The sequence below is a fragment of the Manis pentadactyla genome, chromosome 13 (assembly GCF_030020395.1).
Source record: "Manis pentadactyla isolate mManPen7 chromosome 13, mManPen7.hap1, whole genome shotgun sequence".
Taxonomy (NCBI): domain Eukaryota; kingdom Metazoa; phylum Chordata; class Mammalia; order Pholidota; family Manidae; genus Manis; species Manis pentadactyla.
The window spans coordinates 9,903,460-9,975,548 of NC_080031.1; the positions used below are offsets into that span (position 1 = coordinate 9,903,460).

Here is a 72,089-nt window from a genome sequence, read left to right on the forward strand (position 1 = left end):
TTTTTCACTTGGACATTTCTGTTTTCTAAGAGGTCACTTCCGAGGGCAATCTGCTCCATGGAACATACAAACGTATATATGACTACTCTGTATGTGTTCAAAGGTTGTAGAATTTTATTGTTGCCAGATTTTTTTTGTGTAAATCATCCAGTGGAGAAATTGCTAATTGCATGGACCACACAAAGTATAGCGAGGTCATATAAGTCTTCCTGTACTATCCAAAAAGATGCAGTGTCTCCAAGAGAGCCTGGAAAATCCAACTCTTACTGAAGGTCTTACAAAACTTGGTTTCCTCCACTTTTACTATTCCTACTTTTTAAAATAAAGTTTTGTAAAGCCACAGGTGGGGATGGGCAAGGCCTTATTTCTGCAAGTCATAGGAAATTTTATCAAATTCCTATGAAGTCTTCCCTGGAGTTTGCATTTCATTACTTTGGTAGAAATACAATTGTCCTACCATACATCCAGAGTGAGCCTTTTGGAGCCTGAGCTCCACAAATTCATCCACAGCTTGAGATTGTGTGTTCACTACAAAATCAGAAAGGCTATTTCTGTAGTTCATAGTATGTTCTTCTTTGGATTTTGTCTCTTCACATTTTTAGGAATTATCTTCCTATACACACCCTTTCTAGTCTTTTCAGTACCAAAGTTCTATTTGATTTTTTTTTGTATCTTTTTCCTTTAAGTATAATTAGCCCTTAAACCTGAAATGTATCTCCTATCTGTATCCATCCTTTAATTTTTACAATCTTTCTCCTTATTTTCTAATTTCATCATACCTGGATGATTGAAAAATAGTTTCTTACAAGGTTTTCTCAATTCTCACCTCTCTACTTTAATGAAATACTCTATCCTTCATATCACTTGTCAGATCTCAAGAGATTTTGTCTCACTGGTCCCTCTTAGAAATGCTCATCACCCAACCTCACATACTTATTTACTATGCAACATAAAATGTTCTCTTTATAATTCAAGACTATTTAAAATCTGATTGATGTTATCCATATAGTCTCCTTTCTTACAACCTTCTTATATTCAATTACATTTCTCTATTCAGATAGATGCTCTCACTGTCTCCTAACCTGACTATAGTTTTCTCCTTTCCCCTCTGCTCTACTCCACCTTGAAGAAATCAACCTTCATTTTTATCTGATAACATACCCAAAGCTTCTCAGACTTTAATGTGTATATGAATCACCTGAGAATCTTAAGATACTACATCATCAGGCCTAAAGAAGGACCTGAGAGTCTGCCTTGCTAATAGCTCTCCTGTAGATGCTCAGGCTGCTATTTCATGGATTTGCACTTTGAGAAGCAAGAATCTAAGCCACTATTTCAGATTAAGGTCAGGTTTATCTCCTCTGTGAGGTCTTTCTCCCCTAAGCATGCTCTAGCTCCTCTCTGACTCCAGTGGCATTTTTATGTATTCTGATAGATATCTTATTCAGAAACTGGCTTAGAATGCTACTTACCCTTCTTCATGTATCAATCGTCATAGTCCCCTATGAAGGAAGACTATGCTATGTCATTTTTAGTGTTTTCCATAAGCATCTTTGAAAAAGCACCACAAAAAGGGTGTGAACTTTGTAGTTAGATGGACTTGGGTTTGTGTCTTATCACAATCACCTGTTGGTTGAAGGATATTTGGATATTTAGCAAATAGCTGAGTTCCTCATCTCATGCTCAGTATGCCAATTCCACATCTTTAAAATGGGAATAATAATACATGACGAGTGTTCTATTAATAGTAACCTTACCCCTGGGACAACATTTGACACTGCACAGCATTCTAACTTTTCTAAACCATAATATAAATTTGTCATGGGGATGAAAGTACAGTGTAAAGAAAATAGTGGTTCGGTAACATCTTTTATGTTGACAGAGAGTAAGTATACTAGTTGGGGTGAGGGTTTATTAATGTACCTAGCTGTTGAATCACTATGTTGTATACTTGAAACCAATAGAGTATTGTATATGAACTATACTTCAATAAAAACAATATAAAAAATATAAGCCAAAGATTAGAAAGAAGTCAAAGCATACTAAATATTCAAACTCTAAACAGTAGTGTGTTCTTTGTTACTATTTTCAACACTGGAGAAATACTCAGACTAACTACTTCTTCTCTTCTGCTCTTATCTCCTTTTCATTTTCAAGGCGAGGTAACCTCAAAAAGCACGTGAAAACAAACACTTTCTGAAGATAAGAAGAGAGTTGCAAAAAAAATCACTTCTGCATTTCTTCTTGGAGGGGGTCAAATTCTGGACTTAGATTTAAGTTCACATATGAGCTTTGCAACTGTTGTAACTGTGGATAGAGGATAAAGTAAAGTTGGTTGCTTGTTTTTAATGGTGTAGATGTCTTAATTTTAAATGATATTCTTTAATTGATTTATTTAACTATGTTTCTCTATTGAAAGTTAAACAACACATCATGCTTTTATGTGTGAAAATGAATTAAGGGAAACCTCACTGACATGTCACAAGGAGGCCTGCAGAAGAAACTCTCAGGTGCATCATGCCTTGTAAATAGCAGATCCCACTGCAAGAGTCGGGCACCATGCCTTTGCTACTTGCCCACCCAGGAGGAAGACCAAGGTTTCCACCTTCTTGCTGCCTGCTACAGCCCAGCCAATGACACTCTCAAAACTCAGCCACTAGGAAGCTACAGTGTGTGGGACAGCCACTCTACCTGACACCTTCAGTTTACTCCAATGGACTCTTTTTCTTAGAAACAGAGCTCCCAACTTGGCCATTCTCCTCTATAAAATAATGTTTCTCTCCTTTGCTCTCCATACATGCCTATAGTTCTGCTGTAGATTGCATGTCCCAGATTGCCATTCTCTGTAATTCCTAAATAAACTCTTTGTTTGTTGGTAAAATAACTGGCTGTCTTATTTTTAAGGTTAACATATGTGACCCTCACGTTTGTGCATGATGTGTCATTGGCCCTGATGGGAAGAGAGGTCCTCCTGTTTGCTTTAATCTGACTTCTAGGTAGTCTCTGTTCCAGCTCAGGAGGCTATTAATTGAGCTCTGCTTCCTTTTTTTTTTTTTTTGCCTCAGAACCTGTAAGGTGCTGAGGGCACTGTGGTTTTGTATATTTGCCAAATAGAGTTTTTAACTGCCCTTTCCTAGCCCCAGGGCCGCTCATCCTAAAATACTAAATTAGACTTCTCTAGAGCATTCTCCTAGGATTATCCTCAGGGTTTTTGTTGTTCCTATCACTTGAAAAATTCTACCTACTACTTTACTCTGACTGACTAGATTTTATAAGACCTTCAAACCATAAATCACCCTATACTTCCCAGGATGCCAGCTTTAAAAATTGTAGATCTAATTATCTTTATCAGTCTCTGTTGCTTGAACCACAATACTTAATACCCACTGAATTATACCAATGGTTTCTTACTCATTTTCTAGTCATACATTCCACCTTTATACTCATATAAAATGCATTTTCTTCTAATAAGATTATAAACTTATTTAGAATAGATAGCAATGTCATAGTTTTACAGTTATATTGAATGCATTTTTGTTGAATTGAATTGGATTGCCTATTCATGCATATTTTGATGTTTAACCTTGCATATCTGCTATTACAGCAGAAAGCAAGAAAAGCCATTGGCCACACACATTTCATCTCAGAAAGTTTCTGGTCTTTAGAAAAAAGTTTGCCTTTATTATTCCAGTTTTTCTTTAACAACAAGAATTGATTTGGAGAATATAGTGATCCTTCTTAGGCTGTACTCAGCCATGTACATTAGAAACATCAAGTGTATCTAGCATCCTGTATCCAAAAACTTAGAAGAGCTCCCATTTAGATACTGGCTACATTCTCACAAGAAAGATCGACAGAACAGGCTTCAGGTCATCTTCTTGCAACCAGGTACCTGCCCCATCCCATCCTACTCCACATTCATACTCAACACTTCTGGAGAAAAATGTCGTAGCACATACATTCTTCTACCTTCTCATGTGAACTGTCTCATGAATATTCATGGGATCATTAAGGAGATCTAGTCTATGTTTGTGGAGCAAAGAAGCTTATTCTTGACATATCTATCTCAGTTTTACTAAACTGGAGTCTTAGGCAAACTCAGGCAGCTAGAGCCACTCATATGTGCAGTGCATATGTAGCAGCTCCCTCACATTATGGTGGAAGTTCAAGCTCATCTACTATTTTTGTCAAAGTAAAAGGTGAGATTAGAGAGTATATGCAAAAGCCGCTTACTTCCTTAAACTTTAGTTTCCCCACAGTTACATAGGAAAAATAACATCTACCTCACGTAATTGTTGTCCCGGTCAAATCACATGGTTTGCATGAAGGCTATTTGTGACCTATAAAAAGTTGCATGGGCATTGACTCAGGAATTAGAAGCAATAATACTCATGTAGATTAATGCCACAGAGAAACAGAGTGTTCGTATGGATATTTTACTTATTTTGGATATTTTCTGCAAGAATGCCATTCTTGCTGAGTTGCATTGATTGATTTCTATTGAAATTGAAAGAAGAAATATGGAAAATCATGTTGGAAAGCCAGCAATATGGTGTTCTTCAGGGTTTCCACCTCTGTACCTAGGAGTCTTCTGTGCTCTGCATAAATCCTACTATCTCTTTCTGTCTTAAATCTCCCTAATTATCTGGTGTCTCATATGATGCCCCGTATTTTAATGTCTACTGCATGCCTGCAATGCATGGAGTCAGTGAAGCCGAACATCCTTGCGCCCTCCCAGCCTCCATAGCGCTGCCTTCATCTCCTTGTTGCGGAGTGTGTAGATGACGGGATTGAGCAAGGGAGTGATGACAGTATAGAAGACAGCTACCAATCCATCCAGGGGTTCCTGTGAGCCAGGACGAAGGTAAATGAAGGTGCAGGGCACGTAGTAAACCATGACAACAGTGAGGTGGGCGGCACAGGTCGAGGAGGCATTGCGGCGCCCATCGGCAGACTGGATTCGCAGGATGGCAGCCACTATGTAACCATAAGAAGTGAGGATAAGCACAAAACAGGTGAGGGCCAGGAATCCAATGTCCACAAAGGTGACCAGCTCATTGATGGTGGTGTCAGCACAGGCTAGACGTAGCATGGCAGGAATGTCACAGAAGAAGTAGTCTACCCGGTTGGGACCACAAAAGGGCAGACGAAACATGAAGCTTGTTTGGAAAAGTGAATGGAGGGTGCCTCCCAGCCAGGTGCCAACAGCCAGGTAGTTACACATGCTATGGGTCATGATGGTGGCATAATGCAAGGGCTTACAAATGGCCAGGAAACGATCATAAGCCATGAGCGTGTAGAGGAAGCATTCAGTGCAGCCAAGAAAATGGAAAGAAAAAAGTTGGATTACACAGCCACCAAAGGAGATAACCCTACTATCCAAGAGAAAGCCAGACAGCATCTTGGGGACAATGGCAGAGGAAATGGTCATGTCCAAGAAGGAGAGGTGACATAGGAACCAGTACATGGGGCGGTGGAGCCGGCTGTCCACCAGCACCGTGAGGATGATGAGCCCATTGCCGGAGACAGTGAGGGCATAGATGACGAGAAAGGCTAGGAAGAGCGGCACGCCCAGCTGCGGTGGGTGGTGCAGGCCCACCAAAACGAAGTGAGACACTGAAGTCTGATTTCCACTTTGCATTTCCTGGCTGTTCACGTCTTTCAAAAGAAGCAGCAGAAGGGAAAGCTCAATGCTCGTTCCGTTCTCTAGGCATGGGACATGTATTCTGGGTCATTCCCAAACATGGAAAGAAAAGGATCTCAGAAAGATAGGTGTGCTCTTGGTCTGGCTCCTGTTCTTAATCATGCTTTCTCCCCGCACTCCCCACAACTCCTGGTTCTGAGATCCTGCTTAGTTTCAGGGGCCATTGTTCTCTCCACGGTTAAAACCCGTGCAACGGATTATGTGTGTATAAATGAGCCTAAAACCTAAAGCAATCTGAAAAAAATGGCTGTTCTGTTGTTTTCTTCACTTGAGCTCTCATCTATGTAACAGAGTTAGGTGACAGCTTATTTGTTAAGAACATGAGAGTTGGATCTGTATTTCCTAATGTAAGTGTGTCCAATAACAATCTGTGTAGATTAAAAAAAAATTCACTGTCCAGACTGCACACCAAACATGAAATATTCAGAATCTTTGAAGTTGTAGCTAGAAATATCTATTTTCATAAATTCTATTTCAATAATACAGATGCCACTTTAAACCTTTCAGGATAGCAAAGTGATATAAAAATCTCAGCCTCAGGGCACCTGTTGTCATCTCTTCTCTCTGCTTCTGGTTAAGGACAGTCCATTTGTCCATCCATCCATCAGCCTGTCCATTTGTCCATTCAGTAAGGTAGCATTTTTGTATCTTAAGAACATGGTCTTTGAAGTCAGACTGGATTTAAAAATCCTAGCTCTTCCACTTCCACTCATTGGTATTTTGGAAAAACCATTTCACCTTTCTTTGCTTCCTTCTGTAAGTCGAGACCATCATACTGCCTCCTTCATGGGATTGTTGCAAGGATTAAACAATTTGCAAACTCACAGTAGCACTCAATAAATATTAGCTATTATTTTCTGTCAACTATGTGTGGTGGTCCTGTGTTATTAGGCAAATTCAGTCATTGTGTTTATGCTTCAGGTCTGAAGTGAACCTGTCACTTCCAGTGAGCTGGCTAATTGCAGATTTGAGCCCTTCAAATTTGAAGCAGCATCACAAAGAGCCTCTTCTCCCAGAACCATCGGTGACTGTCATTAGCTGCAGTGAAAGAAAGAAACCAGGGAAGCGGCTAGCGGGTACCAGAGCTCTTCCAGACTCTGAGGGGGCAGGTGAGGTGCATCCTTCCTTCCACCAATCTTTGCTCTGTTAGTCTGTTTACCAACTGAAGGCAAACATCCATAGTAGTGTAGCCCTTTCCTGAGGGCTCAGGGGCCACCTAGGATCATTCGGAAGGTTTCAGAGGGTGTGGATTGAAATTTGGTTTCCAGCTGGACTGCCAGTGGGCAAAAGAACCAAGGTTGCAGCTATGACTGCCTTCTGGCTCCTTCCTGTCTTCCTTCTACACCACCAATCACATATAGCTAGAATCTTACTCCTTTCCATCTTCTTCAGTGCCACAGAGACCACTTTCATCAGTGAAAACAGCTTTTTTGGGGGACTGAGCAATTTCCAGGGTTATGTGACTTTCTTTGTTAAACCTAGGAGACTTCAGGGCAAACTGACAGGTGGTCACCCAATGTAAAGGTCTATACCACATAGAAGGTAAATAATCTCTCAACAGGCAGTACAGAATCTATTCTGAAACAATTCCAGAGGAAATTCTTAGAGATTTCCTACACACTTCCTTGATTACCAACTGTTTTGGTACTAAAGGGCTCAAGGGGAAAGTTCAGACTTACTGGCATGACTTATAGGAACAGAGAGCCTCACTACCTGGTGTCTGCCTAAGGCTCTAGCCTCCTCTGTCTGAGCTCCATCCCACAAATTCATGCTGTAACCGAACATTCTTTCTTGCCTCCTTATATTAGACCCTTAATGTAGAATAGCTTTATTCTGATGCCTGAACATTTTCTTCTAATCTTTCGAGATCCCATTCACATGTGATCTACTGAATAAAGCCTTTCTTCTCTTTCTCCCCAATGGTCATTCATTCCTGGTAGCCTCCAAAGGACCTCGTTCATATTTCCATGACAGGCTTACTAAGATGTTGCAGTTCACCCCTCTATGTGCCTGATTTCTCCCATTAGACTGTGAACTCCTACAGGGACTTTGTCTCATTTTTCTTCTCATCCCAAGTTTGCAGCACACATTTCGCAGAAAGATGCTTAACTCTTACTGAATAAACACAGTCTCTTCTCTCTGGATGTCCCTAATATATAGTCACTGAATTCAGAAAAATACGAGTTAGGTCTTATAATCTAGATCCCCAAATTGTAAGAATTCCAACACTGAGGCTGTCACTATTTACTAGTTATAGTATTTTGAACAAATCTGTTAATATTGCTAGTCTCAGGTCTCAACTGTAAAAAAAAAACAACAAGAGAGAGAAAGAGAGGAGACTTGGTATAGATTCCCACTGAAAAAGAAATAGCAATCTCTTTTGCATCTGTAGCAGCTCACATTTTAAATTTTATTTTTACACACAGAAAATTAGTTTTCCTCCTGGGCCCAGTCCATTTCTGTATTATATATATTTTTGTCTTGTCTTCCGGCTGCCTTGAAATCTGTCCTCATTTATTTTTATAATTTATTGTTCTCTCTGCATAGAAATAGTCATTTTTCCCCCTGGGAAGACAGAAAAATACCCCTAGTTTACCCTTTAAGAACTAAATCTATGTCAGTGATGTGGCATATATAATGTAGTAGGGCCACATTGTATAATCAACATATGGCATATTCATCTGTGTAATAGTAAAGGAAGCAGTTTCCACAAGCAATTTGGGGGAATGGACATTAGTACCCATATATAAGCTTTATCTGCCTGATGCAAACCCTGTAGGAACTGAACCAGGCTTAAGATTAGACCTGAAACTCACCTGGGTCAAAAAACTAAGAGGTCAATTGGCCTTTGGTGAGCAGAGTATAAAGGTCCTCCCTCCTCACCTTTTATCTGTAAAGCATAACGCTATCAGGAGATCTGGGCTGCGTTCTCTGTCCCCAGTGGCCCTAACATACTTTTAATGAATATATATCTCAAAAGAATTTGCATTACTACACCTCTGCCTTCCTTATGGAGTCTTCTCTGCTGATGGCCACTACCTGGATGGGAATCTGCCGTGAGGCCATGGTCTGCCGCGTGCCTCAGATTCCTCTTGCTCTTTGCTGTTTCTGGCGGAGGCCCCCTTTTGAGCTGGACAGGTTCCCTGGTCCCCTCCTCTGACAAGCCCCTTCTTGATTTTGTATCTATTCTCTTTCTGTACACTTCTTTGGGCTCCCTCTTCTTAACCTTTTTGAGTGTTGGCAGTGATGTCCCTGGACTTTGACATCCAGGGTCCCCATTTCTGGCAAGCAGTTTCTTTGTTCCTATGGTCCCAGTGGGGTGGGGGTGGAGGATTGACATCACTTCTGCTTTGTCCTTTAGGGGCAATTAACTTGATTGAAAGTGAGTAGCAGTGGGCTTCGTTAACAGCAAAACATAAACCTTGTCTATTTTAGGAAGTTCCCTTAGTTCCTAGTAGTGTTCCTGTAGCATAAGATCCTGCTTAGAGTGTACAGATCAGGAGTTAGGAAGGGTTAGATCCTCCATTTCTCTGGGTTTCCATTTCCTCACCTATAAATTGGATGTAACACCAGCCTTACCTACTTACCCCACAAAAGCATGGGGATGGAATTGGAAAGAAATTTAAAGCCAAAAATGCCACATGAGTGCCTTTGTTAATTACTTAAAAATTGCCATTTGACTTTAACTTGGATTTAAAGAGTAAATTACTAGGACATGGCACCAGAATAGGCAAAACTATTTGAGGCAGAATTGTCTAGATAATCCAGTATGTAAGTAGGAGAGTAAGCTAGACGGAGTGCAACACATTTGACCATCCCTTCAAAGTCAAGCACACTTAGACCAGATCTTGGAGGCTCTTTGAAGAAATCATATAAAACATATCCCACTTCACACTTTTAAAAAATTGAGTTCTAAAGAGAATAGGGACTTTTCCAAATGTGAAAACTGCCTAGTTAGTGGATGTAACTCTTGGGGGAAAATACATTTCCAGCCAGAGGCAAATTACCTTTGAAGCCAAAATCAGTCAAAGGGAGAAATAAAGTGGGAGAAACCCATTTACAAGCAGTCGTCCACTTCTGCTTGCCTGGGTCTCTCACAACCCAGCTGCAAAAAAGGACCCCACCCAAACTCTCTGGTCCAGATATGCCCTGGCCCCCCCTTGTAACTACCTGTTGATATGGAGATGGACCACTTCTCTCCAGCCCTTGGAAACACCTGTTGATATGGAGCTACACTAAGGCCAGGTGAGAGATTTTGGAAATACTGCAATTTTACCAACAGCCCATGCCTCCAGGAATCTTGCCTCACAATCTACTTGCTCCCCATATTCTGCAATGGCCCCCGTGAGAGAAAACTGGAGCATTGTAACCATACTAACAGCACAATAACAACAGCAATAAAATCATGATAATCCTCAAGCCAGAAGTTCAAAGTCCTGTTCAGATTAAGTCCATAGCTCACCCATTCCGCAGGCCGTCAGTAGCTTATCAGGTAGGAAGTTCAAAGCAATCATCATGCTGCAGCTGCAGCCAGGGGGCAGGTCCAGGCCACAGGAACTGTAGAAGAAAATGCCCTTAAGGGTGATAAGGTATGTTTTAATGACACCAGCATAGGCAAATCTTGTTCAACAGGTAGGATGCATCACGAGGGTGGTCCTGCGATAGGACAGTGACAGGAAGGGGATCTCGTCCAGGTCTAGTACACCAGACCTTCACCCACGTCCCTGTGGGACTTACAGAGGGGTCAACATATAGGGCTATGGGAGCTACATGCACTGGCCATAAAAATAAAACAAAACTTCCCCGTAAGATGCTCTTACCTCCCAGACACAACTGTGTTTTGGATATGCTACTGTGATCTTTGGGGGCCACTCTACTGTTACTCCAGGAACACACAGGAGGCCAACTTCTAGGCCTTTTCCCTAAGGTGGCAGAAAGGCCAGCCTTCATGGGCCCATGAGTCAAAACTTCCAGAGCCACGTCCACTCAACAGTCTCCAGAGTTCAACGCAGTCGGGGCTGGCAGCAGGGTGTTGCTCTGCTGGCCCTATCCTGGCTTCAGTAACTCCTCTTCAGTCCGCACCTATAGCTGTGCAGGAGAGGCAGCAAGGTGTGTTAGCCTATCCACAGGGCTCAAGGCGTCTTTTTGAGGCTTCTCATTCAAAAGCCATAGCACTGTCCATAAGCTAACTGATCAGCCCCATAGAATACTGGTGTCTGACTTCAGGCCAGATTTCAACAAACCCTTGTACCTCTCTATCATGCCTGCCCCAGTAGGGGTCTATGGTACATGAAATTTCCACATTATTCCTAATTGATACACCCATTCTTGTAACACATATCCAGTAAAGTGGGTGCCTTGATCACTCTCAGTCACCTGCGGCTGGCCATGGGCTGCAAAGAGATGCTCTAGGCCCCTTTTGGTGGTTTGCTGATCTGCACAACGTGCAGGAAAAGCAACCAATAGTCCAGTAGCCATGTCCACACAAGTCATGGCATACTGATATCCTTCTGATATGGGCAGAGGCCCAATGCAGTCTATCTGCCATCTGACAAGGGTTATCCATTTCTTTACTATTGTCCTCTTCCCCTCTCTGTGCTCCATCTGTATTGTCTCAGTCTTAGGATGGAAAGCCACAGCCCTCAACTTCAGGGTCGGCCTACAGCTGGACCCATCTGTTTACCAAGCATCTTCAGATATAGGGGCTTTTCCCTCCTGATAAGGACTCTTGGCTACCAATGGCTCAAAAGCAAGTTCTTCCTGCTTTCCACTGGTGTATGTCACTGGCCCCAAGAAGCTTTGGAGATCTCCACTTAAGGGGCTAGTAGACAGGGCAGTACTCTGTTGTAAGTATGTGCCCTGTTTGGCCAGTGTAGGGGTCTGCCCATGCCACTCTGTGGCCTTTGAGTCCAGTCTTTCACCCACCCTATGATAAGATAGGTAGTTTTATTACCTTGGTCAGAGCTGTTTTGGTTATGGGCTGTGTAGCCAGCAAGGCATGGTACACAGCAGCCAGTTCCTTCTCTGTCAAGGTGTACCAGACCTCTGCTCCTTTCCATCGTTGTGACCAGAATCCAATAGGCTGGCATGTCTGTTCAAGCCGTTGCCAAAGATCCCGTCCATAACCATCTTCGGTCACATGAACACCTAGCTCACAGGGCCTTGATGGGCCCATTACACTCAGGGCCTGAACAGCCTTGGCTGCCTGCTTAGCAGCAGTAAGAGCAGCGGCACATGTTTCATCTCAGTCCCACCTGGTGCCCTTTCATACCAACTGGCATAAGGGCTTCAGAATTTGTGCCAAGTGTGGCATAAAATCTCTCTAGTAGCCCAACAGATCCCAAAACTCTTGTAAGATTGCCACAGTGGTAGGGGTGGGGAAAGCCTGGACCTTGTCTGACTGCTTCAGGAACAACTTTAGTTTTACCCGACCAGACAACCCCCAAGAATTTTATAGACAAACCAGGTCCCTGAACTTTGGTGCAGTTCACAGCCCATCCCCTCTCCTGTAGATGTTCCAGCAGTTTAGGAACTGCCCCTTCTAAACCTGCGCAAGAATCAGATGTGAGCATATCATCAATGTAGTGATATAGCCACACCATTGGTGGTTTCTTCCATGTGGCCAAGTCCTGGGCTACAAGTCCATGACAAATGGTGGGACTGTGGAGGTGTCCCTGTGGAAGGACAGTGAGTGTTTGCTGCTGGTCTTCCCACGTGAAGGCAAACTGTTCTTGACTTTCTTGTGCTATGTCCATAGAGAAGAAAGCATTAGCAAGGTCCACAATATAATGATAACGTTTCCAGCTCATGGCTGAGGGTGTCCAGAATGGCTGCTACAGAGGGAACAGCCGCGTGCAAAGGGGGCTGTGACTTTGTTCAAGGTGGGATAGAATCATCTCTCCGTGAAGAACTAGGTCTGCTTCAGCACTGAGGAGAACTCAACTGTATCTCTGGAGTTTGAATTTCAGGACTGAGTGAGTATATTTGCTTTAAAACAGACAGAAATGTTCTTCTAAAATTAAAGAAAACTATGTGGTCTAAAATCATTTTTATTGTTTGTAGGATTTTTATTATAATTTATTTTTTTGTGTGTGTGCCTCTTCATCTACTTCACCTATTTCATCCACCCAAGCCAGGATTTCTATTTTTCCAGGGCTCAGACTGTAAGTTTCTTTCTTTCTCTGTGTCTTCCTTATCTCCTCCCTTCCCTTCCTTTCTTCCCTCCTTTTTTCCTTCCTTCCTTTCTCTTTGATTCCTTCTTTCTTTCTATCTGAATATTCTCCAGATTTTAAATTCAACAAGAAATACAAGGTATGAAAAAAAGAAGAGAAACCTGGACATCTGGTCCTCTCTGATAGAAAAGGAGCATTTTTTTCACTAATTTATGAGATACTTTTGTCATATAGAGTCATATCAGGAATATGCTTCCATTTTGGGGTATCTGATAAATACAGGCTTTTCTGTTGTTTCAGCTCAGAGTCGTAATGCTCAGGTTTATAGAGGAAGCACTTTATTGACTGTGGTTTTATAGAATTTTGACTGTTTTGTGTTATAAAATGATGCAAATCGTATGTTGTCATGTAGGCGTGACTAAGGCACTGTAAACTGAAGCTGAAGAAGAAAAACAAAACTATGACCATAACTACATTGTAATCATCTCAAAATTCAGAACTATGAAAAATGCTAAGGTTTTGTCAATGTTTGCTATTTACCAATTTTACAACTAAGCTTTGGATCATAGACAAAATACAAGATTTAAAGAAACTCTCAGTCTTTGATGTGTAGGATGCTTGTTTTTCTTGCAGAGGCAATACAACAAGAACAAACTGTAGAAATAAACTCATTTTTAATTATAGATCTTAAATTGGTTTGATATCTCAGGAGATTCTGCCTTTGCCCATGAGTCCTTATGGAGGCTAATGTTTCCACTTTGTAAGTACTCAGGATTGTTTTCCAAACGCCTTTGTTTTTAGTTGTTTTTGCATTTGATGGTCCATGATTCCAAAAGGAATTTTATTTAGCCAAAAACGAATTACCAAAATAAATACCCATGATACTCTGGGTTTGAAAATTCCTTGTGCTGGAAATGATTCAGGTTTTTCTCCTCTCTGATTTCTTCTTTAAATTCAGAGGTAGAAAATATGGGCTTTCATCCCCAAAGGAACAATTCTCTGGTGAGGCTCATAGTCTCTTTGATGAATCCTTTATTTTCTGGGGATTATAGTCAGTCACCAAAAGGAGCTCTGGAGCTTTTCTCTAGGGATGATCCAAGTATTATTCCAGGTAAACACCTTATTAATTAAACTTTCTGCCTCTGGGGCTTTGTACACTGGGCAAGTTTCTAGTCAAGAATGGATGCCCCCTCCCCTTGTCTGATTCAGAGATTTCCTCTGTTCAGGGACTTCTCTTTTTGTACCTTCTATCCTCTAAACTTAGAATATATTTAGATTTCTTGTGAAAGTTGATTTTTAACCTTGAATTAATTTAACTAAAGGGAGGGAAATATGCTTTTCTAGAACTAATATATATCCTAATTATCAGGAAAAGGGTTTTATGAAAATGAAGAGAAAACCTGGGCCAATAAAATAGAAGCCCAAAGTCCTTAGTCTTTGAGGAAGAAAATATCAACTTCAAAAGCCTTTTATGCTAATAGAAATGCTCTCACTTATATGTAGAAAACATCACTCTCCATCGGATGGATTTTGAGGAATTGAAGCCCTCTACATTAATATCTCTTTCAGTTAACCTATCATATTACCCAGTGTTCTTATGTGGGCTGTCTGCCTTTATTATAAGTCATGTAGAATCAGTGTAAAATAACAATACTACCTTGAAAAGCTACTTTAAGAATTATTTGCAATTTAGCTCCAGTTAATACACTTTAAAATCTTTTTATAAAATACATACTAATAATTTTGTTAATTTAAACTTGTATCCAACTACTTTTACATACCTTTATGAATGCTATTAATTTCTATTTGATTGTTTTGGTTATGTAGGTTTACAGTCATCTTATCTTTGTAAAATATTAATTTTGTCTTTTCCTTTTCAAAGGTAAACACACATTAATTTTCTTTCCTATCTTGCTGCATGGACCAAAACTACTATTGTTGCCTCGCTGTTACGGTTCAGGCATTGCTTAGATTTTAAGAGCACTACACAACTTGTTTAATTCCTTTTTCCTTCAAGAGATAATGACATTCGCTGACTTTTACCTTCTTCAGGGACAAAAAAAAAGGAGTAATTCATCTTTCTAGGCTATATTTTGCTGAAATCCAATGGTGTTTTAGGTGATAAATGAGCCAGAACTTACAACATCATGAAGAATTCTGGATAATAGTCCTCTGCACGTGGAAAAAGACACAGCTGGGTCCAGCCACACATTCTTGTGACTTCTGTTGATGCTCTAACAAAGACTAGATAAGGGAAGACCGTCACGTACCTTGCCACCTCCTCCATCACTGAGCCTGCTATGCCACTGAACCATTCCTCCAATGGCATTTTTCAAAATTCTTCTTGCTATTTTGCATTTCTGCATAAATTTTAGAATCATTTTGCCAATTTGTACAGAAAAGACCTGCTGAGATTTTCATTAGAATTGCATGGAATCTATAGATGACTTTGGGATAATTGATGTATCAGCAATACTGTATCTGACCCAGGAACATCAGATCTCTCTTTCTTTTCTCTCAACGATGTTGTACAATTTCAGTGTCCAGGTCTAGCATATCTTTAGTCAGATTCATCATTATTTTCTAATTTGATGCTATTTTAAATGTTAGTTTTAAAATTTTCAGTTTCTAATTATTCATTGCTAATAAATAGAAATACAATTGATTCTTATATATTAGTCATATCCTACAACTTGGCTAAACTCTATTTATTTGTGGTGGGAAGATAATATTCAATTCCTATTATTGCATCATAGGCCAGAACAGAAAACCTCTAATCCAACTATTTTTAATTTAGTCATTTGCTTGTGTTGTGAAGTATAAGATAAAAGTGTATAAGCATAAATGTAGTTAAAATCTTTTATAAAGCAAACAATCATGCTACCGCCACCCAAATTAAGACATTAAATGTTGCCAGCATCTTTGACCTCTCACAAATCCTTCCTGAAGCCAATCATTTTCTGTTCCATTATCACAATTTATATGGTAATTCTGCTTTCTTTTTAATTTTGAACTTATATCTAAACAATAGTTTCACTTTGTCTTTTTAAAATTTATATTTGTGGAATATCTACTTACTTAATGTCTAGTTTCTACTATTTAAATTTTTGTTTGAAAGACATGTACATATTGATATGTATAGTTGCAAACCCATTCTTGTTATTGATGTATATTATTCCACTGCAAAACATATTCTTGGTAGATATTTGGGCATTCAGATTTTAGCTATAACAAGAATTCTGCCTTGAATCCTTATACATTATCCTGAGACACATGCGCATGGGTTTCTACAGAGAAATTTCTGTATCATAAGGAAAATAACTCCCACCTTATTTCAAACCTATAAACCATTTTCTGAAATGGTTCTATAAATTTGTATTCCACTCAACAATGTATAAGTTCTAATAATTGATGATTTTGACATTTACTTTAAGCAAAATCTTATCAGAATTTTTTCATTTCTCTATTTCTTAAAGAGAATGAGTAGATTTTTCATTCATGTTTGTTGGCTATTTGAATTTCTTCTTTTGTGAAGACTGGTCAAGTCATTTGTCTACTTTCATAGTAGATTGCTTGTTTTTTTTTAATATACATTTTAGGAGATCTTTACATAGTTTGAATATTCATTCTTATTAGTAACATGTGCTATAAATAACACCTCTGAAATGCACTTTCTTCTTTTTTGTTTTTCTTTTTTACTCTTTTAATATTATTCTCAATTTTAAAGCAACCAAAATTATTGATGTTTCCCTTACTGTTACTACTTTCTATATCTGGTTCAAACCTATTTTCCCCAATTTAACTTGTAAAACCTGTATTGTTTGAGAAGTTTTTGGTTCATATTAACTCTGGACTTGATTTTGTATATGGTATGTGGCATGAGATTAATTATATATTTTTCCTTGTTGATCCAGTTGTCCAAGCATAATTAGAAAAAAAATTCCTCGTGATCTGCCATGCCACCTTTGAAAGTCAAATATCCATATATTCAGGGGGTGTGTTTTATGTTCTCCTTTTGATTCCGTTTGTCTCTTCGTCTAACCCTATCGCAATGCCACCTTGTCTTAGTTATAAGGAAAAATGATAGACATTTGTAAATACACTTAGCCTTAGGAGTTACTAAAAACAAATATTAAAACATAGTTCATTGTCAATTCTTATGAAATAGCCTTTAAAACTATTAAATATGTTAATATATAATGTTGGTAAAATTGGCCCCCATAAGCCCCACTGATTACAAAGTAAGTAATTTGACAATAATCTTAAAAACCATAATATTTGTCACTTGTATAGCATTTCTATTTATGTAAGCTTATCATTAATGAAGTCCCAAATACGGTTAACTGCATTAATTAAGATTCATCATAGTACTATATGCACATATCTATCTATCTATGTACCTACCTAACCTATACTTCTTTACTTTGGGAAACATAAAGAAAACTATCAATTAACAAATTAAAATTAAAAGGGCAAAACTACATATACAATATGATTGTAACCAGTTAAAAATATACTGTAACCATGTGGTATGGCAAATGGGGAGAAAACACTAAAATGTTAACATTGGTAATGCTAAGGTAAAGGAACTATGGTATTTTTTTCTTTCTTTTTTGAATATTTACCAAATAGTTTTTGAAGTTGCAATGTGACTTTTATAGGGAATATATAGTATTATGAAATAATGAAATAGGTAATAGATGAGGAAAGAGGGGAAGGCCTATAATTACTCCCTTGGCTCATTCATGCATCTGAAGCCTAAGGATTGGACCACTGGGGATGGCGTCTCTAAATAAACTCTTCAGTTTGGAAATACACACCCAGAGGTTCAGAGCCAGATCCCATAGCAGGGCTAAGTGTGGAATCTACGTGCTGGATTCAAGAGCAGGCGGTTCAAAGCCTTGACTCTGTGCTGTGGCATCTCCCACCAGAGTAGAGTTCTGGCTTTAGGAACACATTCTTCTCACCTACAAACTTCAAAAAAAAGCCTCTGCATGCTAGATGTGCTTTCCATTAGCTGGTATGTGTTTAAAACCTTCCCTGATGGTATTGAATCCTTGTTCTGCTTATACGACTCTCTTTTTTATTTCTTCTGTCCTATTTCTACTGTCAAAGTTGTCCTGGTCATTCCGCTGCTCAACAAACTGAAGAAGGAGAATCGTGGCGCGGCATTTAAGGAAATGTGTCGCTGGGTTCAGTGATGCGTTAGGAAGTCAGCACTGAGACTGGAATGAAGGGGGGTCTCGGGGATCAGTGTGCGTGTGTGTTGTGTGGCCGGAGAACAGTCTGCGGCGGGAAGGTGGTGATTTTGAAAGGGATAGATTCTTTGTTTATGAATTCTATTTTGCAGTTAGTATAAAAGTTAGAAATTATACCATATGATTTCAATTGTATGTGGAATCTAAAAAAACACATGAACAAACAGAACAGAAATAGACTCATAAACACAAAGAATAAAGTGATGGTTGTTACAAGGGTGGCAGGTAGAGAGATGAGTGAAATAGGTGAAGGGGATTAAGAGGGACAAACTTCCAACTATAAATAAATAAGTCATGGGGATGAAAGAAAGCATAAGGAATTTAGTCCATAATATTGTAATAACTTTATATGGTTACAGATGATAATTGTACTTATGATGATGAGCATTTCATAGTGTGTATAAATTGTCAAATCACTGCTGTGTTCCTGAAACTGGCATAATATTGTATAACAATTATATTGCATAAAAAATAATTTTTCATTAAGGTATGATTGATATATACTTATGAAGGTTTCACATGAAAAAACAATGTGGTTACTACATTTACCCATATTATCAGGTCCCCACCCACACCCCATTGCAGTCACTGTCCATCAGTGTTATAAGATGCCACAGAGTCACTATTTGCCTTCTCTGTGCTACACTGTTTTCCCCGTGACCCCCCACACCATGTGTACTAAACATAATACCCCTCAATCTATAATATACTTCCTTATCAATAGCAATTTACTTATCAATACAAGAACTGCATTTAATGGATATATATTTTTTCATTCCATAATTTACAAGGCTAAGAGTTGAAATGCAAATATAAGTAAATGCAGTGATAGTAAAGCTCACAGAATTTCTGTGAAGCTATAATATAAACTTTTTTAAAAAATATAAACTTTTAGAATTTAGAGTTGGAAGAAAAACATCTGGTTTACCCTCCTTTGCAGAAGAGTAATTCCTTCTTCTGTTTCCCTAAGAGATGAGCTATGAGGTTCTGCCTGAAAATCTGTGGTGGAAATTCAGTACTTTTCCAAATGACTTTGTGATTATGCAATATCTTTTCTCAGATTTTTTTTTTCCTGGACTCATGTCAGACTCTTTGCAGAGAACAAGTTTGGCTGGAGACAAGGCACTGAGTACTGAATGCAGAGGAGAAATGTGAAGGATTTTCAAAGTGTATCTAAGGTAATTTGTGAAATTTATACTTTCATCGAGGGCAAGTTTGGCCAAAAACCTTTGTCAATCTGGTTGCTGAGTTAGAAACTTAAAGGTTCAGATTAAAGGGCCACTTTATGTACTTCCAGCCTAGAGAGAGACCTTTTAATTCTGCTAGTATATTTACATAATGCTCTGCTGTGGGTCTGATGAAAAGAACATTTTCCAGACCTGTTTATCTTCCTCTGTCCTTTAAAAAAATAATTTTTAAAAGGAGTTTTAAGTTCATAGCAAAATTGAGTGGAAAGTTCACAGATTTCCTGATACCCGAGTCTTCTACAAACTCATAGCCTGCCCCATTATCAAACACCCCCACCAGGGGATACATTTGTTACAGATATCATAATCATCTGAAGTCCATAGTTGACATCAGGGTCCATTCCCAGTGTTGTACATCCATGGTTTAGAAATACATAGTGACAGGTATCCATCGTTATAGTATCATACAGAATATTTTTCATCCCAGACTTATTCCTGGTCTCCCTTTCACCTTCTGGCCTCGTTTTGCACATGGCCACTGCCTTAGATAGAAATAACTCCTATAGGCAGATATTTTCCATTCTTTGTGGTCTTGTATCACGATTGTTGCCTGGCTTTTCTAGGATTGCCTGATGCATAAACATGCAGAACAACACTCCCGTGACCGAGTTCATCCTGTTGGGAATCCCTAACACTGAAGGGCTAGAGAACATGCTGTTTGTCCTGTTTTTGGCCTTTTACCTCTTCACCTTGCTGGCAAACCTGCTCATCTTCCTCACCATCTTGGTTTCTGCCAACCTCCACACCCCCATGTATTTCTTCCTAGGAAACTTGTCAGTGTTTGACATATTTTTCCCTTCTGTGAGTTCCCCCAAAATGATGCTCTACCTAATGGGGCAGAGCCGGACCATCTCTTACCAGGGCTGTGCCTCCCAGCTCTTCTTTTACCACTTCCTGGGGGGCACTGAGTGTTTCCTCTACACGGTGATGGCCTATGACCGCTTTGTGGCTATTTGTCACCCCTTGCATTACACGGTCATCATGAACCACAGGGTGTGTGCGAGCTTGACACTGAGCACTTGGCTGGGTGGCTGTCTGCACGGAAGTATCCTCACACTTCTGGTCTTTAAATTGCCCTACTGTGGCCCCAGGGAGGTGGACAATTTCTTCTGCGATATCCCTGTGATGTTGCCCCTGGCCTGTGCAGACACCTCTCTAGCTCAGACAGTGAGTTTTACTAACGTGGATGTTGTGACCCTTACATGCTTCTTCCTTATCCTTACGTCCTATGGCCGCATTGTCCTTTCCATATTGAAAATCAGCAGCTCCGAAGGCAGGCGCCGAGCATTTTCAACCTGCAGTGCCCACCTGATTTCCATCTTCTTGTTCTATGGGCCTGTGATGCTCATCTACCTCAGGCCTGCTTCCAGCCCCTGGCTAGATTCTGTTATTCAGGTATTAAACAATATTGTCACTCCTTCTCTTAATCCTTTGATTTACACCTTGAGAAACAAGGATGTGAAATGGGCTCTGAGGAAAGTGTTAACTCAAGTGGTCCACATTTCAGGGGTATGAGGCATGAGGCAATTCCTTTCTGGAATTTGCTGGGGAGTTGCTTCAGAGCCGCTACTCTTAGAGCAGGATTGTTGCTAAATAGTGAGATGGGAAAGTAACTATCATGTGTTTCTTGGGATTCCTTAAGGTCACATGGTGAGAATGCATGCACTGAGCCACTGATCAATTCCTTTAAGGAAACTTTCCAGATTAACCCAGACTTTTATCTTTTTTAATTTGCCAAAACAATGTATCCTTTCTGTATCACACTCTCTGTACTTGTTGGAACTCTGTTTTGATCACTTAATCACAAAGCTGCAAGTTCCTGAAGGTCAGGGATTGTCTGCCTTCCTTCCTTTTCTCCCTCCCACATCCCTCTTCCCTCCTTCCTTCCTTCCCTCCTTCCTTCCTTCCTTCCTTCCAAAACATATACTTTACTCTATTCTATTATAGTCTCTTTCTGGCCATTCAATAAAGCTAAGCTTTATAATAAATAAGGTTTAAAATTTAAGGTAGGATTGTACAGTTTAAGTTTAAACTCAGCTTGTAATTTCTTGGGCTCTAGTTACTCCCATTATAAAACAAATCCATTTAGACCTTTATTCCTCTGGCCCTGAGAAAAGTTTGGCATGGACTTTGCTCATTATGACCCAAGTGAGAAACTGGCTATTAATCTATTCATAGAAAATGGGAGAGTGGATTCCTGTACATTTGTGTAGAGGAAAGCCTTTTTGAGCCAGAGTTCTCTATCCATTGTATATATTTTCTGTTTCTTGAAAAATCTAATATATCTGTAATTAATTGAAATTGAGCCAGTTACAATATTCAGTTATTTTGAATCTTTGAACATTTAAATTTTAAAATTAAATTCCAGGCCAATTTGCTATCTGTTTAGTTATCCACTCAAACACCTAGAATAAGTGCTAACATTTGAAATCTTCCTGTGTGTATGATAGTGTTCTAAGCACCTTACATGTACTAAGTTACCTGACAAAACCCTAAAATCTAGATATTATGATGCCCTCCTTTTGTAGATGAGAAAACTAAGGACAGAGAAGTATTCGCAGCCAGGGAGTCCGAATTTAGAAACTGAACTTTTATTATCTAATAAGAAAAACTGAAGATTCATAAATTCTGTATAATAATAGGGATCCTTATATCTTGCTTTCTATATGTCATTAACAATTCTAACAATTCTGCACATATTAAGTAATATAATTTAAGCAACATCCCTGTTAGGTAGGTACAAGTACTCTCCTCGATTATATGTGAGAAAATGAAGGCCCAGGGATGTGAAGTAACTGTAAAATAGGAAAACAGTGATGACATTGGACCTCACTAGGGAAGCACTCTGGGTAATATAATTAGAAATAAGTAATGATGGGAAATAATAACATCATCTTTTTTCCACTCTCTTGTAATAGCCATTCATTCAATCAGTAGCTGATTAACTTAAAACCGTGTATCTACCTGGTATCAGGATCACAGTAGAGTGTTCACTAAATAATCTACACAAAGAATAAAAGGGAAAAGCGTTTTGGGGGGGTATGACATCTACCTGTCTATTGCTATTAATCAAGCATTTATATGCTACTACCAGATTTAGTCCAACAGTGGCTAGTATCATTATTCAAGGGCTACCTTGTTTCCTTTATTTGAATGTTCTTGGAGCCCCAGCACAGTCGATGGTAGTCTACTAGTGATTTATTTGTAGTACAACAAATTACTCTGAAACTCAGCCGTTTAAAACAAAATCACGTATTGTCTCACACAGTCTCAGAGGGTCAGGACTCCTGGAGTAGCTTAGCTGGGAGGTCGTGGCTTGGGAACTGTCACGAGGTTGCAGCCACATCAGTGGCCAGGGCTGCCGTCATCTGAAGGCACAGGTGGGGCTGAAGATCCGCTTCCAAGATGCTCATTAATTACATGGCTTTTTGCACAAGGCCTCATTTCCTCACTCACCAAGTGGTCCTGTCCGTAGAGTCACTGACATGTTGTCACTACATGGAACCTGGCGTCCGCCAGAGTGAGTGATCCATGGAAAAGTCTAAACGGAAGCTGCAGAGCCCTCTCTGTCTTAGTCTCCAATGTTACACACCATCAGTCCTGCTTTTATTTTCTTTCTGTTAGAAGCTTCAGCCCACACTCAGTGGAAGACGAATGAGGGAGTGTCAACAAATTAATCAACATATTTTAACTAACCCACCACAGATATGTCCAGCTTATTTAAACTTTTTCTTTATCAGAACTCTTCATTTAGGAGTATTTCTTATACTAAAGCTGAATCTTGCACCATGTATTTCTTCACATGGCTTTCTTAATTTAGAATGTCCACTATCATTCTTCCTGCCTTTATGAGGACCACATATCTTTTGGGTTTTTGTTCATCTCCTGAACGATTTCCATAATGTTTTCTCCAAACATCCTATTCCATAGTGATCCCTTCCATCAACAGGTAGTTCTTATTGCTTAAATTACTCACTTTTCCATAAAGAAATATAAATTACCACAGTTATTATATCATCATTGTGAATAGTTTCATGACTCAGAAGTTGTCATGTAACATTTTAATCAATTATTGGCCTAGAACACAATTATATCAGAAGGGCAGCCATTAATGTGTCATCAAATATTTATTGGGAGTTTATTATTTCTGTGTTTACATAGTGATAGCCAAAGAGGATATAGTAGTGACCAAGATAAATATGATCTCTGCCCTTATGGAGTGTAAAACACATTGGACAGGACAGACATGGAACAAACAGTACAATTGGGATAAAGGCTTTGACTAAAAATAGATGAGACTATGAAAACTCAAGTTTCAATGAAAGCATCAAGGCCAGAGAAGGAAGGAAAATAGAAAATTTAGCAAAAGAAGAAACCCATGCTAATTGCCTGGACATAAGGATCATCAAAAATGTCATTCAATTTCTGCTTTTTAATGCTAACCTTGGCTAACTCGAGCCCCATTCCTCCTCTTAGCTGGCCCTGTGAGATGAACTGATATGGCACTCTTGCAATGAATGGAATGGCGTATCAGAAATGAATTCCAATGACTATGGCTCAGAATACTTAAAAAGTGCTTTCTCCATCTAGGAGACCAGTTACTCAGTGTTGTTGTTTTCTAGGAAAAGAAGGCTTCTACTGACAAGGGTCTTCTCTGTAATAAGCATGTTATTTTAGAAGTAAAATAACAATTTTAATGAACAGCTTACCTTCTCAACTGGTCTGCAGTCTTCCTGAGGTAAAAATGTGTGAATATGATCTCTTTAGGTCTCTAACGCAATTCAAATAGTGTTCTTTGCTTTGTAGATACTTTCTCCAATCTGTTATAAACTTTAGAAGTTCTACCCCTATTCAAACCAGTGAAAGACCCAGCAACTACTGTCTCTGAATCAAAGTTTAGAAAGGCATTTATCTTACCCATGGAAACAGCTTTGTTCTATTAAATGTATGAAGGGATGAACAAGTCATAGCTACCTCTGCAACTGTTGGAATAGAGATTCCCTTCACATTTTGCTACCTCGATCAACATCCTTCATATCAGCCCACCACAGACACATCATGAGACTCACTAAGTCAGCTCACTGTGACCCAGAAGTATTCACAAATTCAAATTCATCTTTTACTCTCACTGATTTTCTTCCTGAGCTGCCCACAACTTGATCCATTTCTTATGCAATCACCAATGTGTGGTGTTACCTCCTACCTATTGATGTGCAAGGGGGACTGCTCAACCACACTTTTGCATTTTCCTCCCAAGTCCAGAAATAATTGAGATAAAAGACAAAGGTGTTAGGCTACATCAAAATAGCCACTTGATTACTGATAATTAAGTTATATAATTACTAAATTAAGGAATATAGCTTAGACATCTGGCCAAATAAATATGTTTCTTAATCTTTTCTTTAGTGACTGCCTTTGGTTTCCCTTTTTTCTGTGTCGGGACTCTCCTTCAAAGAATTTAGCTCATGTTTCCATTTTTCTTATATGCTGGCATGGGCAATATATCCCACAGTAGTTGTAGCTGGTTTATCCGTTTCCAAGGCGCATGGAAGCATGGCAGCCCAACTCTTCGAGAACAAGCGAGGCGTCGATGCATGCTTCTACACCTGCTGCTGTGGTCTGAGGGGATAAAGGGAAGAGTAGGGAGGACCCCAAATGGCAACACAGCGATAGCTACCCTTTCAAAGTGAAGTATTTCAATTTCCAAAGAATTGCTGTGGCTTCAAGCTATTTTGAAATAACTTATCTTTGAAAGATATTAGCTCTATTCACATACAAAGGGCTGCAGTCGGCTGACTCAAAAGGATCAGGAAAGGAGCTCCTTTGAAATAGTAAATAATATGAATAAAAATACACATGGTGAGATTGGATTCTACAAATATTCTAAAATTTAGTTTGATTTTATGAGGCTTATCACTGACCAGAAAGAAGATACTGTGATAACCTTATCAAAATCTCAAAGATTCTACAATATTTAATGATAGAAGTGGATACACACAAAGTGGATATACACAAAGATTTGTATATGACTGTTCATAGGAGTATTGTTCAAAATATTCAAAACTGGAAATGTCCCAAATCCATCATCTGGTGAAGGATAAACAAAATGCACTGTATTCATACTGTGGAATATTATTTGGCACACAAAAAAGGACAAACTACTTCTTACAGCACGGCTATTACATGTAATAGCATGGATAATCCTCACCATTTGTTAATGGAAAAAGCCACATTCAAAAGGCTATCTATTTATATCATTCCATTTATAGGAAATGCCTAGAACAGACAAATGTACAGAGACAAAAAGCAAATTCATAGTTGGTTCCCTGCAGAGTGGGAATTGATTGCAAATTGGTCCCAGGGAAATTTTGGGGATGATGGAAATGTTCTGAATTTTGACAGTGTTTGCAGAGCTCCATAAATTTACTGAAAAGCCACTAAATTGTACACTTAAAACTGATGAATTTTATAATATGTAAATTCTATCTTGATAAAGCTGTTGAAAAAAATTTGAGAATGTTGAACAAATGGATAGCATATCTTTCCTGTCCAGAAGTGAGGAAATACCAGCTAACAAGGACATTTCAGCCTGCTTGACAGGTATACTGGTACAGTAAAGAAAAATGTGTCAAATTACTGTAGAACACTTGGTTATAATCATCCAGTTTGTTCTGTTTTAACTTACATTCCACTCACTCACAGCCTCCTGAGGGAATATTTTACTTTAATGTAAAATTTCACTGTTTGGAAAATGAGTATGTTGGCCCAATAACACATGCATTTTAGAGAATATCATGTTTTCTCTCTGTAAAATTCTATATTAATATTCATATACATCATGTATAATCATGTATTCATAATTTCATGTATAAATTACATATATAGTAATTTTTTTAAGTGAATGTCCTGTAAAATTGATTTTATCTGGCTGGGTGATAAAAGAAGTTCTTCAAAAGATATTATTGAGTGAGTTAGTGATATGGAAATTTCAGGGATAACACTTAATATAAAGAATGGTACAATTCATGCTATTTGCTACTTTAATGGCCTAATATTTTGCCAAGAACAGCAGTTCTGGGAAGCTGAAATGAGAAGGTATATATAGGATTCATTATGGCTGTACCTTTTTCTAGTGTGCATGTGTGTGTGTGTGTGTTAATGAGTCATAAGAATAGTAATTATGAGGTATATATATATATAAACTCCTTGAAGAATTGATTGTTGGAATTACTTAGCTGAAAAGTAAAACAAATAATTTATAATAAGGGCAATTGTAAAAGGGAAGATTGGGGCACATTAATTAATAAATTATTTCAATGTTGGGCTGATTTTCACCATTTCAGCACTACTTTTCAGAGCGACTCAAAAGGAAGAGATTGAGATGACAAGCTGAAACTAGACAAAGCGTTGGAGATCTATGTCTATGTCTACATCTACCATATATACCTATCATCTATGTAGAAATATCATACAATAGTATACTATTCATCAGTATGAAGGAACAAAATAATGCATGCAAAAACAGAGATGAGTCTCAAAAACATTATGTTCATTATAGGAAGCCAGATAGAAAAACAGTATTACTGAGCCAAAGAATATGAACTTTTTAATCTATTTGTTTTATGTACCCTTCCAAAACACTTTACAGAAATGTTTATAACTACTCTTAGAAATAAATTTTCCCTTCATAATATTGTCACAAAATTTGTTAAATTGATAATTTTTTGTTGGCATGATCATTATTATTTCAAATGAGGCATATAGTTGTACATATTTGTTTGAATATTGTTTTTGATATAGGATCTTGGGAATTTTCTTATTATCTTGTGTTCTTCATAAATTTAGAATACTGAACTTCTCATACGTGTTATACTTTTACTGAATTTGGCATTTACCTTTTGCTTTCATTTGCAATATGTTTTGTACAGAAGTCTTTATCTACAATCAAATTTATTAACCTTTTTTTTGTTTTTGTTTTTTTATTAATTTTTCCCTGTTGTGTATAAAGTTAGAAATTCTTGTAATTCCTCTTACAAATATTTAATAATGAGTTCTGGGTGCTCTTTGAAAAACTAAACTCATTAACATACCTGAAATTTGATTACAGTTTGGGAATTTAATTTCTGCTTATGTTCATAATAGCTAATTTTTTGTCCTATTATTTAATATTTAAATGCATTCCCAATATTAATGTATGTTTGGAATCCTAGAATAAGTGAAGTAGTTACTGAGACTGGGATTTTTATTATTTGCTTGGATTTCATTTAGAGATTCACATCTATTTTAATTATGGATTTTATTTTTATTTAAAATCAATTTGTGGCATGTTTTGAAATTAATTTTTAGTCTCACTTGTTACTATTATAAAATAAATAAGATAAATATACTGGTTAAATTTTGTATTCTCTAGAAAAAATACAGGAGAGATTATCTGGTTATTTTTTTTAAACTGTCTATAAAGTCATGCAGCTGAATGTGCTTTTTATAAGTAATCTTCAAAAATTCTTTTCAGTTTTTTCATGACCCTTAATCTATTCAGATTTTCTATTATTTTTTCTTGAGTTGCTCTTGTGATGAATACTTTCCTAATGAAAAATTTCATTTTGTCTAAATCAGTGACTCTCACACTTTAGTACTTTAAGTGGCTTGAGTCTGTGGGGTTAGAGGTTGTAATTTAAAAATGCCATTTCCTGTGGGTCATCCTCCAGAGATTCTGATTCATGAAGTCTGAAGAGAGGATCAGAATCCATATTTTTAACAAGCACACTCAGGGGATTAATTTGGGTTTTCAAATTTACCAGAATAACTGCGTTCACTTTTTTCTTTCTGGTATCTGATTTCCATTCTCATTGTGCATTTTCTTTTTTTGCACTTTTACCCTTTCTATAGAATTATGTCTACCAAAAGTTTGCCTTTTATTCCTTATTTCCTTGAAAAAACCTTTTAAATTTATTACATTCAATTCAGTTCAATTATATTGACATTTAGTTTTGAGGTGAAAGACGTCATTGTATCTTTATTATTCTTTCCTTCCAATGTCATTGATAATTTTCTCTTTTGAAAAGCTTGGGTCTTTTCTCTCGCTTTGTATAAAATTGTAAGTACATTTATGATGTCTTACCTGCATGGTTAATTATAAATATTTTTAGATTTTTTAAACTTTGTTTTTAAAATTATTATACCATAGTTAGAAAATATGAATGATGTATTTTGCATTTTGGAATTGATTAAAGATATTTTTATATTCTAACACATGATCAAGTTGTGTCATTGTCCATATACCCCAGGATCAAAAACAGGCTCATAATGTACCAAATTTCTAAAACCAACTTAAACTTTATAATTAGATTTTTGAAACTTCACAACTTGTGTTTTGCTTTAGTATTTCCTGACACTATAATATTTAATGGTTTTGGAATCTTAAATTACGACAATATATAATCTGGGCCATAGAAATGATTAACACTTATAATGTAGTTGAGAGAAAAAAGAACGTTTAAATTTACTACTGGATTTCTAAATGGGCATGTTTTTTTAAATCTTAATCAACACTCCATGACTCTCATTTTCCTCTTACTAGAGACCCTGCCTTTCTTTCTTTTATCATCTATTGTTTTTTATCATTATTTACAAATACTTTCTCTTTATTTGTTCTAAGTGTCTAAGGGACAATTTCCTTTTCCCTTCTAACTCCACTGTGCAGCTATGCTGCATATTAGGAGTTACTCAGTGCTGTAGAAAGCACATTGATGGCGAAGAGTATGCACAGGATGAGGCGTAAGAGGAGTCAGGTGATGGAATTAGTAGTCGGCAACGGGCCTGCTCTTCCTCACTCTTTCTGGTTCCTTAACTGCATTTTTGATTAAAGATGAATTCATTCTTAGGTCACAATTTCTTCTCTCTCTTGGTCTCTCTTCTCAGTTTGAAATGATTCCCATCTATAGTCCTTCTATTGGAAAATTTCCCCAAATTCTGGGATATCTCTTTCAAAATTATTCTACATTATTGACTTCTGGCATGATTACAAGTTTTGCTTTATGGGCAATTTAATTAGGAGATACTGTGTAAGATGTGGCCTGTACATCACCAGATCCACCTCCCCAAATGGAAATACGTTATATAAGTACTTTCTCTTAGTGGATTTATTCCATATGGGGTGTGGACTTCCTTAACTTTGTTACTTATACATCTTAACAATTTTGGACTTATTCCACATTGGTTTTGAAGGGAAATGTGCCAATTTTCTGTACCAGAATGTGTATATATATATATATATATAATTCATTTAAAAATGACAAAAAATCATCAATCTATTTCCTTAATAAAATAATTTTTTTGCATTATTTGTGCTTAGGTTGCATTTCTACATATCAATTAAGCACAAAAAGTGAAATTAAACTCACTGTAAATGGTTAATCCATTTTGGTTAAAATGACAGTGGAGGAGTCACATGATATAAGATAGATTAGTTATTCTCTGTTACTCAATTTGTGAATTTCAGTTTGTGAGACCAATAAGAATCTCAACCATTTGTCACTCTTTAGAAACTGTAGGAAAATGTCTTCTTCCGTCTTAACATAATCATATGCAAAAACAAATGCTTATGAATTGCTATATGAATATAAAAGCAAATGTGTTTCTTAAGCCAATAGTATATGAAATCTCACAGTATTTGTGCATGAAAGGGAAAACTTCTGTCTTTGAGAATCACCTGGGCTTTGACACTCCCAAGGGTTCAGCTTTTATTAACCTCAGGCTTACACAGATTAGGCTATTTTCTCCCATTGTTCCAAGCCTCCAGTATCACCTGTTTGCATCTGCATGAAGCCTTAGTTCCATTTAATCCTACCATGACTCTTGTCCTAGTCATTCTCAATTGCCACCACAGATGCAGACCCCCACCCACTCCATAAGCTGTGTACCTTCTCCCATGCTCACATACTCAACCTGCTCTGTGCTTTCTCCATAATGATTGTCTCATGCACTAAGACCTCTTTCTTAATTCTTCTCACTGTCTTCTCAAAATCTCTTAGGACAAAGGCTATGCTATAGGTACACCAACTTCTATTTTATTTTCCTTAGCACAAACAAAAAAGAGGTATTTCTGACTGCTTGATAGTGGTTGGATTGGATCTCACACTCATGCCCATTTACTGGGTTTTGACAAATGGGGTGTGGGTTTATCTGATGTAGAAATAGCTTATAAAAATAAGCTAAGTGACCTTCCTCACCTCTTTCCCTGACATGATGATTCTGGAAGCCATTGGAGGAGTTTTGTATCCAGGACTTTTTATGACTAATAAATATTTGCTGTATTTACCTGCTGAAATTTTGCATTTACTTATTATCATGGCATAACCTATTCTATGCTGACAAATAGAACTCTCCTTGTATTTTATTGTAAATAAAGGCTTGCACTCCTTACCTTCTTTAGAATGTTACATATACATCCTTTCTTAACTGAAAGAAGGTTCTTTCTTTCAGCAGAATTTGGGTTTGTTTCATCTGAAAATTTCATATGTAGCAAAAAACTAGCTGTTTTAGTTAACATGTTACTAAGTTAGTTGCTGATAGTATCTCTGAATTTTCAAATAACCTGGAAATACAGATATTTGATTGATATTTACATTAATCAATATTTATATTATTTTTAAATGTTGCAGCTAACATAATAGAAAAAAATTAATGTTCAAAGCCTTCTTACAGAGTCTGATTGGAACTTCTTTAGTTTATTACCTCCTTTGTTCTGCAAAACCTTTACCCCTGTAGAAGTCCTAACAGCTCTTCTGTACTCAGTTCTTATCACTGGCTATTCTCACACTCATGCCCAAATATTAACTGAGAGCTTTGGTAGCAAGAGAATATTCTCTCTTCAACCCAAGTCTACTCCAGTCTCAGGTAATTTGAAAGTCTTCAGTGATGAACCATTGACCACCCTTACCTCAACGCTCCATGCATGCGCCCTGACCTCCGCTTTACTCCAGAATCCTGACCTGGGGCCAGTCCTTGGAACCTGCCGTCACCCTCACCTGCCCCACTTCTGAACCTTCAAATATGAATGGTCCTTGGTGAATATAATTCTCTGTCTTCCATTTTACCACTAGACTTTCTTTTTGAACTCATTGAAATCTCCTGTCCATAAATTTTTCCTCACAGTTGTCTCCTGGTTTTTACCTTGAATATCTGGGTCCCATACATCTACCGTGTTTGGCATAGGGTTATGGGTGCCTATTCCCATCACCTTCAGCGCCCTCAGTCGGATGTCTTTCTAGAGCATCCTGTCCACTAGCTATTCATAAATATATCACAGAGAAAACTCTGACCCAAAGTTAACTGTTCCAACTTCTGAGAAGCTCAGCCTCCTGTCTTTTCTTCTGTTCCCACGGATGACCGCTCTTTCCGCACACACCCAGGCTTCAGCCATTTTGCAACACTAACGCTCTAAAAGAGCTGTTGTATGACTTGTGTATCTATATCTTCCCACAAGCATCCTTCACGTCCCCTCTTAAGCTCCCATTTTACAGATAAAGTAGGACAGTCCTGTGATCTGGAGACCGGAGACTGGCTTCCGACTCGAGCCTCATCGCTCTGAGTGTCAGTTTTATCATCTGTAAAACTGCCATAAAAATTCATAGCTTTCTGGCTGTTGTAAGAATTAAATGAGATAATTTGAAGGAAGCATCTTACACAATATCAGGACTCTGGCAGGCTTTCAAAGAGATAACTTTTTATCATTTCCATTCTTGCCAGCACAGCTCAATTATCTTCTCTTCCGGGAAACTCTCCCTAATCCAGACTAACTGCATTGATGTCTCCTTGCTTTGTGCAATCACTGTGTTTAGTATTCAATTAGTGTGAACTTAAAATAGTAACATGAAATTTGTTAATGTAACCCTCTCCAACTCTCATTCATGCAAACACTATATTGTGAATTCCTTGTGAACAGACTGTATCTCAGGCATCTCTCATGGTCCTTGGAACACAGAAGGAGCTAAATGTATTTTTGAAATAATTGAATTAATTGTATCTTAATATCATCATCCAACTTGGTTTTGTTTACTCACTTCACATCATTTTAGGTCCAATAAACAGTATCTTTAATAACTTGAATGGGTTAATGAGCATAATTACACAACCCACATATTAACACACTTCTTTCCGGTAATAGATTAAGGTGTTAGATCTGACATGCCACTGTGTGGATAACCAAAACTCTCTCTGGCCACATTCTCCCAATTCCAGGGTCATGTGTCCAGGGCTAGACACTGGTTCTTATATACACAGTTACTTCTGTGTCCTAGTAACCATTTGAGGTTTCAGTGAGTTGATTTTCCAAGTTCCTTGCCCCAAGCTCAGATGTCCTGGGTGGTGGTGGGGCTACATGCTAAGGGAATAGGCTAAATGCCAGGGAATGTACTTTGCTTTGGAAATAGAATAGAAAGCAATCATCCGATGCAGGAAGAGAGAGGAAATATGGGTTAGGGATCGTGGCATAGGAAATGATCTGGGGATTCCTAGCATTCAGCAAAAAGAGATGAATGTTTATCATAAAACAAGGGAAAAGATAAGGGACAGAACAGAAGGAAGTATAAACTCAATCTAGGTGTCTACCTTTTTCCAAGATAAACAAAATCTAGATTTTGGTATTCTATAAATCTTCTTCCCTTTCTAGATCCATTAGCTTTGGGAGAAGGCATATCTCCTTAAAGATGAGGGAAAAAAACATTGAAAGAAGGTAGGCAAGAAAAGTAGAAAGTTGAGTCAATTTAGTAAGCCATCTAAAGGAGATTAAACTGGTTCCCGAGATTCTAAAATTTGATTCCTGTATCAAAATGATTGAAAGACATTTGGAAAAAAATAAAAAAGACAAGAACATGAGAACAGCAGGTCAAGGGCAAATCTAGAATAGAAGTCAGCTGCACCACAGAGCATTGAGAGTGGGTGCAGGCTTTCTAGGTCAGTTTTAATAGCTAGGTGTTGATTGGATAAGCTCAGTTTAACCTTACTATCAGTTCATATGGGCAAAGAGATGGTTCTCACCTTACAAAATTCCCCAATATACTTACTATGTTAAGAAGTTTATTAAAGACCAGAAAAAGATTTCCATTTCAAAATTAGATAACAAAATGCAAATTTCTGGGATTAATAACCAAGTCATTGGGGTAATAAACACAATGAAACCCTAGTTGTAGAAAACATGATTTTTTTCACCTTATGTTTAATCTCACACTTAACAGCTGTGGGCCTGGTAACATTTTGATCCCCACTTTTAGCATGTGGCATGATTATTATCTCTGGAAGATTGCATGCTCTGTCACTGACTGATTCACAATTTAGCTCCATAAATTTTAGATTTAGAGGATATTCTTCCAAATTATGAAATAATCTGAATGTTGCTAGAAAATTTTAGTCTTCCTAGGGATTTTTTGAGTTTCTGACTTTTTATAGATACTTTATGGAAAGTCAGTAAAGACTAATTCAGAGATTGCTACCCAGCTATCATTTAATTACCTATTGATATGAAGAGGTTGGACTAGATTAACTTGAAGGTTTCTTTTCACATCTATAAGTTGTGTAGCCCTGTAGTGACTTATTTCAAAGCAGTTGGTCATGGCTTGGGGAAAAAAAATTATCCAGAGTCTCTGGATATCTGACTTTGGTGTGAGTAATGATTATCTTTTGCAGTATTACTGCTTTATTTTCTTGACTTTTTAAAAATTGAGATATAATTGACATATAACATGGTGTAAGTTTAGGGTGTACAATATGTGGGTTTGATATATTTACATATTGCAATACCATTACCGCTGTAGCATTAGCTGTCACTCTATCACATCACAGAAGTATTATTTCTTCTTTGTGGTGAGAACAATTACTGCTCTTTTGAATCAATCCTGCCCTAGAGATTAGCCTCTAAGGGGAAATAAATGCATCATATCGGCCGGCAGATGGCACTATTGGGACACCAACAAACTAGACTCATGTCTGCGAAGACAGGCTGTAAAAAGATCTTGCAGATGAATTGATACGGTAAAGAATGATTGAAATGGTTAGAACTGTGTGAGAGGTTTGTGAAGCTCAGGGATTTCTGATGACACTGACATGTGTGAATCTCTTTCTGGAAAAACAGGTTCAAATTACTGTCATTTTTTCATGTTGGTGCCACTGTATGCATTGTGCTGTGTGCTATAGGATTGTATCCAAGAGGTAATTGAGGTAAGAAGAGAGAAATTCTTGATGGAAATATGGGAAAGGTCACAGGACCCCGCACTGCACCTACAGAATGCAAAAGAACTATTCTGATGCTGAAGCACATATCTGCCTCATTATCTCCCCTCTTAGCCAAAGAAGGGAATTGGTCATTTTCTTCATCATAGAAAGAGACTTGATCTCCTTTATCAAGAAGCGCCAGAGATTAATTTTAGCCTGGGAATTGTGTGATGATAACAGGACAATAAGCTTTAATCTCAGCAAAGTGAACAATAGAGGGAATTTCCTAGCTACAGGACATTATCGCTATTGCTTGTCATAAATGCTGATAAAATTTATGCTACATCTGACTGAAAGTTTTGTGATATAAGAGGAAAGAAAGAGGCAGCTGTTCTTTTACCTTATTTAATTCCAGTGGTTAAAGTGAACTGTTTCTACCTTTCCCATTAGATTTTCTTTTTTTGGTTTCCCATAACCAGTTCTTATTTTAGGGGGAGGAGCCTGCTTTTCCTAAAATATCTTTGATATATATCTTCCTCTTTCTTCTCTGAGCCCAAACTGCTGAGTAGACTTGGAACTAACAGATGGAAGCAACAATTACTTTTTCCCTCATTTTAATTCTTGGTAGCAAGTAAACAGATTATTACCTTTCTCATATTTCATTTGTTAAAACTTTTCCTGCCCTTTTCATTTCCCATATTCAAATCTGTGCTAACATGTTAAATTCTTGAATTTAGCCTTGAAAAATTTGTCTCGTTTTAACAATCACTAGCCAAAGAATCTCAGGAAAATGGAAGGGAGATACAATAGATATAAAATGGAAGGGGAAGCAATAGATAAAATTCTATATGGTCAAGCCCCTTTTGAAAAAGAAATGATAAACGAAACAGTCACAAAGCTTTGAGTCTTGAGAAAATGTATAGTGCTGTACTTCTGTTTTTTATTTTTATTAAACTGCCCTTGTAAACGTTACTTTAATAACAGAAACTTTCAGGGCACCCACTTGTACTGGAGGAATTGTTCTTAGTCCTCTAAAATGTAACTTCTAATGCCTAAAATGTCTGGTTTTCTATTTGGTTGTTTTAGTTGATAATTTGTTGCATTGATTTTAGTATTTAAACATAAATCTGTATCTTTCTGAAAGTATAAATTCTCAAAATACTTATTATTAGACAGAATTATTTTCCTTTTCTCCTTGTATTCATAAAAGTATAATATGACCTATATATGTCTCTTATATAAGCAAAGTCTTTACCTCTTTTTAGTTTATCCAAGTCATAAAAAGTAGCTGTAGGGCCTTACATCCCTCTCCTTTGCTTTTGGAAAAATATAAATAACTGTGTGAGCCACGAAGGTGGGGTGAATCTCTCTGCCTTTTCTCCCCACATCTTAAATGCATAGCCCTGTGAGGAAAGGATATCTATAATTTTCTTTCTTTCAGAATATTCTTTCATATATCTTTATTTTAACTGCTCAGTTTTTAAATTTGGGTTTCTTTTCTTTGTATGATAGAAAGTTCACTCTGAAATTTTATAACCCCCCCCAATTTTTTTTTTAAGTAATAAAATTGGAAGTTTTCCTTTTAAGATAATGCAAAAATACTCTGCAAAAGCATGTGAGAATACAGCTGTGTTGCATTGCCTTTCTAAAGCAGAAAAGAAACTAAGATTTTATTCCTATGGATGACATACCCTGATGAAAATAAGTGTTTCAACTGAGAGGATTCTTAAACATGATCATTCATGATAGTAAACAGTTAAGACAATTATTTCTATTCTGAGGCCAGAACATGGATTTTTCAGGGGGAGGGGTGGTCATTTTAATTAAGATGGTTACTTGTATTTACTGATGTGGAAAAATGCTTGGGGAATAGAAAGAGTATAGAATAATAACTGCAATATTATTTTGCTTGTATATATCTGTGTACGTGTGGGCATATATATGTGTGTTTGGTGGAAAGATGTCTGCCAGATTATTATCAGTGGTTATTTCTGGGTAGTGAGACTTTCAGTGCATTAAAACATAATTTTTTCTTTGTATTTTTCTTTACTTATTGTATCATTAGCACTCATTATAAAAACATTATGTAGTTTGTAATGGAAAAAAGACCAGCAATCCTCTTGAATGACTCTTCTGGTAATCGTTTTCACCTGAAGTGATTGGAATCCATTGGGTTCACTAAAAGTTAAGACACATTAAAGGGAAGAAAGCTCAATGAGCTGTCAGCACACTCTCAAAAATAAAAATGATAAAATAAAAGAGACTCCCAAAGGACGATATCAGATAAAAATTGGAGGATGGGGGACGACAGCACACCAAATTCTAGAATTTCAGAAAACTGAATAACTTCTAAGAGAAAATGGTAAAAATCACAAATTTTTGTTTTCTGTTTTTGAAATTTTTTTCTGCTACATTCTGGATGATTTTCAGAGTTAAATCTTCTGGCTCAGAACTATTTTCTTTCATCTACTATTCAGTCATGTAGCAAATAGATTTTTTTTTAATCAGTAATTTATTTATTAGATTTCTCTTCATAGTTTTCTTGCTCTTCCAGAATTTCCTCTTCTTGTTTCATAATAATAATAATAATAATAATATATTATATCTCTTTAATAGTTAATGTTATAACTTACACTTTAAATTCTTTTACATGCCCTATTATTTTTATTTCCTGACCTGTAAGTCCTGATTTTTTGAGTTTTGGTGTATCTTTTCAGAATGTTGGTTTCCTTGAGTAGTTGATGATAATTCCCACACAACAGCTCTCCGTTGTCAGTCGCTCCTGGGTGGGGACTCTTCTGCACCATTGACACCGGCCCTCTGTGAGGTGTGGCTCTGGCCTGGGGCTTGCTTGGGTTGTACCGCTCTGACCTTAGGCTGGTTTGGACAGGGCAGCCCTGGTCCCCAGCCTCACATGGCTGCTTTGAATGTCCTGGCTGAGTATTTTCTGTTTCTCACTCATACAGAATTCTTCTTTATTGTTTTTATCTGAAGTTATATATTCATTATGTTTTTTTCTATAATTTCTCTATGATTAAAGAGTTCACAGTTTCAGTATGTACTTGTTCTTCTAGAATCAGAAGCCCAAGATTAAACATATTTTACACTACAACTTTTTTAACTTCTGATACTTTGGCTTCTCCAATACTCTGTAATGATGTGTGGTTAAACCTTGGAAATAAAAGGGTACCCAGTGGTGGGTATGACTCATTGGAGCATAAATACACTGGGGACTTTGTGTCATGTCATATTCTCTAACTAAAGTGAATAAAACTGAGATGGGAAAAAGTGAAGACTGAAAGTTGGGAATGAGAGTAGAAAGCAGGATGACTCTATATCGGGCTTTTAAATAATTTTAAAAGGCTATATAGCAAGCTATATCAGTAGAAGTAGACATAAGACAATGTTAAAGGGCCAGAGGCCAATGTGGGTCCCCGAGAACATACCATTGGAAAACATAACAACTGTGCTCCATCACACAAGTGTGAGAAAATCTCGTGTGTGCCTTTAAGAGATAAGAGGAAATTGACTGCATTTTAATTCTACATTCACTGTTTGACAAGATATCTCCTTGTGTATTGTATTACCATTTATCTCTGAGACTTCTGGTTCCCTTAATATCACATATGATTAGGTAAATTTTTAATTCTCATCATCTCTCTGGTTATTTTGTTCCTGTGTAGATTTTGCTACAAAAACTGAGAGTTCTTTTATGATTTGTACTGTTGACGCAATAACTGTCATTAACAGCATTTGAATTTTCACTCTTTCTTCAGTGAAGGCCATCTAGTTTCCATTGAGAAACTCGACTGACAATATTGACTGGGTGATAAGAAGAGGAAAAAAAAGGAGAATTAAAGGCATAGAGAGTCTAATCTTGAAGTTCTTTGACTGTGTTAAGGTCTGTGCTCCTCAGGCCCCAGCCTGACGTCCCCATCAGCCTTCCCTCTGCCTTGCTGAGGGTCGTCTTCTTCAGCACGCGCTAGGAAGCGGAGGCTTTATCTAATGTCTGCTCTCAGTTATCATCCTGGAGGCTTTCATCCTAGTACTGTGTGTCCTTTCTGCCACTCTGAGCTCTTTTTAGGGCCTTCTAATCATTCCAACACCTGGGACTCCTGGACAGCGTTCCCTAGAGACAGTTTCTCTTTCCACAGGATATCTGAGGAGGAGAGGATATGAATGAGCTATGACCAGTAGAGCTCTAAGGACTTCAGAGTTTGATAAGCAAACTCACAGGACACCATTAATCACCAAGCTTATCTAGCTTTAAATATTGATGCAGGGGAGGAAGTAGAGCACACACAGCAGGTCCATTCCTGGTGAGAATCCATAGAGCAGCCCAGGCTCAGCTTCCAGACCCCACCATGCATGGGCCAAGGTGGTTTGTCAGAGGTGAGGCAAGATGGATGAGGATTCCTTGGAGCACAGAGGCTGGCATCCCCTGTGAATCATGTGGGCTCTGCATGGGTGAGCACCTTGCTCTCACTTTTCCTGCAGCCGGATCATATTACCTATATTATACAATAGGGAATCTCAATAACCAGGTTCTTGTTGCTCTGAGGAACATTGCAAAGAACTGGGCAAGCTTAGAGACATTCCTCATTCGTGGTCAGTTTAGGGTGCTCTTTATGTGAGTAGTGTGATCTATGTTCATCTCTGGATTTTGACAGTCCAGATGTCAAGCCCCTCCTTCCAGGGGGACAGGCCACGTTTCCCCTTCCTGTTCCTTTTTCCTTTATTCTGTACAGTGTGTCCCACAAGTTGTGAGGGTATACCTGACTTTTTAATGGGCAGGATAAATAGCATAGGAGTTTACAATGCAATATTAATTTTTTCAGAGTACGAGGGAAAGAAATTCATTGAAGAAGTTAAATAAACCCTTGGCAGGTAAGTCGTCCCCCTCTGGATGTTCCCAGTTAATTCATCTCACTTCCTTCCCTTTGGGCCCACACATTGTTCTGAAAATTCTTCTTCTAACTCTATCATCAAACTGGTAATCAAATTTCTAAAACCCCTAATGCTTACCCCTAGAAATAAGTCTCACCCAGACATACATCACCCTGCCTTCAGTGGTATTGTCTCCCGCCAGTTTCAAATATTCCTCTTTGCTTAATATCTATAGGCTAACTGTTGAATCAGAGCTTTACAAGTCTCCCATGTGAAAACACTAATTTTACTGTCAATGCGGTCTATTTTGACTAGAAAGAAAAAATATATATTTACAACTGTCATAATTTGCATGATTGTCTCTTTCATAATGGAATTAGTATTCTGCGTTAGTAGACAGAACGCTAGTGTTTTTTCCCTACATTCTCCCTTTCAGTTCTGTTGCATTATTGTTCATAAAAATAAGGAACAGGCTTAGCAGTGAGTCATATAATTTTCAATTACTTCATACTGGCTGCTTTGAAAGTACATGATTGAATCCTCGGGCACTAATGGCTATATTATGTCGGTAATAGACTCAGCATGCATAAAAAAATAGCATTTTTTAAACAATAGTTCTTGAATTTTGCTCAGTGGAAAAGGAAAAGGGTTGGAACTAAGATGGTGTATAATTCTCACTCACAGGAGCATAAAGAGATACTATCCTATTATGCCAAGTGAAATGAATTTTTCCCTATGTGTTTTGCTCTATGTTAAAAAAGAATCCTCTTATCTATTTTTCCTTCAGGTATAGCAACTGGAAAATACTTAATTTTTAAGTATTATAAAAAATGTTTGCATGCTAACGCAAGATTAGAGAGATTATGCATTTTACTGAATTTTTTCAGGAATATAGTCTCCCTTCCTATGCTTTCTCCATAGAATTGAGGACATAATAAAAAATTGTTTATTCTGGGGGACAAATCAAATGATGGATAGCAATTGGATATCGGCTATTCACATAATAAACAATATTTACTTTTAAAGTATGAGTAGTGCAAATACACTATGACATAGGATTTAGGAATGAAGTTAAAGACATAGCAGTAAAGAAAGCACAGTTCCTTAAAAGCTGCTCAGACAAAAATAGAGTCCTCTCGAGGTTCTGAGTCTTCTCATTTAGTTTCATAAATAAAGTTTGTCCTTTAAATATTTTACTTGGAACTCGTTTCACACTTTTTCATTTCTCAGGCTCTATGTCAAGGGGGTTCAGTGAGAGGGTCATGCAAATTTAGCATCTGAATCAGAGTCTGCTTTGGGTTTCTGTCCATGGCTACAAAAAACTGCAGTCTGGTGGGAGATGCAGGTTGAGAAAGGTCCAGGCATGGCCTGTGATGAAAGGATTTTTGGTATGGCAATTCCATTGCAAGTGTAAGAATAATGAAACAAGGCCACCAACATGTGGAAACCTAACCTCTGGGCTTGCTATGTGTTTCCCCTGGCCACAGGCTAGCTCCAGGAATGTTCCAGCAATGGCAGCCCACTGCCGTGGCACTGGATTATGGTAAATATAAGGTGAAGAGACAGGAGATGGACGTGTAACCAGGCTTCTACCCAAGTCCTTGGGATGTGCAGTATATACAGCCTGTGCTTCATGGTGACCAGCTACTGCAGCGGATAACCGAGGCAGGAAACTGGTGGCTCCACATGCCTGTGTGCGGGAAAATCTCAGTGCACGTGGGTGGCGGAACACTGGAAATAGCTGACCTGCGTCTGCCTGAAAGGCAAAACAATCATTGAAAACAAACTCATGTCAAACATAGAGAGAAGGTTTTTAAAGGCAAACAGCAGCAAAACCTAGGAGGTGTGAAGTCCAAAGGAACAAACATTAATGGGGAATATACTATTTCCCAAGAGGGCGCATAGTGAAACAAACATTCAAGAATCAGATAATAAAATACAGTTGCCAGCCCTTCATGATTTCCTGTAGGATAAACTCAGACATCACTCTGACTGCATTTTAGAGAAGAGTCAACAGAAAGATATCGGTTAAAGGAAACTTTTGCTTCATATGAAGATCTGTCTAAATAAAAGAGATTTCAGATACAAATGGTAAAAGGCCACACATAACAAAGCATTATTATTTCTGTTTTGGGTTGGTTCACTGTTTTTTATATTGTCTATCTCTTAAGTTGAGGTTTCTAGTTTTAGGTAACCTTTATTAACACTTTTCCCAAGAGAAACTCTTTGAATAAAGTCTTGGATTCACTTTATTTTCCATATGTTTTCATCTTATAAATCTTCATAAAGTCAGCAAATACTTTCTTCTCATTCTCCCTCCGTTTACCACGTGGACCGGCACAGTCCCTGCCCATTGTCTTCTGCCTCCACTCCGGCATTGTTCTCAATCTCCAAGCTTATCTGATTTCATTAAAACTAGACTCTTTTCTGAGAACAATGAAAGAAAAATACATACAGACAAGACATTTATTTTATCCTACCTCTAAATTCATCCCATTACATGGAAGCATCAGAGATGATGGAGGAGACAAGAACACTGTCTCAAAACATGTAATGACCAGAAAGTGTCATTATTAGGATCTACAAAGCTGAAAGGTTTCTCACAAAGCATCTCATTCGGATTTTGATAGATGTCTGTTTCTGCTTATTTTTGCTTTGAAAGAAACAAATCTCTGCAAGCATAGGAGTATTTAAATGAACTGGGTCTTGATACTCCTTTGGAGATTTTTTCTCTATAATCATAGTTATGGTTATGGAAAGACTGATTAAGTAGTTCTTACCATAGACTTTGGCAACAATGAAACACTTAATTCTGGGATGAAAACTAATATTGATTTTCTTATAAAATCAGTTTTAATTGGAGACCATGACTTGTTGTCAGAACAGTTTAGTTGGTATATGTCATAATGTGACATTTATGAACATTTTATATGATTCTTGTTTCTCTGAGGCCAATTTAAGTTACTTTATATTTCTGAAAGCACAGAAATTAATTCCTTGAATATCACAATCAATAAATGTTTGTTAATTGCCATGAGTTTTATAAATGCATTTGTTAATGACATATTTCATTTCTTTAGTGAACATTTATTAAATATCCATTGTGTGAGGACATTGAGCCAGGTACTTAAGATTTACAATTGCATCAAGGAATCATTACAACCTGGGTTGAAAAGAAAGAGAAAGTTATGATAGGTGTACCTAATCCTGCCAATATCCACATGAGGGAGGTGTCATTATTCAGAACAGAAGGGGAAAACACTCAGGCCCAGGAAGTTTAACAGGTCCAAAGTCACACAGCAAGTAAACACTGTTTCTGGGGAGTCAGTTCAAGTCTGTGTTTCTCAAAGTCTCTAAAGTATGTGCTGAGGGAAGTTCATCAGTAAATATGTTTACAAGCTGCAGTAACAGGGAGGAGAAATCATCTCCACGTTGGCATCATGGAAGATCCAACTATCTGAGAAGAGTCTAGACTGCAGAATTTAGTAGTGATTTCTCAAACATTCCTGGACCCACAGCACACTGTGTTGAAAGCCACAACTCTTTTCATACATGGGCATGTGAATAGGAAGGTCTGCAGAAGTTAGTCTGAAAAGGGCTTTATATGATACGTGACACAGTTTGCACTTCATTCTGCAGAATGTGGAGAGGCAGTGGTGAGTGCTATGATCTGATTTTATTGAATCAGTGTGGACAGGAGATTTGATCAGGCTCGAGTAGTGGCTGGGATTCCATTTAGGAGGCCATCAGGGTGTGATGTGGTGGGAAAGAGGTGGTGGCAATTAGGAAGGAGAGCAGATGGGTAGGGCAAAGATAGTTAACAAATAGAGTAGTGAAACTTCATGGACACACTGGTGAGAGGGTATGAAAAGTAGGCTGTGCTCTTTGTTTCTGACTTCTGCATTTGAGCACTTTGTAATGTCATTACTCAAAGATGGGTGGGTACAGCAGAGATGCTAGTTTCTCTTTAAAAGGCTCTGAAAATTGGTAAGGAATTACTGTCTTGCGCTCAGTATAAAGCTTTGCTTGGCATGCACTTGGCAAGTATTTGTGATGCTTCTTTATACATACTAGTCTGAGGTTAGAAAAAAATTTTAAACAAGGTTGTTGAACCATATTTCATAAATTCATGAATTCATCTATAGGCAGCTTGGACTTATATAAGTATCATAAGAACCAGAGGATAGAATAATGTAATTATGTATATTGAGGGAGTCTAATCAATCATCTTTCTGCCCACTTTCTCATCTCTAATACTAAAACTAATGAATAAATATAAGGACCCAATTGAGGGTCAAAACAAAATGTTGGTTTTATTACTAATAAAGCTGGATTAAGAATGCAAGAGTGTATCCTATCTTTCTCCCTCTACAACCTTGGAACCGGCAGCATTTTGATGTATCCTCCCCCTTCTGCTGGCGGGGCAAGCGGGACACTTCAGCCAGGTGGTTGCTAGGCAACCCACCCATCTCTGCCTGGCTCATCCAGAGGATGACCCTGCGGGTCTGTCTCCAGAGCATAACATAAACTGATTTCATATCAAGGACACACCACACCCTCAGTCAAAAATTTATACTTTAATCTATTTCTCATCACAAATTATGTCTAGCCACGTTTTCAATAACTCAACAGATGAAGCTGTAAAATGAGATCTCAAAATAATGTGAAAATTTGCCCATAACATAATGCCAACAAAATTAAACCGCATATGAATATCAATTCTGAATATGAATTTTTTTATTAGTAAAATTCAGAAATTAAAATATAAATATGAAGCACCCTTGTGTTTTCTATTAAAGTGCAAAGAATTAACAGTCCAAAATTCTTGTCTCCAAAATTTCATATTCATTTTATTCTAAGGCTGAGGGGACTGATTTGGGGTAATGGTTTGTTCTGTGGCTAATTTCTGGGCTCTCACCTAATGGAACGGGGTGAGGTTCCTTTAGTGCTGTCCAATTTGGATTTCCCTACCATAAAGGACCTTAATTAATCCACCTTCCCAAGTGGAAATATATGATTTTCACAAACCCAGTCCAATACCTAAAATATTAAAAACAAAAGCAGATGCCTAGCCATATAGTAAGATCTCAAGCAAAATAAAATTCCCAAGACCCAGTAAATGATATAACTTCAACCCAAATGCTGTGACAATCAAAAGCTATGTGGCAGACCTAGTGGTTCTGGGGTGAAGGAGTGTAGGCGGAGAGATGTGAGCGGATAGAGAAAATCTTGCCATTAGCCTTGTCAGAATGCCAGCCAGTCTGTACGGGTTCCCTGGAGCCCCTAACTGTGAATCTGGATTTAAAACTCATTTTCTGAGAAATAGCTTACTGCAAGATCTACTGTGGTATTAGGTTGCCGTATCCTGGGAAACAATTCACTGACAGATACTTCTTTTTGGTAGAGGAATTTCAGAGATTCCTGTTGTTTTGTAATATTCAGAAATGTATACTGTTGACCACATAGTCTCCAGGTTTTATGTAAGACTCCCTTCTTTGATGTAAGTTTCCTAAAGATGGGGTCCATGTTCATTTTATTCATTTCCTAACTATTATACAGATTCTAAGTACTGTACATAATATGTGATCAACAAATATGTGTTGACTAATAACACACAATCCAGTATATGCTTAACCTAGTAATTTCCATTTCTTTTGATGCTTGAGTTTCTGTCACAGCAATTATGAATGAAGTACATTGTAGCTCATCTTGTAAATCAGGTTACCCCACCTTTATAACACTGTAAATAAGCTTCTGGCCTTGCCTCCTACCCAGTCAAAATCTCCTTCACTTTGTAGATATTTGCTCTAAATATGATCATACAACATTGTATCCAATGCTCTTCAGTGTCCATCCAATACAAATGTTCCAAAATTGCTAGAGGTTTGCAATTTAATTGCTTCTTGCTCATTTAAGTGAGTTTTAAAGAAAGTTATTTCATATCATGTGCTCATGGGTGACAGTTAAACAAAAACCATGACTTAATATTTACATGTTTATGGGAAAAGCCATCATGTTTTGGAAGTTTTCTGGCCCCAGGCCATTTGATGTCAGGACTTCTGGCAAGTACAGACTGATTTTGTTTTGTAGAAAATGTGAAATTCCAAAGCAGCATCAGGTGGTGTAAGAATGGAGATGGAGACTAACTGCTGAGTGAGATGGACAGAATTCTTGAAGTGATGCCCTATGAATTCTGGGAAACAATTCCTTTTACAATGTTGCACCTAGCTCAGAATATACTCACAGGAGACTCCCCAGACTGCATAGTCTGAAAGCAATGGTTGAAGACTCCATAATGGTCTGAATTTACTGTGTTCTCTGTCCTATAATCATACTGTGTACTTGTATAATGCTAAGATTGATGAGGTCTAAGTGTCCCAGGCCAAGGTACTTGGTAGCATATATATACAGGAATGGTCTCACCTTCTGTTAAAATGACCATGAGTCTGGGTCTGAAGGAGTCAGTGATGTCTCCAGAGGTAAACTTAGTCATTCCTATATTAGCATGTACATCCCTGTGGTCAATGGTGATAGTTAGGTCCAAAAACTTTGTATCTTTGGTTTCAAATATGTTGCTATTATCCCTGAGATATATCCTGATCCTGCCATTTGCCATCTACATACTTTAAATAAATAAATCTGGGTATTTGGTTGGCTGGTATCCTTGCCTAATGTTTCCTATCTAATATTTGCAACTACAAAGCAAGTGAAAGAGAAATTTTTTTTTGGTTAGATAATTCAGCAAGGATTTCATGCCAAGAAAAAATGTTTCTTTCTGTGCCATTATCATCTTGCATTTGCATTTCTTCCTCTATCCATACGCCCATTTCCCAAACAAGACAAGTTGGTCCACAGTTATGATACAGCTATATCAAATCACAGAATTAGTATTTCAGAGTCAGAAGGGAACTTAGAAGTCACCTAGTCCAGTGGCAAAAAATCCTTCTTTTGATATCCTTCACATCTCATCTCCTAAAAAGGAGGCTCCTCTCTGTGAGATAAGGCCCTGGTTTGATCACGTTACCCCATGATTCCAGCCTACAACCTAGTCATATTCTCAACAAGATAGGTATCATATGCTTTATTCAGTTTGTTAAAATGTTGTTTTATATGAATACATAGGGGTAAAGGCAAAGCTCTTCCTTACATTAGAAAGCCAATTAGTAATATAGTTAAGAATGATTAAACTAGAAAATCATTATTTGACAACTGTCATAATAATTGATTCACGCAGGAATCACCCACAAATGCTAAAACTACCAGGTAAAAATATGAGAACTAACAGGATACTTACATACTTACAAAGTACCCCTCCTCCCAAAGAAAGATCACTATGAATTAAGAAAATAAAATAGTAACTTCACACTTGAATAGTCTGGCAGACACCTTTTTACCCCAATAATCAAAATTAAGCCCCATTAGCAATGGGACCAGCCTGCGGCAAGCGCCTCCTGATATATACTGGGAAGAACAAAACACCACTTTTGAGTTAGTCCTCCCCAAAATGCATAACCTGAATCTCACAAGGAGGAAACATCACACAAACTCAAACTGATAGATGTTCTATAAAATACCAGACCTGAAATCTTCACAAACATTGATGTCCTGGAATATAAAGCATGACTTAGGAACTGTTTTAGCTGAAGAACATCAACAGGAAATAACCTTATGGAATGCATAATCCTATAATTTCTTTTAAGGACATTATTAGAATAAGTAATAAAATCTACAGAATGCCTGCTAGAATAGAAAATAAGATTGTATCAATGTTAATTTCCTAGTTTGATAACTAATTTTTTTAAAAGAAGTTTTAGAAAATTTTGTTTATTTTAATAAATAAATTTTAGTATAAAGTAATACATTTTAGAAAAAGTTATGTATTTTATAAAATAAGAATGAATGAAAATTTCATTTTATAATTTCCTTTGTAAAATGTATTTCAGTGGAATAACAGTTTCAAAAATTCATTTGGCACATAAATCACAAATATCTGTATGTACATTCATACATTTACTGCTTTTTCATGTGTATGTGTTCTTTCAATAAATAAACAAATTATGTAATTTCAAAACACTGAATCTAAAGCTCACAGACTGAATTCTACGGAGGAAGTAAATTGATACTAATAACAGTTGGTCCTTGAACAACGTTAGGGGCTAGAGGCACTGACTCCCAACACAGTCAAAAATCTGCATGTAACTTTTGACTTCCAAACATTTACCTTTTAATAGCCTACTGTTGACCGGAAGCCTTACCAATAACATAAGTCTACTAACACTGATATTGTTTGTTATATGTATTGTATACTTTATTCTTATAATAAAATAAGTGGAAGAAAAGAAAATGTTTTTTCAAATTGTCACAAATTTCCAACAGATTTTCCAATATATTTAATAAAAAAAAACCCATGGACGAGTAGACCCATGCAGTTTAACCCCTGTTGGTCAATGGTCAGCTGACATCAGAGCCTGGTTCCCAGCTTTCTCTACAAGTCTGACCCTCCAGATGAGCTGGGGCAGTCAGTCCTCAGGCATTTAGAGCCTTGCGCTTCCTCCTTCCGCTTTCCTTTCTCACCCATTTATCTACTTATATCTACTTTTGGTTTGCCCAAAGCATATTTGCTTGTAATGGATGGCAATTGTTCCTGTTAAAAAATAATCAGCGTTTTCTAAGAAACTTCTGACAAACACTAAGCAGTTTTGTGATGACAACCATTATACCTGTCTGAAATTAAAGCTGATTCATCTTACATGTAAAATACTCAGAACTGTTTTCTAATAAAAACTCGGTAACAGATGGTCCCCAACTTACACGGTCCGATTTAGGATTTATCGTCCTTACAGTGGTGCAAAAATGATAATGTATTCAACAGAAACCATACTTCAGATTTTGAAGGTTGATCTTTTCTCAGGCGAGGAATAAGAGGAGTGATCCTCTCTCATGATGCAGCGAGCCACAGCTCCCAGCCAGCCCCACAATCAAAAGAGAACAGACAAGCCACGTAATTGTAACTGCTCGGTACCTCCCTTTTACTTAAAACCATTCTGTTGTTTACTTTCAGTGTAGTATGCAAGAAATTACACGGCATCGTCCTTTAACACATAAAGGGATAGAGTATGATAAGAACAATAGGAAATCTTAGATGAATTGCTATGGAAACATCAGAGGACAGAGAACAAACAGAATAGGGATCATAATGAAAATCCATGCTGATAAAGATAGTGAGAGAGCAGCAGGAAATGAGAAGATGAGAAAAAAACTTATTGAAAGTCTGTTCTGAACCAGTGTTACATATTTCTATGTGGTACACAAATAGCTCTTATTTCAGGAAGGGAAATGACTCTCAGAAATGGATGAAATTTAGCAGCATTCCATGATCAATATACCCTGGCATAATTTAAAGTCTGTGTTTACATTGGTGGGTGCTAGAATGAATTGGATACTGTTTTCATAATGCATGGATCTCTCTTTCTATTGTATGCAAATATGTTTTTATATTAAGAAGAAGATAGTTTCCTTAAAAGTTTACTCTTTTCATTGATAATAATCAGATGTTGGTAGGATACAAGTTTTGTGGTATAGAGCCCAAATAACTATAATGAATCAGTGACTAATTCATTACTTTCAATATAATGAATTCATTACTTTCTCATGTAAAAATCTGTGCTAATACAGTGGTTCTACTCATGAAAGCCTCAGGGACTTGGGGTCCTTCTATGTTGTTGCTTCTCCATTCTTATGGTCATTGCCTTAGTCCCCCTGGTCCAAAATGGCTCAGCATATATCTGCATTCCCACCAGAGAGGAGGGAGAGGGGAAGAGGAGGTGGAGGCCACACACTTTGGAAGGGCAGAATGTGGTGTTGCCCACATCATTTCTTGTATCCCATTGGCCAGAACTTAGTCACAAGGTCACACACACCTAGCTTTAAGGGAGGCTGGGAAATGTCTTTATTCTGAATATCCATAGACTTGTCTAAACTTGGGCTAAACTTGAGAAGTGATATTGTGGAATACTTAGAAACGTTAGGTCACAAGAACAGATTTTTGGGTGGAGACACCTAATCTAAAGTAGCTTTTATTCATCTTCTCTTGTACCACATAACTTTTTTACTTTAAGCACTTTCACCACCAGATATTTTCTTGTGTATTGGTATGATTATGTTTTTATTGAGTATTTCTTGACCCTGCAATGTAAGCTCCAGGAAGGCAAATTATTAATGTGTCTTGTTATTGCCATAATGCAATGTCTAGAACAATGGCTGGCATATGGGAAAAGCCCCAGAAACATATGTTGACTAAAAGAATGAATTCTCTTTCAAGAGTTTGTCCATTGGATTCATTAGTTTATATGAAAGGAATGAAAATTTTCTTTGTGTTTAAACAAAATATGAACAAACTGGTAAATGAAATGCATCCATACTTTTAGTAGCTAGAAAGGTCTGTTTAATGGTGTATGTTGTGCCAGTCGGTGATTTTCCAGTCGTTGTCCTTCCAATAACCAGCATCATGTGTGTGTGTTTCCTGATACAGTTCCTTCCAACCAAGCTGCCCGGTCTGGTCTGCGGCCGACTTCTGCTTCTCACCCCTGCAGTTTGGCTGAGTCAGATGAGGGGCTCAGCCCGCCCTTCCAGCTTCTCTCTGTTGTTGCCCAGGTGCTTCAGCCAGCAGACAGACGGTGCAGCCGGGAGAGACAGTGACAGATGTGATTCCTACCAAGAGAAAAGGATCCTTCACTCTTACAATTGGTTTGGTACAAGTAAAGAACATGGTTCTGGGGCCTAATACTGATGAAATAGATTTTGTTCTTATGTTGTGCTTTACTACAGATGTCTGTGTATGTATGTTTAAGGAACAGAAGCACAGAGGTTGCAAAACATATGCCTAACTTAGCATTTGCCTGCCAAAGGGGGAATTCAGCGAAGAAAACATGGGTGTTTACATTTAGGAAGATGAAAGGCAATTATGAATCTTTGGAGTCTAGAGGAAGAATGAGGTGAATCAGTACTAACGCAGCCACAGAATCAAGGCAGGGTTTAAAGGACAGGAGTGATTCTTGTGTTTCCTGGTTAACAGAACATTTAAAATGGTAGCAACCTTGCTGTAATGGAAGCCATTAATTTTGTGGATGTTTATATTAAAGACATAAGGGAAAATTGAGATATTATTGACATTTTATGCTTTATTGTTTGACATGTTTAATATTTCAGTTCAATTATTTATCTGAAAAGATCTTCAGTGACTAATTGCTCATAAGGTACAATTGGAGCATCTCACGTTAGTGATTCTTGTGAGGCAAACCACTAAACTCTGGTGATTGGCAGCTCCTGTTACTGGAGCCCATTCAATATTTCTTAGAGCTCACTTCACACTCAGTGTGATGCTTTTAGCTTCTCCCTGGAGAAGTTAATTTCAATCACCTGCATTGATAGATAGGTCCTGAAGGTGAGAGAAGGCAGAAAATAATCGTTCCATTATGAAAAATGCTGTTGTACATCTAAGACACAGCTTTATTATTATTATTATTATTTTGTTTTAGGGTATTGTATATTATCTGCTTCTTTACAAAAGGACTTCATATGGCTTACAGGAACACCATAAGCAAATGGGAGGCAAAATATCAAAGAAACAGGAAACAAAATCAAGGAAACAAAGAATGAGAATATGTTAGTTATAAGATTTAACATAGTTTCTACAAATAAAGTTTACTCTTTTTTTCCCCCTTGGCATTTCGCAAGATAAATGTTGGAGGAATTAAGAAACTTGTCTTATTTTGCACAGATCTTATCATGAGAAAAGAAGAAACATATTATTTCAATGGAGAAGTGAATTTATCATTGATACTTGAATTAGAATGAAATTTCTCACATGGATTTTCTGTGACAGAAAAAAAATCAATGTTCCTTGTTTTGGAAAAGCTTGTAGTAACATAATAAAACTTGATTATTTTTGTTTGCTTGTTTTTTACTATCTTTTAAAAAACCAGAGCTGATTCTTTTAGGGGCTAGTGAGAAATTACTCAAATTAGCCTTCCAGGCATCTAATGATGCAAGAAGGATAAACAGATACCAAAAGAATGGGTATACCAGAAAAATCTTAAAACCACAGTACATTGCACCTGAGAAAGATCTTACTTCAAGCATTACTTAAGTTAGTTTGACTTTTGGTGTTGACTGGCAGAAATTTGGAGGTTATAATTTACAAAACGAAAGGATATTGAGTTCTGATATTCTGTACAAACTGAGCTTTCTTGATTTTTTTCCCATTCTCCTTTCCCTCTAGATATACATGAATATGCTTTTCAATGAGATTATGAGAAAGAAACTATGTCCTCTTAATTCTGATTCAAAGATTTAAATAACTAAGAAATGTTTTGGGAAGTATGGTGATGCTTGGAGGGGAATTCATGGAGCATAGCAATCAGTTCAATGCCTGCCAAGTCATTCTATTAATTATATTTCATTAAAAAACACAGGGAAATGTGACAACAGACATATATTTAAACTTTAGCTAGGTCAAGTGGGAGATCGATTCAGAATACATTTAATTTCGACATGCCTCAGAAGCTTCAGATGAGAATTTTTTCTAAGAAATGGAGAATCAAACTTCATCCAGCAACGCTTTAGATTTTCTCATTTATTCTCCAGAGCAAAGCTTCTCCTAAGACACAGATTCCTCAGGGCTGATTTTACATCTTTATTCCTCAGGCTGTAGATCAGTGGGTTCAACATGGGGGTTACAAGATTGTTCATTATCTGAATCACAGCACCAAGCAGGGCGCTGGGATTGGGCTGCAGATAGATGATGACAACTGGCCCATACGCACAAAGAATCGCGGTGACGTGTGTGCTGCAGGTGGAGAATGCTCGTTGCCTGCCCTCTGCTGAGCCAAGTTTCGATATGGAGATGCCAATGCGAGTGTAGCACACAAGAATGAGGAAAAAGCAAATGAGAGACAAGAGACCAACATTTGTAAAACCTACCCTCTGGGCTAAAGATGTATCACCACAGGCCAGAGGCAGGACCGCAGGGATGTCACAGAAGTAATAGCCCACCTCATTAGGGCCACAGTAGGACAGCTGGAAGGTGAGGGAGGTCAGGATGATGGCATGGATACAGCCACCCACCCAGGTCCCTGCGGCCAAGACGGAGCAGACCCTGTGGCTCATTATGACCATGTATCTCAGAGGGTGACAGATGGCAACAAAGCGGTCAGAGGCCATCACCGTGTACAGGAAACACTCGGTGCAGCCCAGGAAATGGTAGAAGAGCTGGGACACGCAGCCCTGAGAAGAGATAGCTCGACTCTGCCCTGACAGACAGAATAGCATCTTGGGAGCAGTTGTTGAAGAGAAACCCAGGTCAAACACGGAGAGGTTTCCCAAGAAAAAATACATAGGTGTGTGAAGCTGAGAGGACCAGATGACAGCTGTCAGGATGAGCACATTTCCCGTGAGCGTGCATAAATATATTGCTGTGAACAGGAAAAACAGGACCGTCTCTAGGCTCTCTGTCTCAGGGATTCCCAGCAGAATGAATTCAGTCACCGCTGTGTGATTTCTCATTGTTATGGAAGAAACAGCTCTTGGCTGTCTGTGAAAAAAAATGTGTGGTTAAATTTAATATGCATTTAAATGATTTGAATTTAAATCCGTGAAATGGAGAAGGAGCAAATGATCTCCATGTTTATGGAGCAGAATTTTCTGATAGAATTGTCTTGATCTGCCCAGTTCTTTCCACACTAGATCTCTTTGCAGAGCAATTTCTACTTATAGACCCCCCCATTACCACCTCAGCAAGAAGCCTTACATGGCCAGTCTCCTATTTTCCATTCCTTATGTACGCTAGTAAATTGCATTGATTCTGAATGCTGCTTTGTGATCTTAAAAGGACAAATATAAAAACTCAATGCCTTTACTACAAACAAGGTCCCATCCACTTTTCCTATATTCATCCAGGACAATTTGGTTACATTAGCTCTACAAAAATATATATACAGTGTCTATAAGCCACACATACAATGACACAGCATCTTTTCCATGTTCTCTCCCATGAGGGTCAACAATGAGCAATGAGCCGAAAAGAAGGGTCTCACATAGCTCTTGATGGACAGGAATTGCATTCACAGGGCCTGAATGCTCTGGATCTTAGTTCACGTGAGTAACTTCAGCCTCCGTTGCAGTCTCCAGAGGTTGTAATTGTGTAACCAGATCCAAGCAGTAATCTGATTTTATGGCAGTAGAAGGCACAGGGTTAGTAGGGATAGTAGAGGTTCCTTTCCAATGTCCATGTTTTGAAAAATTCAGGTATCCTTTCCGGATTGCTTTAACTTTTCCAACACAGTGAGGTGTTGAAATGATAGATCAACTCTTGACTTTTATCGCCTAAGACCTTCTCTCTCTCTTTTTTTCTTTTTCTTGATTGTGAGTGGAGGGAAAGAGTACAGCCAAACAAACATGTGAAGGACAGATTTGGGCACTTACCTGGCAAACAGGAACACGGGGGCCCCGGGTGTTACCACATGCTGTTTTCCTTCCTTTCTTCAGCAGAAGGAAGGCACCCTCCCCACCTAAACACCCCAAAGCCTGTAGTGTGCTGGCAAATAGCATCAATTCTTTTCTTTTTTAATCTCTTTCAAATACAATGTCACCAATCTACATGTGCCTTAGCTCCCTTACAGTAAGTAATTTCCTCTCTGACTCTAGGAACTGCAATAATCCTCAAACACAGGAGATTTTAGATAATCTTGGTCTTCCTTTGGGTATTAATCCCTCAAGTCAGGGATTATATTGAGCAAGGGAGCAATTAACCACTTGGTATAACTGGATCTAAGAAAGAGACCTTAGAGAGAGACAGAGAGAGAGAGGAAGCTGTTAATTAAAGATAAAATCTTTAATGACATCCCTTGTAAAATATACTTCAGTGGAATAGTAATTGAAAACATTGATTTGGCACATATATGACACATATTTAGATGCACATTCACATATTTACTGCTTTTTCATGTATATGTGTTGTTTTAATAAATAAACAAATTATGTAATTTTAAAACACTGTACCAAGGGGATTGACTTCTTGCAAGCACCAGTGACTGGGGCAGCTTAGAGAAGTAAAAGTGATGAAAACAGGCTCCTGGAAGGCTGGAACCCAGGGCAGCTGCAGGGGCCTCAGCAGGAAGGCTTCACGTGCAGCAGCCCCAGGGCACCACCATCAGATGATTCAGCCTCAGCTGCCTTGTCTTCTGTGGCTCAGCTCCAGATTCCTATCTGGTTTCCCTGCTGGGTCACGTGCCTTCCTCTGTGGCCACGGTACCAGATACAGTGGACTGGAGACAGCAGTTCTCCAAAGGGCAAGGGAAGGCCTACTGCCAGGAGAAAGGGGGAAGAAACATGTTAAGAGGCCAAAAAGACTGTTAAGCTACCACTTGAAGAATCTCTTACATTACATGGCTTCTGTTCAAGCTGCTAAGTTAAATGCCCTGCATACTCAATAAATATTTTGTGGGTGGGGAGCAGGCTACCAGATTCCTTATTGAATGCCTTCATTCACTTGCTTATTTTTGCATCCGTGGATTCATTTACTTCAACAAATACTGAGTCTTAATGATGTCAGGCAGGACATTAGTTATTTGCCAGGAGAGTCAGAAAGGTCTGGAAGGGGGTGGTTAGACATAGGTCCTCACAAACCTTAGAGTCAAAGGAAAAGAGTGTTTTATACTCTTATTTAACCTCATAAACCTCTGATGAAATCTTCTACAGATGAGATTAGGATCAAGGTACTTAAATAATTTGCCCTCAATTGTGGAGCTTACTCTGAAGGGACTGGGATTTGGCCTCATCTTTAGGACTTTGTGCCATGAAGTTTATGATCATCAAGTTTCAGAGTTCAAGCTGTGTTCAGGTAGTTATACTGTTCCAAATACATCTGGATTTTAAAAGTTAACTTAAAGCTTTTGCTGTGCATCTAATTAATAAGAGGATGTAAAAGTTAATAATTCTACTATCTTATGATTCTTGATTATCTTTATGTTTTGCAGCATGATGACTGACTTGAAACAATAGTTCATACAAATAAAAAAGTTGATAAACACTTTTGACTAGGAAGTAAAATATCATTGCAGTTACCTTGGTCAGGTAAAACTCTATTCTGGAAAGACATAAGTCATGGACTCTCTTCAATGTCCACCCAGGCATTTTAGAATCAAGGTGGCATGTGCTAAATTAATGTCATGATCACAGTGAAAATGCAAATGTCCCACATTCCCAAAAGGTCAGCTGTCTTCAGTGATGTTATCTGCTACGGAACAAATAGTGATCAGGTATCAGGAGGGCAGACTGTAACAAAGTAACTCAGGAAGTTTTCTTATTTTTGTTTATAATTTCTTCCAGAGTGTGATTATCATGAACAACAGTATGATTGCAAGTGATTTTCATCTGCAATTTTTAAGCAAACGTTCCATTTTTTAAAATAATAAAACTTCTCATTTTTAACCACTATATCTTGTACTTGTATTTTGTGTGGCAATAGTTAACTGAACATTAATTAGTGGCCTTGAAGCTGAAAGTGTAAAGGCAGCTTTCATTCAACCTTTTTTAAAAAACAACTTTATTAAGGTATGGATGACAAATAAAATATATATATATTTAAGGTATATAATTAGATGTTTTGATATATGCATTGTGAAATGATCATGACAATGAAGCTAATAAATATATCTATCACATCAGAGTAACCAATTTTTCTTTTCTTTTTCCCCCCTTTCTTCTTCCCTCCCTCCCTCCCTCTCTCTCTTCCTTCCTTCCTTCCTTCCTCCCTTCCTTCCTTCCTTCCTTCCTTCCTTCTTCCTTCCTTCCTCCTCTCTTTCTTTCTCTTTCTTTTTTATGTGGAGAGAATACTTAAGGTTTACCCCTCTTAGCAAATTTCAAGTATTCAATACAGCATTGTTAGCTATAGTCTCTATGCCATAGATTAGGTCTCTAAAACTTCATATTACATAACTAAATTTGTGTACCCAAGTTATTTGTGTTAAATGTTGATTCTATACAGACCTTGAATATATCACATATTTATAGTAATGAAATTTAACTTTCGAGATTAGTATTTCATTGATATTTTACTTTGCAAGGCTGAGTATATGTACTCGGGGTTTTATTTTCTTCAGCAATGAAGAGCACATTAAGGAATGATCATATAAAAAAACATTTCACCCTTTAGGAAATTTAATTTATTAAAGACTAACATTTATTCAGAAAAGCTTGCAATGCATACAGCGCTGTGCTTGAAAGTAAAGGTCAAATGGAGCACTAAATTGAAGAGTGATGTGCTTGATCTAGGTCCTCGGTATGGGAAGAGGAAGGGCAAGGAGCAAGGGCACCTGTGAGACAAGAAAGCCACCCTCCCGTGCTCTCCTCAGCTCAGCTGCCCGTCACTGGGTGGGTAATCAGGCCCTGCCGTTTCCAATTCCGAGGGCAAAGAGGAGCAGTCTCCACTTGGACTCAGTTTAAACTGTATTTCCCACTCAGCTCTCCAGAGAATCCTGCGATGAGGAATATTGAGATGTTGCTGATCTTTTGGTCTTCAGTGTGCTTGAAGGTGATCCTGTTTCTACGCTTTCTGAGCTGGAGAACCCAAGACTTGAGTAGCAAGCTAGGCACCAAGCCCATTAGCAACAGTCATTCCAATAGGGAATGAGGGCAACCAGTCAGGAAAGGGAATTATGATCACTAACAAGCACTTGACGTAGGTAGTAATGAATTACAGTGTTCCTGAACTGCCTGGCTTGTGGCTTTGCTCTAAGGAAGCCCAACAGATGACGGGCAGGAATAGAGCAGGCAGGTGCGCTCGCTGAAGACTGGGCAGGAAGGCATGACAGGAAGGACTTTCCTGATGTGGAGCTAATTATACCAGTGGTCAAAAAAAATCTAACCCAGATAAGAAGCAAAGTACAGATAAGAAAAGGCTGACAAGGGAAGAGAATGTTATGTGAAATGGATTAGACGTTCCAGGGAGGTCATTTATTCATTCTTTTTTTTTTTTTTTTTTTTTTTTGTGAGGGCATCTCTCATATTTATTGATCAAATGGTTGTTAACGACAATAAAATTCTGTATAGGGGAGTCAATGCTCAATGCACAATCATTATTCCACCCCAAGCCTAATTTTTGTCAGTCTCCAATCTTCTGAGGCATAACAAACAAGTTTTTACATGTACAACAAATTCTTACATAATGAATAAGTTACATAGTGAACAGTACAAGGGCAGTCATCACAGAAACTTTCGGTTTTGCTCATGCATTATGAACTATAAACAGTCAGTTCAAATATGAATACTCATTTGGTTTTTATACTTGATTTATATGTGGATACCACATTTCTCTCTTTATTATTATTATTTTTAATAAAATGCTGAAGTGGTAGGTAGATACAAGATAAAGGTAGAAAACATAGTTTAGTGTTGTAAGAGAGCACATGTAGATGATCAGGTGTGTGCCTGTAGACTATGTGTTAATCCAAGCTAGACCAGGGCAATAAAATATCCACGTATGCAGAAGATTTCTCTCAGAACGGGGGGGTGAGGTTCTAAGCCTCACCTCTGTTGATCCCCAATTTCTCACCTGATGGCCCCCCTGCGACTGTGCCTGTCTTAGGTTGTTCCTCCCTTGAGGAATCTTACCCGTCTCTGGCTAACCAGTCATCTTCCGGGGCCATACAGGGAAATGTGAAGTTGGTAAGTGAGAGAGAAGCCTTATTGTTTGAAAAAGTTAGCTTTTTACTTCTTTGCATATTTATGCCCTGTGGCTTCTATGCCCAGCATTTGTCTTGAGGTATCTTTACCACTTGGAAGAATTATGATACTCGGTAAATTTGATATGAGGCACGAATTCTATTTAAGGGTTGTAATTAGGAAGGAAGAAGAAAAGCTATAGAAGTAGCAGGCAGAAGAAAACATGGGAAGATTGATTATTTCTTTGATATATCTTCTTGTAGAGTAACTTCAGCATGTATAGGTTTTAAGCTACTACTTAAATTGCACACACACATTAACATAATAGGAGCATAGTTACATAACCAAAGCATATCTGTAATTACCAGCCATCTGCAGTGAAACCAAGAAAACCAGTTAGGCACCTTAGGCATTTGTGAAAACTTATCTATGATATGGTGGATATTGTCCAACTGAGCTTGAACAGTCTGAGAGAAATCAGACAAATTAAAACAACCCATTCCTGGGGACTGTTCACATGCCATATGTTCTTTTAACAATAAATAGTTTGTAGTTGTAAGACTTTGGAGCGCTACAATTTGCACTTCTCCAAATTCTTGGTTGAGTTCCAACAGTATAGATCCAGTCCAATTTTGTTGTTTTACTGTATGTACAGGCCAGCTTAGATATCTCCTTCCTCATTCCCATGGCAAGTCCAGGAGCTGGTGGGATGAGTGCATCTACAGCTGTAGCAGTGCGTGGATCTTTGTTGGGGTTTTTTGATGATCATCTTCTGGCATGAGTCTTCCAGAGAGTGCAGATGTTGGAAGTTCTTTTTCATATCGTATCTTAGTTCATTTTCGGGGTAGCCCAATTAGGCTTTGATCCTCTGTATAAACACAAACAGACCCTTTGCCTACACTTTTATATGCCCTTTATACCCTTGTGTAGAACTTGTTGGAGGTTACCACACAGGAACTGCCCTTTTTTTTTTTTTTTTTTTTTTTGCTATCACTAATCTACACTTACATGACGAATATTATGTTTACTAGGCTCTCCCCTATACCAGGTCTCCCCTATAAACCCCTTTACAGTCACTGTCCAACAGCATAGCAAAATGTTGTAGAATCACTACTTGCCTTCTCTGTGTTGTACAGCCCTCCCTTTTCTCCTACCCCCCCATGCATGTTAATCTTAATACCCCCCTACTTCTCCCCCCCTTTTCCCTCCCTACCCACCCATCCTCCCCAGTCCCTTTCCCTTTGGTACCTGTTAGTCCATTCTTGAGTTCTGTGATTCTGCTGCTGTTTTGTTCCTTCGGTTTTTCCTTTGTTCTTATATTCCACAGATAAGTGAAATCATTTGGTATTTCTCTTTCTCCGCTTGGCTTGTTTCACTGAGCATAATACCCTCCAGCTCCATCCATGTTGCTGCAAATGATTGGATTTGCCCTTTTCTTATAGCTGAGTAGTATTCCATTGTGTATATGTACCACATCTTCTTTATCCATTCATCTATAGATGGACATTTAGGTTGCTTCCAATTCTTGGCTATTGTAAATAGTGCTGCAATAAACATAGGGGTGCATCTGTCTTTCTCAAACTTGATTGCTGCATTCTTAGGGTAAATTCCTAGGAGTGCAATTACTGGGTCAAATGGTAAGTCTGTTTTGAGCATTTTGATGTACCTCCATACTGCTTTCCACAATGGTTGAACTAACTTACATTCCCACCAGCAGTGTAGGAGGGTTCCCCTTTCTCCACAGCCTCGCCAACATTTGTTGTTGTTTGTCTTTTGGATGGCAGCCATCCTTACTGGTGTGAGGTGATACCTCATTGTAGTTTTAATTTGCATTTCTCTGATAATTAGCGATGTGGAGCATCTTTTCATGTGTCTGTTGGCCATCTGTATTTCTTTTTTGGAGAACTGTCTGTTCAGTTCCTCTGCCCATTTTTTAATTGGGTTATTTGTTTTTTGTTTGTTGAGGCGTGAGAGCTCCTTATATATTCTGGACGTCAAGCCTTTATCGGATGTGTCATTTTCAAATATATTCTCCCATACTGTAGGGATCCTTCTTGTTCTATTGATGGTGTCTTTTGCTGTACAGAAGCTTTTCAGCTTAATATAGTCCCACTTACTCATTTTTGCTGTTGTTTTCCTTGCCCGGGGAGATATGTTCAAGAAGAGGTCACTCATGTTTATGTCTAAGAGGTTTGTGCCTATGTTTTCTTCCAAGAGTTTAATGGTTTCATGGCTTACATTCAGGTCTTTGATCCATTTTGAGTTTACTTTTGTATATGGGGTTAGACAATGGTCCAGTTTCATTCTCCTACATGTAGCTGTCCAGTTTTGCCAGCACCACCTGTTGAAGAGACTGTCATTTCGCCATTGTATGTCCATGGCTCCTTTATCAAATATTAATTGACCATATATGTCTGGGTTAATGTCTGGATTCTCTAGTCTGTTCCATTGGTCTGTGGCTCTGCTCTTGTGCCAGTACCAAATTGTCTTGATTACTATGGCTTTATAGTAGAGCTTGAAGTTGGGGAGTGAGATCCCCCCTACTTTATTCTTCTTTCTCAGGATTGCTTTGGCTATTCGGGGTCTTTGGTGTTTCCATATGAATTTTTGAATTATTTGTTCCAGTTCATTGAAGAATGTTGCTGGTAGTTTCATAGGGATTGCATCAAATCTGTATATTGCTTTGGGCAGGATGGCCATTTTAACGATATTAATTCTTCCTAGCCACGAGCATGGGATGAGTTTCCATCTGTTAGTGTCCCCTTTAATTTCTCTTAAGAGTGACTTGTAGTTTTCAGAGTATAAGTCTTTCACTTCTTTGGTTAGGTTTATTCCTAGGTATTTTATTTTTTTTGATGCAATTGTGAATGGAGTTGTTTTCCTGATTTCTCTTTCTGTTGGTTCATTGTTAGTATATAGGAAAGCCACAGATTTCTGTGTGTTGATTTTGTATCCTGCAACTTTGCTGTATTCCGATATCAGTTCTAGTAGTTTTGGGGTGGAGTCTTTAGGGTTTTTTATGTACAGTATCATGTCATCTGCAAATAGTGACAGTTTAACTTCTTCTTTACCAATCTGGATTCCTTGTATTTCTTTATTTTGTCTGATTGCCGTAGCTAGGACCTCCAGTACTATGTTAAATAACAGTGGAGAGAGTGGGCATCCCTGTCTAGTTCCCGATCTCAGCGGAAATGCTTTCAGCTTCTCACTGTTCAATATAATGTTGGCTGTGGGTTTATCATAGATGGCCTTTATTATGTTGAGGTACTTGCCCTCTATTCCCATTTTGCTGAGAGTTTTTAACATGAATGGATGTTGAACTTTGTCAAATGCTTTTTCAGCATCTATGGAGATGATCATGTGGTTTTTGTCTTTCTTTTTGTTGATGTGGTGGATGATGTTGATGGACTTTCGAATGTTGTACCATCCTTGCATCCCTGGAATGAATCCCACTTGGTCATGGTGTATGATCCTTTTGATGTATTTTTGAATTCGGTTTGCTAATATTTTGTTGAGTATTTTTGCATCTACGTTCATCAGGGATATTGGTCTGTAGTTTTCTTTTTTGGTGGTGTCTTTGCCTGGTTTTGGTATTAGGGTGATGTTAGCTTCATAGAATGAGTTTGGGAGTATCCCCTCCTCCTCTATTTTTTGGAAAACTTTAAAGAGAATGGGTATTATGTCTTCCCTGTATGTCTGATAAAATTCCGAGGTAAATCCATCTGGCCCGGGGGTTTTGTTCTTTGGTAGTTTTTTGATTACCTCTTCAATTTCGTTGCTGGTAATTGGTCTGTTTAGATTTTCTGTTTCTTCCTGGGTCAATCTTGGGAGGTTATATTTTTCTAGGAAGTTGTCCATTTCTCCTAGGTTTCCCAGCTTGTTAGCATATAGGTTTTCATAGTATTCTCCAATAATTCTTTGCATTTCCGTGGGGTCCGTCGTGATTTTTCCTTTCTCGTTTCTGATACTGTTGATTTGTGTTGATTCTCTTTTCTTCTTAATAAGTCTGGCTAGAGGCTTATCTATTTTGTTTATTTTCTCGAAGAACCAGCTCTTGGTTTCATTGATTTTTGCTATTGTTTTATTCTTCTCAATTTTATTTATTTCTTCTCTGATCTTTATTATGTCCCTCCTTCTGCTGACCTTAGGCCTCATCTGTTCTTCTTTTTCCAATTTCGATAATTGTGACATTAGACCCTTCATTTGGGATTGCTCTTCCTTTTTTAAATATGCTTGGATTGCTATATACTTTCCTCTTAAGACTGCTTTTGCTGTGTCCCACAGAAGTTGGGGCTTAGTGTTGTTGTTGTCATTTGTTTCCATATATTGCTGGATCTCCATTTTGATTTGGTCATTGATCCATTGATTATTTAGGAGCGTGTTGTTAAGCCTCCATGTGTTTGTGAGCCTCTTTGCTTTCTTTGTACAGTTTATTTCTAGTTTTATGCCTTTGTGGTCTGAAAAGTTGGTTGGTAGGATTTCAATCTTTTGGAATTTTCTGAGGCTCTTTTTGTGGCCTAGTATGTGGTCTATTCTGGAGAATGTTCCATGTGCACTTGAGAAGAATGTATATCCCGCTGCTTTTGGATGTAGAGTTCTATAGATGTCTATTAGGTCCATCTGCTCTACTGTGTTGTTCAGTGCTTCCGTGTCCTTACTTATTTTCTGCCCAGTGGATCTATCCTTTGGGGTGAGTGGTGTGTTGAAGTCTCCTAGAATGAATGCATTGCAGTCTATATCCCCCTTTAGTTCTGTTAGTATTTGTTTCACATATGCTGGTGCTCCTGTGTTGGGTGCATATATATTTAGAATGGTTATATCCTCTTGTTTGACTGAGCCCTTTATCATTATGTAGTGTCCTTCTTTATCTCTTGTTACTTTCTTTGTTTTGAAGTCTATTTTGTCTGATATTAGTACTGCAACCCCTGCTTTCTTCTCACTGTTGTTTGCTTGAAATATGTTTTTCCATCCCTTGACTTTTAGTCTGTACATGTCATTGGGTTTGAGGTGAGTTTCTTGTAAACAGCATATAGATGGGTCTTGCTTTTTTATCCATTCTGTTACTCTGTGTCTTTTGATTGGTGCATTCAACCCATTAACATTTAGGGTGACTATTGAAAGATATGTACTTATTGCCATTGCAGGCTTTAAATTCGTGGTTACCAAAGGTTCAAGGTTAGCCTCTTTAGTATCTTACTGCCTAACTTAGCTCGCTTATTGAGCTGTTATATACACTGTCTGGAGATTCTTTTCTTCTCTCCCTTCTTGTTCCTCCTCCTCGATTCTTCATATGTTGGGTGTTTTGTGCTGTGCTCTTTCTAGGAGTGCTCCCATCTAGAGCAGTCCCTGTAAGATGTTCTGTAGAGGTGGTTTGTGGAAAGCAAATTCCCTCAGCTTTTGTTTGTCTGGGAATTGTTTAATCCCACTGTCATATTTGAATGATAGTCGTGCTGGATACAGTATCCTTGGTTCAAGGCCCTTCTGTTTCATTGTATTAAATATATCATGCCATTCTCTTCTGTCCTGTAGGGTTTCTGTTGAGAAATCTGACGTTAGCCTGATGGGTTTCCCTTTATAGGTGACCTTTTTCTCTCTAGCTGCCTTTAACACTCTTTCCTTGTCCTTGATCTTTGCCATTTTAATTATTATGTGTCTTGGTGTTGCCCTTCTTGGATCCTTTCTGTTTGGGGTTCTGTGTATTTCCGTGGTCTGTTTGATTACTTCCTCCCCCAGTGTGGGGAAGTTTTCAGCAATTATTTCTTCTAAGATACTTTCCATCTCTTTGCCTCTCTCTTCTTCTTCTGGGACCCCTATAATACGGATATTGCTCCTTTTAGATTGGTCACACAGTTCTCTTAATATTGTTTCATTCCTGGAGATCCTTTTGTCTCTCTCTATGTCAGCTTCTATGCGTTCCTGTTCTCTGATTTCAATTCCATCAATGGCCTCTTGCATTCTATCCATTCTGCTTATAAACCCTTCCAGAGTTTGTTTCATTTCTGCGATCTCCTTTCTGGCATCTGTGATCTCTTTCCGGACTTCATCCCATTTTTCTTGCGTATTTCTCTGCATCTCTGTCAGCATGTTTATGATTCTTATTTTGAATTCTTTGTCAGGAAGACTGGTTAGGTCTGTCTCCTTCTCTGGTGTTGTCTCTGTGATCTTTGTCTGCCTGTAGCTTTGCCTTTTCATGGTGATAGGAATAGTCTGCAGAACTGGGACGAGTGACGGCTGGAAGGACTTCCTTTCTTGTTGGTTTGTGGCCCTCCTCTCCTGGGAGAACAGCGGCCTCTAGTGGCTTGTGCTGAGCAGCTGCGCGCAGACAGGGTTTCTGCTTCCTGCCCAGCTGCTATGGAGTTAATCTCCGCTGTTGCTGTGGGCGTGGCCTGGCTCGGCAGCTACTCCAAAATGGTGGAGTCGTGTTGGAGCAGGAGCTGCTGGGAGGCTATTTATCTCCGTAAGGGGCCTCCCTGCTCCCTGCAGCCCAGGGGTTAGGGTGCCCAGAGATCCCGGATTCCCTACCTCTGGATTAAGTGACCCGCCCTGCCCCTTTAAGACTTCCAAAAAGCACCCGCCAAAACAAAACAACGACCACAAAAAAAAACAAGAAAAAAAATTTTTTTAATTAAAAAAAAAAAAAATTTTTAGTTAAAAAAAAAAAGGTGGTCGTTCGTTTTTCTTTATTCTCCGGTGCCAGCCTCAGGCCTCTGCTCACTGGTCTTTGTGCCCTGTTTCCCTAATATTGGGGTCCCTGTCCCTTTAAGACTTCCAAAAAGCGCTCGCCAAAACAAAGCAGCAAAAAAGCAAAAAAAAAAAAAAAAAAATGGTCGCGCGCTTTTCTTATGTCCTCTGGCGCCCAGCCTCCAGTGCCTGCTCACTGTTCTTGCTGCCCTGTTTTCCCAGTATCGAGGGCCCTGCACTCTGGCCCGGATGGCTGGGGCTGGGTGTTCGGCAGCCCTGGGCTCCGTCTCCCTCCCGCTCTGCCTGCTCTTCTCCCCCTGGGAGCTGGGGGGAGGGGCGCTCGGCTCCCGCGGGGCCGGGGCTTGTATCTTACCCCCTTCGCGAGGCGCTGGGTTCTCTCAGGTGCGGATGTGGTCTGGATATTGTCCTGTGTCCTCTGGTCTTTATTCTGGGAAGGGTTGTCTTTGTTATATTTTCATAGATACATGTTGTTTTGGGAGGAGATTTCCGCTGCTCTACTCACGCCGCCATCTTCCGCCCCACCTCCCATTTATTCATTCTTCAAGAATGTATTAGCCAATTGTGTGATATGCCCAAACTGCTGCATTCTGGGGAAAAAGAGCAATTACACATGGTCCCTGCCCTCAGTGGCCTACAGTCTAGTAGACAAAAGGCATTAATCAAATAGACATACGTGTAAGCTATAATTATTTAATGTGGTGAATGCTAGGAAGAAAAGTTCAACAGATTGAAAAGTCATAAAGGGAGTGTATTTGTGTTGTAGGTCACTTGCGTTCCTCTTTCATGTCAGTAAATACGTATGCGTTCACGTCATGATGTGTACAGCAAGGTGGTGTTCCTTGAGGGACTCCTCTTAGAACTGTTATCAGAGCTGAGCCCTGAAGGGTAAGAGAGCGAGGAAGGGAAAGCAAAACCCATGCTAAGCAGGCGACAGTGTGAGTAAGGCTTTGGAGGGGAGCGTGCATGGTGAGAACTTGTGCGAAGAGAGGACAGGAATTGCTACCGGCTGAGATGCTGTTTTTTCCAGGGTTCTGTCTTTGAGGTGACAAAGAATAAAGCCAGCAGACAAGAGTACCGAGCAACCAGCAAAGGTTTTCAGAAGGAGGAAAAGGAAAAAAAAAAAAGAGAGTTCCTCTAAACAGGAGGGGCTCCAAGAGCTGCAGTGTCCAGGGCTTTTAAGTCAAAAAGATGGAAGTTCACAGGATTGGCAGGACCTCTTTGCTAGAAAGATCCCTTTGTTTTTCAGGCTGAATTCTCCAGATTTTCAGGATGTAGCCCCTTGTTCCTCATGCTGATTTCTCTGCATGTCAAGGATGTGGTTCCTTCTGTACTGTGAGGCCTTGTCCCTACTCTCTCCTGCCTTCCCCTTACTGGGGCCACAAGTTCTTTTTTTCTTTTTAAGCAGAATTTATATTTTTATGTATTTATTTACTTATTTATTGAGGTATCATTGATATGCAATCTTATAAAGGTTTCACATGAGCAGCATTGTGGTTACAACACTCACCCATATTATCAGCCCCCACCGCACCCCATTGCAGTCACTGTCCATCAGCGTAGTAAGATCCTATAGAGTCACTACTTGTCTTCTCTGTGCTGTACTGCCTTCCTCGTGAACCACCTACACTACGTGTGCTAATCATAATCCGGGGTCACAGATTCTAAAGCTGCCTACGTCCCAGCTAAATCCTGCGTCAGAATTTCACGATAAAGCTTGAGAGATCGAAAAGTGAATAATTACTCAGGGCCCGGATGTTCACTTTACAGATAACGGTCTCTATATTAGGAGCTGTCAGAAACTTGGCGAGAGTTTTAAGCAGCATTGTACTGGGGTGTATTGTGAGAGAGAAGGAATGTGGAGAGACAATCCTAGCTAAGGTGGGGACAGTGGTTGGGGGAACTCGAATATATTCAGGGAGCAAATCAGGAAGATCCTTAGCATTGTGAGATACTTGGTCAGGAAAAAAGGAGAAAGGGTAATAGGTCAGAGGAACATTACTGGGAATGTGTGTGGATTAATGCCCTGTTTTAATTTAGCCTGATGACATCAAACAGAACTTCATTTTTTGCTTAAATTTCTATGCCTGAAAGTACACTAGGAACCACTGATTCTAATTATCAAATAAGTCACCTGCACAGATATCTTCTGCGTAGAAGATTACAAACAACCAAGATTAGCGACAAAATGAGAATGACAAATAATAGAACCCCACTTGGTGGGATTAGAACATTTCATTACATACTAGTTCAGGCATAATTTATAAACAACATAATATACATAATACTGTCTGGTTTTTCCTCCTAAGTAATTGCTCTGGATTATTTATTCCTTTAAACTTTCTGGTTCAGATAATTCCCATACTGAGGTGTCCTTTTTTACCCTCGAAAATTGCTTTTTGAAAAATAAATGCTATAATCCCATTGCAAAATCATGAAAGTAATGCAGAAAAATAGAATGAAGTAAGTAAAAATCAACTGACATTGGATTACCCATTTTTAACATTTGTATGAACACTAGAAATCTCAGTCATCCTTTCTTACACATATGTATTTGTATGGATAAGAAGAATAAGGCATAAGTATTCCAATCTCTTTACTGCTTCCACCTGCTATAGGGATCTATCTTTGTCATATTCCCTAGGCCTTTACTTTATAGAATCTATGTGCTAAATAAGGAGAGAACCAGAGAAGCTAGGAAGGAAAGATCAATGAAATATAGAAGAGGCAGAAAGTGACTTATGGAAAAATAAAAAGCAGAGTTACAGTTGGCTAAGAGAAAGGACATTTGAAGGGCTTGAAGACAAGGATAAGAAATAATAAAAGCAGGGATTGATATCAAGCATCCGAGAAACTGGAAGGAAAATGAGCTGAGGTCAGATTTTTGGAGATGTGTGTGTAGATGGTCAATTATTTATTTCCAAAGCTTCAGCAAAGTTTTGTATTATGTATAGCTGCATGAGGATCGGCACAGGACTCCTAGTTCTACCTACAAACCAATCCCATGACTTAGGGAAGTTTACCTGACATTCCTAAACCTTCTATAAATGATCTCACAGCATTCTTATATAGATAAATAGTATAATATTAGATAGAAGCAGTTGCACAGTGCTTGATAAGGAGTAAGGACTGGATAAACGGTAACTCTAGGCAGACCCACTGAGGGCTCCCATAGGCTAATTTCTCACACTCTTCTCTGCCCACCTCAAACTAAGGCATTTAACAATGAACTGGTGATTTGAGATAGCTCAATAGTAGATACAGTTATAAGGAAATAGAGAACATGCAAACTCAAAAACCATAGGATATGCAAATGCTAGATAAGCAGCCTTATTTTTAAACTGTGGTAAAACACACATAGCCTAAAACTTACTATCTTAACCGTGTAACCTTGTTTAAATATATAGTTCAGTACTGTTGAGTATATTCATGCTGTTGAACAACCAGTCTCCAGAAAGTTTTCCTCTTATAAAACTGAAACTGCATATCCATTAGACAAGTACCCATTTCCCCCTCCCCCAGTCCCTGGCAACCACCACCCTACTTCCTTTTTCTATAATTTGGCTACTTTAATCATCTCATTTAACTGGAAGTATATAGTAGTTGTCTTTTTGTAACTGGCTTGTTTCACTGAACATAATCTCCTCAAGGTTCATCTGTGTTGAAGCATGTGTTAAACATTCCTCCCTTTAAAACATTCGAATAGTATTCCATGTATATATGGACCTCATTTGGTTTATCCATTCATCATCAATGGACTCGTGGATTGCTTCCACTGCCTGGCTTTTGTGCATATGCTGCTGTGCTTATGCTATGAATGTGAATATTTCTTCAAGGCCCTTTTGGATGTATACCTAGTCCTGGAACTGCTGGATCATATGGTGATTCTATTTTTAGATTTTTTGAAGAAGCAGCAGATTGTTTTCCACAGCAGTTGCACCATTTTACATTCCCACCAACAGTGCACAATGGATCCAGTTCCTCCATATCCTAGCCAGCATTTTTTTTCCTTACCTTTTAAAAATAATAATAGCCATTCTAGTGGGTGTGAGATGATATCTCACTGTGAATGCGGTTTGCATTTCCATATGATTAAGGATAGTATTTTTTCATATGCTTATTGGTCGTTTTGTTTGGGAAAAATGTCTTTTTAAGTCCTTTGGCTGTAATTTAATTATTTGTTGTTTTATTATTGATGGGGTAAGATTTTAAGAAGTGGTGTGTATGTGCACATATATTTTAAATAACATGTTGGGTATTTTACTAAAGTTTTAGATATAGAAAAGATTGTTTTAAAAGTCCCCTTCTGCACCCCACCCCCACCATTACATTGATTCAGAAGGGACCAGAGAGTGGTTGGAGTTCATTCAGGCTCCAGCTTTTATATATCTTCAATTTTACTTAAATGTGGATGTATATACTTAAATTAGTACATGTTCTGTATCCTAATCACTTTGCTCAGGTTACTTTTTTAATGTTAATATATGTGCAGTTACACCATCATTGAAAGTCTAAGTCATGTCCATTCATTCATTCAACCAACTTAAGTGGGATGCTTACTGTGTCACTAGGTTGTGTCCTGTGGACACAACAGTGAATAAGACAATCATGATCTCTACTCTTATGGAATGTTTTCCACTTTATGGAAAAGAAATTCATTGAACAAGTTAACTATTAGTGTGATAAGTATCTGCCCATAAACACTATTCAGGCTTTACCAGATATTGTGGCATGTGGGTCCTTCCACCGATGCCCAGCATTAGTAGGACAGCAAACTGGTACCAGAGACGCTTTGATGCCATCTATCATGGGAATGAGATTCCGTGTGATCTTAGATGGTGCTAGGTGGGTTAGGAGGGGCCATAGAACCCTCACGTTGCAATCAGACCATTTACCTATGCTTCAGAGGGCCTCCTTTGGTACTTTTTCTGTCAAGCATCTATAAGCATAGCAATTTATTTATTTGGGATGTTCAATTTTTTTGTTTTGTTTTGGTGGTTTCAAATAAGATGGAGACTTTTGTGAGTAAAAATGGAATACCAAACTACAAATCACTAAAGTGTCCTGAAAACTAAAGGTTGGTGTACCTGTGAGATCTCCCTTCTGTTTCTCTCTGGATTCTGGAGAAAGTTGAGAGATAATTAGCAACTCCATATTGTTGGAGGTCGACTTGGAAAATGTAACTCAGTGGGACACCCAGATCAGCATGGATACTGACCCCCATAATTAGGCCATTTTCTCTTCAAACAACACAGACAGGAAGGCTTTCCCAATCCTTTCACACTAAGGAGTAGTTTGGGATGTTGGCAGGATGGGGCAGAACAACCATGACAGTACATGGTAGGAGGGCTGGGGTCTAGGTCTGGCTTTGCATAATTAGATGTGTTGTAAAGGGCAAGACAATTATTGTTATACCTCAGTGCTGTCATCTAAAGATGGGTACAGTGATAGTGACACAGAATAACTGGAGATAGCAGTAAAGTCAACATAAAAACATGACCTGTCAGTGCGTATCTTACCAGTTATTTATTGAACACCTTCTATGTATCATGAGCTCTGGAAAGGGGTAATGAGGATGAGTAAATTGCCAAGTAGGTCTTGGGCAGTTGTGTAGTAGAGGGACTAGGAGTAGAGGCTGTGGAGCTAATGATCTGAGTGCAAGGACTGATTTGCTGTTTAAGGTGCAAACTTAGGTTCTTTATTTGAAGTTCCTAAACCTCTATGTTCTTTTTTATAAAATGGAAACTCTTTTTTATGGGGGTGACATGAAGGTTAAGTAAGACAGTATCTATAAAATGTTCATCATGTTGCCTGGAGAACAGGTCATCCTCTATGAATGTATGTCACTACTGCTCTTAGCGACCTGGAGGAACTGAAGTGTTTATAGGGAGGAAAGGGGAACATTCCACCCAGAGCAAGAAAAATGAAATGCAAGGCGATTCGGCACAGAGGATGATTGAAAACTGATTCCTGGATGGCTGCCTCATTATTCCCAATCAGACAAAACTGGCTACACCTCTAAGGAGCAGAAAACTGTCCCCTTCTGCTTGCCACTTCCTTTGGATTCTTTACCCAGATATAAGGCACTGAGGATAATATTAATTATAGTTATATATGGGCCATCAGAGATTATAGAGACACACAAACATAAAAATCTAATTAGGCAAATAAAATACAATTTTTAGAGGAAACATTTTCTACTGTCTGATTTTTTTAAAAAGATGAAACAGAATGATGTTAAGAGGCAATCAATTTCTAATATCCATTACAGAACATATCCTTTAATTCACAGAATTAAGTATTACATTGTGCAACACTCTTTTCAGAGAACTTTTCACTTCCCTGTTCCTTAAGGAATAGATCAACGAGTTCAGCATGGGTGAGACTATATTATTTAATATTTGCACCACAGCACCGAGCAAGGGCTTGGGTGAGGGCTGCAGAAAGATGATGATTACGGGTCCATAGGCACAGAGGATGGCAGTGAGGTGGGCACCGCAGGTAGAGAAAGCCTTCTGCCTGCCCTCCGCTGATCGGATTCTCAAAATGGCAACGCCAATGCGGGTGTAGGAGATACAAACACTGAGCCAAAGCATTAAAGCCAGAAAGACAACATTAGTGGAGCCCACCCTCTGGGCCAGGGAGCTGTATGCACAAGCCAGGGGTAAGACAGCAGGAAGGTCACAGAAGAAGTAGTCCACCCGATTGGTGCCACAGTAGGTTAACTGAAAGGTGAAGGAGGTCAGGACAGTGGCCAAAAGGCAGCCCACCAACCCGGCTGTCATGACCAAGCCGACACAGACTCCGGGTCGGATGATGAGCTTGTACCTCAGTGGGTGACAGATGGCAACAAAGCGATCGTACGCCATCACAGAATAGAGGCAGCCTTCGGCAGAACCCAGGAAATGATAGAAGAAGAGCTGTGCAGCACATCCCTTGTAAGAAATGGCTTGGCTCAGGCCAGAGAGAGAGCATAGCATCTTGGGACAGGTCACAGATGGGAAGCACATGTCAAAAATAGATAGGAGTCCCAGGAAGAAATACATGGGGGTGTGAAGGGTGGGGGAAGAAACAATCGCTGTCAGGATGAGCACATTGCCAAGCAGGGTGAAGAGGTAAATGAATGAGAAGACGACAAAGAGCACAGTCTCCAGTCCCTCTGTCTGAGGGATCCCCAGGAGAATGAACTCAT

The 72,089-nt window shown here is 38.4% G+C and overlaps 4 protein-coding genes across 4 annotated transcripts in view; 1 reads left to right on the plus strand and 3 right to left on the minus strand.

Annotated features, from left to right (window-relative positions):
- Positions 1 to 4,705: 4,705 nt before the first annotated feature.
- Positions 4,706 to 5,674, minus strand: LOC118934669 (olfactory receptor 10G6). Its single transcript, XM_036930327.2, has one exon. The coding sequence runs from the start codon at positions 5,639 to 5,641 to the stop codon at positions 4,706 to 4,708; it is 936 nt and encodes a 311-aa protein (XP_036786222.2). The 5' UTR covers positions 5,642 to 5,674.
- A 14,268-nt stretch (positions 5,675 to 19,942) lies between these two features.
- Positions 19,943 to 20,896, plus strand: LOC118934570 (putative olfactory receptor 10D3). The gene has a single exon (XM_036930176.2). It carries the CDS (start codon positions 19,964 to 19,966, stop codon positions 20,894 to 20,896), a length of 933 nt encoding a protein of 310 aa, XP_036786071.2. The 5' UTR covers positions 19,943 to 19,963.
- A 31,212-nt stretch (positions 20,897 to 52,108) lies between these two features.
- Positions 52,109 to 53,044, minus strand: LOC118934666 (putative olfactory receptor 10D4). Its single transcript, XM_036930323.2, has one exon. The coding sequence runs from the start codon at positions 53,039 to 53,041 to the stop codon at positions 52,109 to 52,111; it is 933 nt and encodes a 310-aa protein (XP_036786218.2). The 5' UTR covers positions 53,042 to 53,044.
- An 18,134-nt stretch (positions 53,045 to 71,178) lies between these two features.
- The window catches only part of LOC118934569 (olfactory receptor 148-like), a 933-nt gene continuing 22 nt past the window's right edge, over positions 71,179 to 72,089 (minus strand). Inside the window, exon 1 of the mRNA XM_036930175.2 lies at positions 71,179 to 72,089. This exon is cut by the window's right edge and continues 22 nt beyond it. Coding sequence (XP_036786070.2) covers positions 71,179 to 72,089 — 911 coding nt within the window.

Excerpts from the sequence above, each read along its gene's own strand:
- LOC118934570 (XM_036930176.2), top strand. The coding sequence starts at position 19,964 with ATGCAGAACAACACTCCCGTGACCGAGTTCATCCTGTTGGGAATCCCT.
- LOC118934666 (XM_036930323.2), bottom strand. The coding sequence starts at position 53,041 with ATGAGAAATCACACAGCGGTGACTGAATTCATTCTGCTGGGAATCCCT.
- LOC118934669 (XM_036930327.2), bottom strand. The coding sequence starts at position 5,641 with ATGCAAAGTGGAAATCAGACTTCAGTGTCTCACTTCGTTTTGGTGGGC.